The sequence below is a fragment of the Drosophila obscura genome, unplaced genomic scaffold (assembly GCF_018151105.1).
Source record: "Drosophila obscura isolate BZ-5 IFL unplaced genomic scaffold, ASM1815110v1 contig_75, whole genome shotgun sequence".
In the NCBI taxonomy this organism is placed as follows: Eukaryota; Metazoa; Arthropoda; class Insecta; order Diptera; family Drosophilidae; genus Drosophila; species Drosophila obscura.
In genome coordinates, this window is record NW_024542867.1 from 1285169 (window position 1) to 1357257 (window position 72089).

General features: G+C 42.6%; 1 protein-coding gene, 1 long non-coding RNA gene and 1 pseudogene across 2 annotated transcripts; 2 read left to right on the forward strand and 1 right to left on the reverse strand.

The window, feature by feature from the left end:
- The first annotated feature begins 33782 nt into the window (after positions 1–33782).
- On the forward strand, positions 33783–34379 carry LOC121405169. The gene has a single exon (XM_041595776.1). The coding sequence runs from the start codon at positions 33783–33785 to the stop codon at positions 34377–34379; it is 597 nt and encodes a 198-aa protein (XP_041451710.1).
- A 21604-nt stretch (positions 34380–55983) lies between these two features.
- On the forward strand, positions 55984–56851 carry LOC121405139. Its single transcript, XR_005968387.1, has 3 exons — positions 55984–56109; positions 56211–56306; positions 56411–56851. It is a non-coding gene; the product is annotated as an uncharacterized LOC121405139 (long non-coding RNA).
- Positions 56852–61637: 4786 nt separating this feature from the next.
- LOC121405182 lies at positions 61638–61775 on the reverse strand (annotated as a pseudogene).
- Between the last annotated feature and the right edge of the window lie 10314 nt (positions 61776–72089).

The window sequence follows — 72089 nt, forward strand, 5'->3', positions numbered from 1 at the left end:
ATTGAAGAGAAAAGGAATTATTATTATTAGCACTAATATCCCAAAAATTCAAAAAAATATAAAAAACGCTGAAATTTGTCGAAATTTTTAATAACATTTATTTTAATTGTTTTAAAAGAGTTATATTTAGTGGCATCCAGAACAGCTGCAGAACGTCTCGGAATTGAATTAACCAAATTTTCGCATCTTTCTTTGGGAATATATTGGGAATAGTGCAGGAGTCATGGACCTACACGGATGCCCAAAGTGCTTGATTATTCTTTGGTTTCGATTTAGCAGCCTCTTTCTTAACATCAGCCCAAAGATTTTCGATCGGGTTTAAATCTGGCAACTGAGCAGTCCAATCCATTAAATTAATTAAATTGTCCGTGAAATTTTGAATTCTGCATAAGGCAGCATTCATTTTTTCCAGAATATCAACATAGATACGTTGATCCATTATCAACTTGATCCAATATATTGGACCCGTTCCATAGTATGAAAAACATGCCCATACCATGATGCTTGTTCCTCCATGTTTACTCGTTTTAAATGTGAATCGGGGCTTGTATTCTGTATTAGGTGGTCTTCTTACATGGGATCGAGAGCCTTTTCCACCAAACAAAACCATTTGCTCTCGTTGGACCACAGAATGTTCCTCCATTTTTCATTGTCCCAATTTAGGTGCTGTTTTGCATACTGCATTCGTTTTGACACATGCTTCCCCGACAAAAGTGGAACTTTTCGCGGACTGCGGGCACTTAATTTATTATGCTTTAAGCATTTTCGTACAGTGGTAAAAGCTGCGGATATTTTTAGATCATATTTTATACCTGTACTCAAAAAAGAGTTAAGGGGTATATTAGATTTGTGGTAAAAGTGGATGTGTGCAACGCAGAGAAGGAAACAGCCGAGTCGATATAGCCATGTCCGTCTGTCCGTCTTGATAAGCACCTGGATCTCAGATACTATAAGAGCTAGAGAAACCAAACCAAAACCAGACTTATGTGATACCACACTGCTACAAGTGTATTTCAAAATTTCACCTTGTCCGCTTCCGCCCCTGCAAAAAACGAAAATCTGTGGCAGGCACAATTTTAAAGATACGATAAAACTAAAAACGCAGTATATTAAAGAATGATCATATCTACCAGATTGCCGAATCTGAGTCAGATCGGATCGTAATTATAGCTAGAATGAAGAAATTAATTTTCTGTTGGTTCTTCCGCCCCCTCCTGCCAGAGACTCGCTACCTATGTCTTTCTCGCTCGCACACTCTGCCGCGTTCAGTTGTCGAGCAATCCCTAGCGGCAGAGATGTAGAATATAAATGGTACATGTAGATGTTCGTGTACCTTGATGACTTGTTCGTGGTGTCGGACAGCTTTGAAACCCATATGAAGGTTCTGAGCGTGGTAGCAAGACAGGTGAAGTCGTCGGGGTTGACGCTCAATGTCGAGAAGAACAAGCTCTGTATGCGCTCCGTTAAATACTTAGGCCATATTGTGGGGAATGGTGTCATTCGCATGGACACAGAGAAAATATCGGCCATGAAAGGTTTTCCGCTGCCCAAGAGTCTGAAATCCCTGCGAGGTTTCCTGGGGATCGTAGGATGGTACCGAAAGTTTCTTGATAATTTTGCTTCAGTTTCTACGCCCCTAACAGACTTATTAAAGCCCATGCAGAAGTTTGTGATGACTACAGAAGGACAGGCGGCGTGTGATGCCAGCAAAACAGGTTGTTTCGTCATGTCGTCGTCTTAGTCAATGTTTTATGTTAAGATTATTTTTGAATTGTTTTGAAGTCTAGTGTAAGTAGGTTAGGGCAAGGCGGGAGCGCAATAAAAGCTCGCTCTTTCGCTCAAGGCGAATTCGCCCCGCTTTGCCACCGTAGGTTAGTTAGGCATAGAATGAAGTGTAATGAATTTTTAGAATAGAATCGTTGAAATTGAATTCGATCGAGCGCACCTAAATTATTTCGTCCCCGCTTTGAATAAATCTTTACGCCACCCAAGTATTTCGGTTTTGTTTTATTAGAAAAACTATTCTAATTCTATTCTATTCTATTGGCGCCCCCGGGTGGACGCATGGCCCCCCCAGGTAGAAATAAAAAGGCAACAAATAAAAAGTGACAGTGACGTGCAGTGAACAGTGTAACAAAAATACGCCAACATTAGTTATAAATAATATAACAAATTAAATCTATATTATAGAATAAAAAGTATTGTATAGTTGCCCGCGTCGTGTGTGTATCAAATAACAAAAGACTTGCCAAATCCATCGTGTCGGCCGCGCAATACCCTCACCGCCTGTTGCTGATCGTGGCTGCTACCCTGCCGCCATACCTGCTGCTTCACCGTTGCTGCTACCCTGCCTATACTTGCTGTTTCACCGCCATACCTGCTGCTTCCCAAACAGACCCCGTAGCTGCAACCTAGAAGACCTATGGCCCCTTGTGATTGCACGGACTGCAAGAGGAAAGTGGCAGCTGGACTTAAAGATCCGAACGCAGAGCCTGAGGTATTTGTGCAAAAAATTGAAAGCTAGAGCCGAAGACATACATAAATACATATATAAATTGTCTTGTGCTGGAAAAATTGCACCTCGCTTTCAATTCTTGGCACAGCCGTATGATATAGTAGAGTTTGATTTGCATGCATTTAATTTATTAGTGCACATACATACATATATAACACCATATAACACATATGTACAAAAACCATACAATACTCTATTTGAACCGCTATTTGGACGCACAATTATATATATATCGTTTACCGCAATCACTGTCGCCCCCCCCTTTCCCCTCTCGTTGTGTGAAATTCGCCAAAAAGTTGGTTCGTTAACCCAAGCCGCGGTGTATAACACTTACTTCCATACATACATACATACATACAAGCAGCTGCACCGGTGCATTCTTTTCGTCTCTCGCTTTCGCTTATCCACCGTTGCTTGCTGTGTATTTGGTGGGGAGAATTTCGTTGCCGCGCTTGATCAAAACGGAGCGCCAAGTGACGCGCTACCCTGTTTTTCGAGGGTATATTGTTTTTCTTGTCACTTCGCAAGTGACGCGCTACCTGCATTCTTAGGGTATATTGTTTTGGCTCTCAGTTGGAAAGTGACGCGCTACCCTACATTCTTAGGGTATATATCTTTCGGCTCTCACTTGGAAAATTACGAGCTACCCTACAGTGTGAGGGTATATCGTTTTGGCTGTCACTTGCAACCAACTATACACCTCGTGCCTCGACATTCAATTATTGTCGTTCTCGATTTTCGTTCTTGTTTGAACATTTATTATTTCTTTATCTACAAAAATATTGGTTTTCGTCGCGTAGATTATAAATAGTAAAATGGCACAAGAAAATAAGTCTGTTCTCGATGACTTAAAAAGTAAGCTCAGAAACCGAGTCAAAAGCATTCGCCGCTTAGAGGATCGTTTAGAGGGTGGGTCGATTCCATTGCAATTGACAGAGCTACAATGCAGACTCGATGTTCTGAATTCTGCTATTAACAAGGCCAACCTATTGCAGGAGCAAATAGAAGAAATTGATAGCAAAGATGAATTTGGAGCCGAGCTGGAAGAAATGGCCATTGTAACCAAGGCAAAGATAATGTCGCTTATCGATGCCTTGAAGCTAACAAGCGATCCGCCGCCCTCGGTATCAGCTTCTACAGCCCCAACTCGTGCTCGACTTCCGAAATTGGCACTACCAAAATTTAGTGGTAAATATTCGGAGTTTAAAAATTTTATTAGCCTTTTTGAGACTCTTGTTCATAATGATGAGAGTATACCGGTGATCGAAAAATTTAATCATTTAATTTCGTGCCTCTCTAATGAAGCATTAGGAACAATAAAGGCGTTCCAAGTCACCGAGGCCAATTATGCAAAGGCCATGGACAGCCTAAAGCGAGTATATGACAACGAATGTCTAATATTCTCGAACCAAATCTCCGCACTGTTTAATCTGCCAAAAATCTCGCAACAGTCCGCATCGTCCCTAAGAAGCCTCATCGATACAGTGTCATCGATCTATGGTTCATTATTATCGATAGGAGACGATACGAAGATTTCGAATGCAATGCTCATTCATCTCGTTTTGAACAGAGTCGACCCAGTGACTAGACAGAAGTGGGAAGAACAGCTTGACTTCGAAAAGTTGCCGCTTTGGTCCGACTTTGAAAAAGTTTTAAATCGTCGATACCAGCATTTGTCTGCGGAAGAGTCGACAAAGCCAAGGCAAGAAAAAGTCATGCCAAGCAAGTCGCACAATCGCAGTTCATTTGCTTGTTCTTCCACTCCCCCAACAGTAGAGCTCAGCGAACATGCAGCTATTGCAATTCGGGAGACCATGTAGTGGCCAACTGCACGCCATTTTCACGTCTCTCGGTTATGCAAAGGTTCGAGTTCACAAAGTCTGCGTCCTTATGTATAAATTGTCTGCAAAAGGGTCACACTGTTGTAAGATGCAAGGTCGCCAAATGTCGAGTTTGTGGCCGCTCACATCACACATTGTTGCATCGATACACAGTGACTGATAATAGTCTCGCGTTGCCGCCACCCCCAGAGAGTTCGTCTCCTCCTTTAAATCAGGACCACCCTTCCACCTCTCATGCTCTGCATGCGACTTCGTTGGACAGGGTGATTTTGGCTACGTCGATCGTAAGTGTCAGAACAAAAAATGGTGAACACATTTTGGCCAGAGCTCTCCTTGACTCTGGATCCCAAACAAACTTCATCACGGAAGACCTCGCCCACCGCTTACAGATCCGTAGAGAGGAGTCGTGTATTACCTTGCTTGGTATTGGTGAATCCAATTCTCAAGTAAAGAATAAAATACACACTGTGGTGAAGTCGCGCATAAATGGTAGTGAGTTCTCCTTTGATTTTTGGATCCTGAAATCAATTTCAGGTTATCATCCTGACCAGTCAGTTAATGTAACTGATTGGAAAATCCCAGAGAACCTACCACTGGCAGACCCCTATTTCTACAAGCCACAAAGAATAGACATGCTGATTGGAGCTGAATCATTCTTTGAGTTATTAGCTGTTGGTCAAATCAAGCAAGGTCCTGACTATCCAACTCTTCAGAAGACCCTTCTTGGCTGGGTTGTTTCGGGAAAATATGTTTCCAAAAGTTCTGCCCCCAAACGGCAAACAGTTTGAGTTGCAGTGAAGAGCTGTTAGTTTCCATTGATAGGACCTTGCAAAAATTCTGGTCACTGGAAGAAATGCCATCTCCAAAGAAAATTATTTCGCCTGAGCACACGTTATGTGAAAATCACTTTCGGAAGACGACTCAGGTATTGCCATCAGGTCGGTTTGAAGTAAGGCTGCCGTTTAAATCAGATCCAAATTGTTTGGGCAACTCCTTTGAGGTTGCTAAACGGCGGTTTTTGTCGCTCGAAAGAAGATTGTCTCGTGACCCTGAGTTGAAGAAAATGTACTTGGAATTCATGGAAGAGTACCTCTCCTTAGGTCATATGTCACCGACTGACAATACGGTTCCTTCTACTCCACACTACGTAATTCCACATCAGTGTGTTCTTCGGCCCCAAAGTACGTCCACCAAGCTTCGCGTCGTGTTCGATGCGTCGTCGAAGACGTCCTCTCAGGTGGCCTTGAATGAGATTCTGATGGTCGGACCGACCATTCAAGAGGAATTATACTCAACACTGCTCCGCTTCCGTCTGCACAGGTTCGCCCTGACTGCCGATGTGAAAAAGATGTATCGCCAAGTGATGGTGAATGAAGCGGATAGGCAGTTTCAGATGATAGTGTGGAGAAGAACCCATCTGAGTCCTTGAGATTATACAAGCTTAACACCGTGACTTATGGGACTGGACCAGCCCCTTTTTTGGCTATCCGGTGTTTAAAAAGGTTGAGTGAGTCTGTGAAGCTATCATTCCCTAAAGCTGCTGACGTTATTGGGTCCGACTTTTACGTTGATGACATGTTGACTGGTGCTGCATGCGTAGAGGAGCTAAGGGCAATTAAGTCCGAAGTATCTCAGGTTCTTCAGACCGCAGGGTTTGAGTTAGCGAAGTGGTTTTCGAACTCACCTGAAATCACCGCATCTGAGAGCACAGCAAAACCCATAACGATCTCGGATTCAGAATCGACTAAGGCGTTAGGAATCTCATGGTTGCCTAAGGAAGATGCCTTTCAGTTTAAAATTGACAATGAAGTCATGGGTCTCCGAGCGACAAAACGGAACATACTGTCGGTGACATCGAAGCTGTTCGACCCCCTTGGATTGTTAAGTCCTATCGTCATAAAGGGCAAGATCCTATTGCAGGAACTGTGGCTTAACAAACTAGATTGGGATGAGTCGATTCCGATGCATTTGGAAACAGCATGGAATATGTTGAAAAATACACTGTCTCAATTGGAAGAGATATCCATACCTCGGTTTGTGTATTCCGATCCGATGTCACCGATCCAAATACATGCCTTCGCTGACGCCTCCATGAGAGCTTATGGAGCGTGCGTCTATGTCCGTAGCAGAACTGCAGAAGGTTTAAAAATATCATTGTTGACTTCAAAGTCCAAAGTAGCGCCGCTCAAGACCAAAACGCTCCCACGGCTTGAGTTATGTGCCGCTCACCTTCTCGCGGATCTCTGTCACAGAATCAAGCCCCTATTAAAGGTCCCTATCGAACGAGCTGTTTATTGGTCAGACTCTGAAGTAACTCTTCACTGGATTCGGTCGCATCCATCTTCGTTGTCGTCGTTCGTTTCGAATAGGGTGGCTGAGATTCAGGAGTGGTCAGATGAAGCTACGTGGCGGCATGTCCCTACAAAACAGAACCCTGCAGAGATTGTGTCAAGAGGTTGTGACGTCAAAGAAATCGTCCAGTCAATCTGGTTTGAGGGACCATCGTTTTTGAAGGATGAAGAAGAGACCTGGCCAAAAAACCTTCATTTCGAGCCTACAGAAGATGTCGAGCTGGAGAAGAGGAAGAACGCGGTCGGGCTGACCGCTGCGGTAGAAATTTCGGATTTGGTAGATGTCATCGAGGGATTCTCGTCACACCTCAAGCTGCTTAGAGTGTTTTGTTATATGTTCCGCTTTATAAAAAAATGTAAGAACCCGAGCATAACGTTTGAAAAAACGGTTTCACCGACCGAGTATGATGAAGCCTTTCGCAAAATTGTTGAAGTTATCCAACATCACGAGTATCGTGAGGAAATCGAGAAAGTTCGGAAAGGATCTAGAGTTGGTCCTAGTCTTCAGCGGTTGAACCCTTTCATCCATGAAGACACTGGTACTTGGTGTACTTTTTCGTTGTTGAGAGTAGGGGGGCGACTAGCTAAAGCTCCTATATCATACGATGCCAAGTTTCCGTTGCTTTTGACGAAGCGTTCGCAATTCGTGCGGAGCTATGTTCGTCATCTGCACCATATCAATTTTCATGTCGGCCCACGAGCACTTGTGAGCATCCTTCGACAGAGTGTTTGGATCGTAAACGCTCAGGAGGTCTGCAGTCAGACAGTTCGATCGTGTATCCGCTGCTTTAAATGCAAGCCTCGACTGCTGACGCAACTGATGGGAAATTTACCCGCAGACCGGCTCCGTGCTCTCCGCCCATTTTCAATTTGCGGCGTTGATTTTTGTGGACCCGTCTCGACGACATTGAAAATTCGAGGAAGGCCCCCATACCAGTCCTATATCGCGCTTTTTGTTTGTTTTGCGTCCAAAGCGGTTCACTTAGAACTTGTATCCGACTTGACCACTGACTCTTTTTTATTGGCTTTCCAAAGGTTCGTTGGGCGCCGAGGATATCCCCAGATCGTCCATTGCGACAACGGGACGAATTTCGTCGGAGCGGGCCGCCACCTCAGCGCTCTGCAGAAGGCGCTCGAGGACGGGGCGGACGCAATTCGCGAATTCGCGTCAAGAAAAGGATGCGAATTTGCGTTCATACCGCCTCGAGCGCCGCACATGGGAGGACTCTGGGAGGCAGGTGTCAAGTCTGCGAAGAGCCTACCCCTACGGGCGGTAGGCAGCGCGCTATTGACCGCCGAAGAGCTCGCCACAGTCCTCGTCGGGATCGAGGCCGTCCTGAACTCCAGGCCGCTGGGAGCCCTCAGCCAGGACCCCAGCGACGGCGAGGCACTCACGCCCGGGCACCTGCTGACAGGCGGGTCGCTCATCGCCCCCCCAGCACTGCGGACTCCGGACCAGGAGGGTCTCAGCTGCTTGCGGCGATGGCAACTTGCCTCGTCAGTCAGGCAAGCGTTCTGGCGGCGATGGTCCAAGGAATATGTCCTGGGCCTTCAAATTCGGGGCAAGTGGCACCAGCGGAAACCCGACGTCAAGGAGGGAGACCTCGTCCTCGTGGCCGAGGACAACATGCCTCCACAGGAGTGGCTCCTCGGGAGGGTGATCGCCACGCACGCCGGGGAGGACGGCATGGTCAGGGTCGTCGACCTTAGGAGGAGCGATGGGGCATTTTTCGGCGGGCCATCCACAAGTTGGCGCCGCTACCAATGTGTTGAAGCCGCTCAGGCCTTTAACGGGGCCGGTGTTTCGTCATGTCGTCGTCTTAGTCAATGTTTTATGTTAAGATTATTTTTGAATTGTTTTGAAGTCTAGTGTAAGTAGGTTAGGGCAAGGCGGGAGCGCAATAAAAGCTCGCTCTTTCGCTCAAGGCGAATTCGCCCCGCTTTGCCACCGTAGGTTAGTTAGGCATAGAATGAAGTGTAATGAATTTTTAGAATATATTTTTTTCGGCCTTTTTCTTTTTTTATCGTTGAAATTGAATTCGATCGAGCCCCCTTTTTTTTTTTCCTCCCCCTTTTTTTTTTTCTTTTCCCCCCCCCTTTTTTTTTTTTTTTTTTTTTTTTTTATTTTTTTTTTTTTTTTTTTTGGGGGAGTGTTAGTCCAAAAAACACCAGAAGGCGATGAATACCATATTGCGTTTGTCTCGAAGAAATTGAATAGAGCTCAAAAGGAATTACTCAGTTACTGAGCAAGAATGCTTGGCAGCCGTCGTCTGCATTAAGCGCTTCCGAGCATATGTCGAAGGACATGAGTTCACGGTCATAACTGACCACGCATCACTCAAGTGGCTCACGTCGCATACGGATCTGCATTCTCGGTTGGCTCGTTGGGCGTTGAAACTACAAGGTTCCAATTTCAAAATTGAGCATCGAAGTGGAAGGTTAAATTTCGTCCCTGATGCACTGTCCAGGGTGAATGAGGAAGAGCTGGCTGCGATAGAGGCCAACCAAGGGGTGCTGGTGGATCCTCAGACGCCAGAGTTCAAAGCTGAGGAATACGTTGAGAGGGCGAAACGAGTGGAGGCCAATATCGACAAGCAGCCTGATCTAAAAGTTGTGGAAGGATTGGTGTATCGAAGGTCCGATCACGCGACTGGTGATCAGCTTCACGGTACCTTCGCTTGGACACTTTGGCTTCCAAAAGGGGCTGGTTAGCGAAGTGTTGAAGAAGACTCACGAAAATCCTCCAGCGTCGCATGGAGGTGTGCACAAAACGCTGGAAAGGGTTCTGTCGCTACACCATATGGTAGTCAATAATTAATAATAGTTAATAAGCAGAAAATAATGAAGTTTATATACAATGTAATGTAGTTAGTAAGCGATAGTTACGTAATGAAGTCCCGCCACTGTACCAGAAGCCAAGCAACATTTAACTACACGCGAGCAGCATAGTTGACAGAGCTGTGCGTGGGAATAAACCACCCGTAAAATTGACTTCGTTTCGCACGGTTTACTTTTTTTGATCGACTTTTATCGCCGCCTCAGCTCTGGTCCGTCCCGCTTATCCCCGCGTCTCCGCGGCATCCGCATTAAATTGCACTTTCGTTTCGGAAATTCTACATGGCGCCCGAGCAAGGACTTTGGGATTAGTTTCGCAAAAAACCAATCGTTGTTTTCGAACAGAACGCTGTTCGCGAATAAAAAGCCGCGGCCTGAAGCGACCGGGAAAATAAAATAAAAATAAAAAAATTGATGGGTTTGGCGGGACTGGAAAAATCACTTATTTTAAAACCCAGGAGTACCCCAATCCCCTTTTTGACAAGCCCAAGTCCAAACCAGTTTAGGTGGGGTCCTCGCAGGGTTATCGGGGGCCCTAAGGCGTGGGGTCAGATTGACAGGCCATACACTTCCTTTTCCGTCGTTAACTTTGTTGGAACAAGTTGAGCTACGCGCAAAGAAATAGTGATTAAAGTGCCATCCGCGAATAAAACCTCCTCAAACCAAAGAAAGATTGTGGCGAAAATAATATTCTCCTCGATTATCATCGTATTTGTGGTGAGTGCGACTGAAGAAGTTCTTCAAACGGGGATTAAAATCAGTTTTCCATAGTGTGCGGACTCGCCGATCCATCTGCTCGTTTGGAGGGTGGCTGGAAAAGAAGTCCAAAAACTGGTCTCGCCAGCGGAAGTGCACGTCTTTCGGAAGACCGGACGGTCTTTCGATATAGCCCAGGGAAGCGGCCCACGCCACCTACGCTCTCCCCGATCGCCACTTTCGAGCAAAGTAAGCCGCTAGACGCAGCCGCGAGAAACTGGAGTAGGAGCACCCGAGCCATCGCCTCACCGCATCGTAATCAATAAAGGCGCTCTCCAAACAGGGCACGACCTTCATCTACGCGCCAAGGCGCGTATAAAAGCAATAGCAGGCGCAAAGGACTCTGCGATGTTCTACTAGAGCCACCTGCGGCTATCGTTTCGCCCAGTATTGGGAGTGGCAACTACGCCGATGGGGTCGACGCCCGTATAGGAAATCTGCTGTGAGAGAATTGTTTCTTCCACCGACGTAGGAATCCCGTATCCTGCAGTTTCGTGCGATACCCTGCCCGCAAATGCAGCAGAGATCACCTTTTTTTTCCGAGCGGTAGCCGAAACGCGCATAAAATAATAGATAAAACGAGAATTTTAAGCTTTTATAGCGGTTCAATTTAAAAAAAATGTACAGTTGCTTTTTTCCTCGAATACGAGCTTTAATGAAATTCTACTGTTAAAACTTTTTCGGTTATTTCACACTTTTTCCATACTTTTAGTTGCACATACATTATTCTTTTTAGTTTAGATTCGCATTATTGCACCAACGATAAATCCATCTCATATAAGATTAACTTACATGTATATGCATAAGAAATTTAGAAGATATAATTCATATTGAATGAGTGTTAGCAAACTGCCACCCAGGTTTTGTGGTGAGAAAACGAGGTTATCGAAGAAGAAAAATTCAGGGGCGTAATGCAGCCAACGATTAGACACGACCTCTCAGTACACCTTACGGAAATAATATTTGTTTTCAGCATCCGTCGGAAGATCGATCTTTCGTCGTTGGAAAATTTGATGTGAGTGAGTAAATATCCCAAAAATAAACGAGTGGTGTGTTATGATCAGTCCGATCTTTAAGTTGCATTATGACCGTGCTGTCCTTCGTAAAAGCCGGTAGTGGTCTGAGGCATATTGATGCTTAATAAACAGACCGTCTTACTTCTGACCAGAAATCCTCGGTAATAGACTGCCCTCCGCGAAGGAGATTTTCGTTTCCTTATCCAAGTTGAATCGCGTGCAGTCGATCAAACCCTGAAGTTTCAATTCAGTTAAACATTCCTAATAATGTCTTTCGAAAATTTAAGAAAAGAAAATATTTTGCAGTAAAATTTCTAGATCCAGTAAGAATTACTATACAAACAATCGTTGTTCCTTATTCAATTCATTACAATCGCTTAATTGTTACCATTATCCTTACCATTATCACTACCATTATATTCGTAGAATAAGATATCATTTTTTTATTATCGCCATGGTTGGCTTAAACTTGTATTAAGAGCAAAAATGAATAATAGATAAAGAAACCCAATGAACTCAATGTCAGCTGGCGCGTATTAGTAAGAGGTCCAAAGGGGTCATCGGAAGCAGAACGCTTTCAGGAAGATGGCCAAAGGTAGGGCGGGTTTAGCTCACACGTAACATCAGTGGGCCAACACCGATTTCTCCTAATGTCCCTTCTTACCTGTTCTTTTCTAATATCCTGTCCTGAACCGACAGCGACACTTCCTCTCCTTCTCTCTCCCTCTCTTCTCCACTTCCTCTCCTCTCTCTCTCTTCTCTACCTCATCTTCTCCTCTCTATCTCTTCTCCACTTCCTCTTCTCCTCTCTCCCTCTTCTCTATTCTTTTCGACAAATCTACCGTAAAGTTCTAGCAACAAGTCACAGCACGCTTAATTCTGGAGATAATATTAATAACAGAAGTGACGAGACTGGACCGATTTAAGGGAGCAACAACTCCACCCCCAAAGACGACGAGTTAGAGCCGGAAAGTTATTAGCGTGCCCAGCTCTCTTGAATCGAAACGCCGTGGTATTTTTTTTGCCGTCTCGTTGCACGTTACAAAATCAAAAATAACCAAATTGTCTTTTCTGAGTGTTTTTCGATTTCCAGTTATAACTTCTCTTAAGCTTTTAGTTGTGTTCCCCACCGATTCACAGATTCATATTTGTTTTGATCATAGATGCATATCTTAAGATCAAAATAAAACCAGAATCTATCTGCCTTTAGCCGCCTTTTCGGTACAATATGTCGATTGGAGTGCAACTGGTATATGTGTGTGTTATTTGTGTTTTTTTGTTGTAATTGCTATTTTATGTGTTTGTTATCTTTTATTTGTGTTTTAAATGTCAAATTTATATGTTTAATTTATAGTTTACATTATTTCTTTCTTCGTTTTAACTGGTATAGGATTTCCTTTTCAATGTAACATCCTGCACAGTTTTTTTTTTGATGCGTAGTGTTCTCAAAAATGCAGTAATGCGGAAAAAGTTCGATTAGTTGTAGATTTAATACAGCTGGAATTGGAAACTAGAGGATATGTTCCAGATCAAGGAAAATTATTAGCTTGTGCCAATGGTGTTTGTAAAAAAATATGCAAGCTGTGGCAAAACTGTAACCGTACGAAGAAGGTAGTTCTGCAGAGGCATTCGGTTTGGCAGTGGAGACAGTGGAGAGCTTCGACGCATTGAAAAATTCTGAAAATTTGAATGAAGCTAAAAATCGCGGTCGTCCGAAGTCAGAATTCATCGAATCGTCTAAAAGAACGAGGCAACGGATAACACTAGTCAACACGATTTTTCCTCAAGGAACAAAACGAACTTTTTCTTAAAGATTTGGGGCTTAGAAATGGTTTGATGATATTTTTTTTTTTTCTATGGCAGAACTTTTTTTTAAAGAATTTTTGAAAACTGGTATATTTTTTTTAAGCTTTTTTCAGAGGTAGCGCTTGTTTTTTTCACATAACTCTAGTATCTTACGTCTGGTTGTAAAGAACTTTGCTATTTTGAAAAGATAATTAAAACCGCTAGAAGTTAAGCCCAAACACTTTGTGATTACAGCTTACCGTCTGGGAAATATAAAGCATTGAAATGCAAAAATGTCTCAGATTTGGCAGGGGAAACAAAGACGCCAGCTCCATCATCATCTCCAGATGAAGATCTATCGATGCAGCAGCAACAACAACAGCTCAGCCACTCCACGCATTCAGCCATTCCACGCACTCAGCCACTAAACGCTTTGCTGCTCTATCGTCAACGGGTACAGTCCCAGACAGGAATGCAGCTGCGTAGAAATGTCGCTGTGACAATGACCCCAGCTGCAGCGGTAAATGCAGACGTTGCCGTCGCTGCCCCGTTAAAAAATTCCACAGCGATCGCTGATGACGCTGACGAGGCGACGGCCATCATGGATATTGTTCTCACTCCTCCTCCTCCTCCTCCTCCTCAAATTATCGCTCTCTCTTCTGTTACAAACAGTCGAGAGAGCGTGAGTGAGTCTGAGTCAGAGTCTGAGTCTGAGTTGGAGTGCATGACGAAAGAGAGCTGCTCGAAGAGAGACAGAGAGGGCGACCACGATTCCGACTCTGACTCCAACATTGAGCCAAATCGGCTTCGCCAACTCTGTATGAATCTCTATGACGATATGTGTCAGTCCCACCACCGCAGCTGGCAGCTGCGCCAGCGTCGTCGGCGGCAGAGACGACAGCAGCAGCAGCAGCAGCAGCAGCAGCAGCAGCAGCGGCAGCAGCAGCAGCAGCAGCAGAAATATAGTGATGAGCAGCCCAGCAGCCACACAACCACTCCCTCCACTGATGAGTGGAATGGTACTTGTGAAAAAAGCGACGCCACTGCCAATACAACAAGCAATATTGATACTCATGAAATGGCTGCCACTGACGGCTCCTCTGCTGCCATCAACACCATCAACACTATCGCATTTGCCACCCCCCCTGTCCACGCTGTTCCCGATGACCTAGGAACTGGCAGGTGCACCGGCTCTGGCAGGGTAGATACCCATGGCGGCAACATGGACGCTGATCCAGTCGCTGGTGTCCACAGTTGTGATGCTGCCGCTGGGGTCGACGCTGCCGCTGCCAACATTGGAGGCACCGTCATTACAACAGCGACGGCAACAGAAACAACAACTGCCGCCAGGCATGATTCGGGAGCTGACCCCATCGACACTCGTGGTGCTGCTGCCGTTGCTGCCGCCATGGACGGGGACGGCGGCGCCAGTGATGAAGATGAAGACCCAGAGGAAAGTCGGTTTACGCAGATGTACATCTATTCGAGACAGCGCTTGATGCAACTAGAGTTGTATCGCCAAAAACAGAAAGAGCTGCAACAACGGCACAAAGTATTATATGAAATGGGGATAGCGACGCCACTCCCTCCCATAATACTGTCAATGGTGCCAAATATGAACCAGATCATCAACAGGATGCGCAATGATGATCGGGTCGGCTTCTTTACCAGCAAGAACATTGACTCTAACAGCATAGGCATTACAACTTATGAGACTGCCACTCGCAAAGCGATCATCAAAATACTGGAAGATGACAAAGTATTCATGAATTTGGACACTGACGAGGATTTTGATGAAACCGAATATGACCAAGAACGCGAGTCTGATGCCATCCAGCAGCCTCACTACCACTACTACACGCATCAAGTGCCTGAGGAACGCGGCCTGCGTGTCCTATTGAAATTTGTAGAGACAGCCAATCCAATAGATGGTAGTAATAGCAGCAAAACTTACTCCATCCTACTAATCAGGAAGGAGCTGCGCAACAGAGGATTTGATGTGGTATTCTCACGGCCTCACGTAACAAAGATCACCAGCAACAACAATAACAACAATTTTGACAACTTATTCCACCCATTGTTGGCAACACCACTCGAAATGGTTATTTCACCAAATCCAGACTGCTCCCACCTACGCATCCTCAAATTGACTAGGCTGGGAGAACAGCCAGTAAGTATTGAGAAATATACAAAGCCACTAGAGCCGGTCCAATGCCATCGCTGCCAGCAATATGGGCATACACGCTCATATTGCGGCCGGCCATACAAATGTATGAAATGTGCCGGCAATCATAACACAGTCCATTGCGAAAAGCGCAGATGCGTCGATCCGATATGTGCCAACTGTGGAGGGCAACATATAACCGCATACAGGGGCTGCCCGACCTACCAAAAGGCGAAAGAGCAGCTGTTGGACAGGTTCAAGAAGCAAATGGAGACCAAACAGCAGCCAATACAACAACAGCAACCACAGCGTCGGCAACAGCAGCAACTGCAGCGGCAAGAAGAACAGCGGCTGCAGGAGGAACGGCAACAGCGCCGGCAAGAGGAACAGCAGCAGCGGCAGTGCCAGGGACGTCAACAACAGCAGCCACTGCAGCCAAACAACAATAATAGCCAAATGGATACTGAACAGGCCCCTGAAGAATCCAAGGGCACTATATCACAGCTTGGCAAGCTGTTGTCAAAACATGAATTCTACTAATAAATATATATTCAATTCATTTCATATCATTTCATTTCATTTCTTCTTTATCCAATATTGTCTTTGATTTTTTGACATAATAATTAATAAAATAAAGATAAGAAAAAAAAAAACAAAAAACCAAAACAAAAACATCAACATCAGATATGAAATTATTTATATAGCCACTCCCTAGCTCATGTATAATGGAATGAAAGATTGTACAATGCTAATCCAAAATCCAACGCACGATCCTCACGTGCTGTACGTGCAGTGGCTCCGGCAACTGGCTGCTTACATAAGGCGATCTTGCTCCCTATGAGAACAGCACATGGCTGACTGTTTGACGACGAATCGATATACCTATGGACTTGCCGCAGGAAGTTTAGGAGATGCATGTGCCTCAAGCCGCATACCTGTGGCCAGATTGGCAACAGGGAATTAGGTGCAGCCAAAATCCATCAAATCACCTGGAAAACAATAAAAAGTCATTAATTTGACATTCACTCCAAATACAACCAATACTCACCCAAACAAATGATCCTGTACTCCTGTGGCCGGACCGGCGCCTGGGGACTTGGATTGGCCACTTCATCAGCAACCCAGCTCACTAGCTCATCTGAAAAGAGAGAAAGAAAAATTAGTTTAACAATTGTCTGGCAATCAATTCACAGCTAATATACTGTCCTCTCTTTTATTCACACGGATTGAAGATTTGGCTCACACTGCCAATCCAGAGCGGGATTCGATTGAGGTTTACCAGCTCGGCCGGAATGCAGCCTCGAGCCTGGAATGAATAGTAGCGGATAATACATATTGGCTTGGCATTGAACAGTGTCATGCATATACATTCACCTACCGTTTGACAATTCGTATGAAGCTGGGTAAATCGGGAAGAGTATTAGAAGGCGCCAACGCACAGGCGCTCCTATACGACAAAAATAAAAAAACCGAAATCGAAATTTTACAATTTTAATCACTTTGATAAACTTATGGATAAATTGGCTTTTTGAATCCAAAGTTTTTTTCAGTGTGACCATTCGCTGTCTGCAAAAAATACCCCTTAAAGTTAAGCCACGTGGTCGGCAGTTCATTGCGTTTTGATTTTTCAGAAAGTAAAACCCATCTTTTAACTTGAAAAACGTATTTAAAATAAACGCCAATAACTTTGAAGTAATATGGATATCGTTCATACCGGTATAAAGCTTAATTAAAACCAACCAACTATTTGTAGATTGTTTTGTGTCGTCAAAAAATTGTAGCGGGCCTGAAGCGACCGGGAAAATAAAATAAAAATATCGATGGGTTTGGCGGGACTGGAAAAATCGACTAGAGTTTTTAAAAACCCAGGAATCGGTATTAATCCCGTAGCCAGGTATGCAGGAGATCACTTTTTGACAAGCCCAAGTCCAAACCAGTTTAGGTGGGGTCCTCGCAGGGTCGCTTTGACCACTAACCATACAGTATATAGATGTGCCAGTTCATACAACGAAAGGGGCGCAGCTGAGCTTTAGCGAACGTTCCCAGATCTTCGGCTCTGGGAATGGCCGCGATCGGCTCATGACGTCACACGAGCCGACTGGCAGCAAGCATGCATGTGTTGTGTACGTGTACACTCCAAAATATATGATTGTATGCATAGAATAATTTTTAGCTGCCGAAACCGACTTTGTTCGAGATTTCAGTTTACGTAAACGTGTGTGTGCCATGTATTCACACATACTGTGCTTGTGTGTGGGCTCTACAATTGTTGGCCGCTTGAATTGGTTTTTCGTTTTGTTTTGAGGGCTGATGTGATGTAGCGACCTATTCAGGGCCAGATCAGCCCTCAACCGGGCCCTGGGCAACCATCAATCTGGGGCCCTCCTTTATTTTGTATTTTTCTCAGTGGCTATTATATTTTTTATTCATTATTTGGAGTTTTGTTTTTTCAACCATACTGTATGGTTAGTGCTTTGACCAATTGACAGGCGCAAGGGCTATCTAAATTAGGTACGCCCTAAGGCGTGGGGTCAGATTGACAGGCCATACACTTCCTTTTCCGTCGTTAACTTTGTTGGAACAAGTTTTGACCAATTGACAGGCGCAAGGGCTATCTAAATTAGGTACGCCCTAAGGCGTGGGGTCAGATTGACAGGCCATACACTTCCTTTTCCGTCGTTAACTTTGTTGGAACAAGTTGAGCTACGCGCAAAGAAATACCCTGCAGTACGGGTAAGCGATGTGTAAGCAACCACACATCGATGGCAACGTCATGCAGCTCGATGACATAAGCGATGACCTGCCATACGATGGGCTGTTTACTTTAACCGGTGAGGAGCATAATCGATGACATAGTAAGCGAGAATTAGCCGAAAGTCAGGCCTTAATAAGCGATGAATTTCCCTTAAAAAGTAAGGCCTTATAAGGGTAAAGAATTTCCTTGAAAAGTAAGGCCTTAATAAGCGATGAATTTCCCTTAAAAAGTAAGGCCCTAATAAGTGATGTATTTAAGTAAAAATTTTTGATATTTGGATTGAAGGGGGGATGGGTAAATTCTGTTTTAAAATATTAAATTTCTTTTATTTATTGTTTTCTTATAAAAATGCATACATATTCACATTTTTGTGCTGTGTGTTCTTTTTTCCACAGAACCTTTTTAGTTTTTTTAAATTGCTCATGATCGTAAGGTTGTCGTGGTCATTCAACTGAATCGCCTTTAAAATAAGATGGGTTAATTAAAATATTTTTCAATTTGTTAACAATGCTCTCATAGATAGCAGTGCATTTGCGCCAAAAGCAAAACACTCGCCAAGATATGTACCTGTTCGACTCAAGACTCGCAAGAACCAATCGGGTGGTTTTTTTCTGTTTTCGTTGTTGGAAATGAAAAATTTCGTCCAAAAATTTAATTTCGCACTATCACATTTCTTCATTTTTTACAACGCACAATAGACTATTTTTAATTAAATGAAACACTGCACTTACCTGATAATAATTTTGCCCAAATAAACAAAACCTGCGTCTCACTTTTCACCGCATAATTCTAACAACGTTGGCGATGCCGACGGCAAAAGCGAATTCTGTTACGGCACGAGTCGTAACAGAAAGAAACAAAGAAAAAAAAGTTGTCAGACCGACGCGTCGATCGCGACGTCGACGTCATATTCTACTCGTCTGTTGCAGCGGCAGAGAAAAAATCTTGAATGACGCGTAGTTGACATTTGTCATCGCTCACTTCTGGTACTGCAGGGTAGTGATTAAAGTGCCATCGGCGAATAAAACCTCCTCAAACCAAAGAAAGATTGTGGCGAAAATAATATTCTCCTCGATTATCATCGTATTTGTGGTGAGTGGGACTGAAGAAGTTCTTCAAACGGGGATTAAAATCAGTTTTCCATAGTGTGCGGACTCGCCGATCCATCTGCTCGTTTGGAGGGTGGCTGGAAAAGAAGTCCAAAAACTGGTCTCGCCAGCGGAAGTGCACGTCTTTCGGAAGACCGGACGGTCTTTCGATAAGCCTAGGAAGCGGCCCACGCCACCTACGCTCTCCCCGATCGCCACTTTCGAGCAAAGTAAGCCGCTAGACGCAGCCGCGAGAAACTGGAGTAGGAGCACCCGAGCCATCGCCTCACCGCATCGTAATCAATAAAGGCGCTCTCCAAACAGGGCACGACCTTCATCTACGCGCCAAGGCGCGTATAAAAGCAATAGCAGGCGCAAAGGACTCTGCGATGTTCTACTAGAGCCACCTGCGGCTATCGTTTCGACCAGTATTGGGAGTGGCAACTACGCGATGGGGTCGACGCCCGTATAGGAAAGCTGCTGTGAGGAGAGAATTGTTTCTTCCACCGACGTAGTAATCCCGTATCCTGCTGTTTCGTGCGATACCCTGCCCGCAAATGCAGCAGAGATCACCTTTCTTCCAAGCGGTAGCCGAAACGCGCCTAAAATATTAGATAAATCGAGAATTTTAAGCTTTTATAGCGGTTCAATTAAAAAACAAAATGTACAGTTGCTTTTTCCTCGAATACGAGCTCCAATGAAATTCTACTGTTAAAACTTTTTCGGTTATTTCACACTTTTTCCATACTTTTAGTTGCACATACATTATTCTTTTTTCTTTTTAGTTTAGATTTGCATTATTGCACCAACGATAAATCCATCTCATATAAGATTAACTTACATGTATATGCATAAGAAATTTAGAAGATATAATTCATATTGAATGAGTGTTAGCAAACTGCCACCCAGGTTTTGTGGTGAGAAAACGAGGTTATCGAAGAAGAAAAATTCAGGGGCGTAATGCAGCCAACGATTAGACACGACCTCTCAGTACACCTTACGGAAATAATATTTGTTTTCAGCATCCGTCGGAAGATCGATCTTTCGTCTTTGGAAAATTTGATGTGAGTGAGTAAATATCCCAAAAATAAACGAGTGGTGTGTTATGATCAGTCCGATCTTTAAGTTGCATTATGACCGTGCTGTCCTTCGTAAAAGCCGGTAGTGGTCTGAGGCATATTGATGCTTAATAAACAGACCGTCTTACTTCTGACCAGAAATCCTTGGTAATAGACTGCCCTCCGCGAAGGAGATTTTCGTTTCCTTATCCAAGTTGAATCGCGTGCAGTCGATCAAACCCTGAAGTTTCAATTCAGTTAAACATTCCTAATAATGTCTTCGAAAATTTAAGAAAAGAAAATATTTTGCAGTAAAATTTCTAGATCCAGTAAGAATTACTATACAAACAATCGTTGTTCCTTATTCAATTCATTACAATCGCTTAATTGTTACCATTATCCTTACCATTGTCACTACCATTATATTCGTAGAATAAGATATCATTTTTTATTATCGCCATGGTTGGCTTAAACTTGTATTAAGAGCAAAAATGAATAATAGATAAAGAAACCCAATGAACTCAATGTCAGCTGGCGCGTATTAGTAAGAGGTCCAAAGGGGTCATCGGAAGCAGAACGCTTTCAGGAAGATGGCCAAAGGAGGGCGGGTTTAGCTCACACGTAACATCAGTGGGCCAACACCGATTTCTCCTAATGTCCCTTCTTACCTGTTCTTTTCTAATATCCTGTCCTGAACCGACAGCGACACTTCCTCTCCTTCTCTCCTTCTCTTTTCTCCACTTCCTCTCTCCTCTCTTTCTCTCTACCTCATCTTCTCCTCTCTATCTCTTCTCCACTTCCTCTTCTCCTCTCTCCCTCTTCTTTATTCTTTTCGACAAATCTACCGTAAAGTTCTAGCAACAAGTCACAGCACGCTTAATTCGGGAGATATTATTAATAACAGAAGTGACGAGACTGGACCGATTTAAGGGAGCAACAACTCCACCCCCAAAGCCGACGAGCTAGAGCCGGAAAGTTTTTAGCGTGCCCAGCTCTCTTGAATCGAAACGCCGTGGTATTTTTTTTGCCGTCTCGTTGCACGTTACAAAATCAAAAACGAGAAGGAACGTGTGAGTCGTTTCTGGGGACACGACTCTACTTATACCCGTACTCAGTCAGTATATACATACATTTTTGAGCTTATGATTTTTTAGAATTTTAGAAAAAAAAAATACATTTTACATTTTACATTTTTTTGCTACATATGCTATCTACATCTACATATAAAATGTCTATTATACATCTAACATGTAGATTGTACATGTTCCATTCATATTCTACATCTCCTCCGCTAGGGGTTGCTCGCGCACTGAACGCGGCAGAGTGTGCGAGCGAGAAGGAAAATGAGTTGTGTTGTCGTTTGATGGAGGAGGGGGAGGGGAAGCAACTGAAAATTAATTTCTTCATTCTGGCTATAATTATGATCCGATCTGATTCAGATTCGGCAATCTCTACGATACTGCGTTTTTAGTTTAATCGTTTCTTTAAAATTGTGCCTGCCACAGATTTTCGTCCTTTGTGGGGGCGGAAGGAGGCGGGGCGAAATTTTGAAATACACTTGTAGCAGTGTGATATCACATGAGTCTGGAAACCAAATTTGGTTGCCCTAGCTCTTATAGTCTCTGAGATCTAGGCGCTCATCGAGACAGACAGACAGACAGACAGACAGACGGACAGACAGACATGGCTATATCGACTCGGCTATTGATGCTGATCAAGAATATATATACTTTATGGGGTCGGAAACGTTTCCTTCTCTGCGTTACACACATCCACTTTTACCACAAATCTAATATACCCCTTAACTCTTTTTTGAGTACGGGTATAATAACCAAATTGTCTTTTCTGAGTGTTTTTCGATTTCCAGTTATAACTTCTCTTAAGCTTTTAGTTGTGTTCCCCACCGATTCACAGATTCATATTTGTTTTGATCATAGATGCATATCTTAAGATCAAAATAAAACTAGAATCTATCTGCCTTTAGCCGCCTTTTTGGTACAATATGTCGATTGGAGTGCAACTGGTATATGTGTGTGTTATTTGTGTTTTTTTGTTGTAATTGCTATTTTATGTGTTTGTTATCTTTTATTTGTGTTTTAAATGTCAAATTTATATGTTTAATTTATAGTTTACATTATTTCTTTCTTCGTTTTAACTGGTATAGGATTTCCTTTTCAATGTAACATCCTGCACAGTTTTTTTTTTGATGCGTAGTGTTCTCAAAAATGCAGTAATGCGGAAAAAGTTCGATTAGTTGTAGATTTAATACAGCTGGAATTGGAAACTAGAGGATATGTTCCAGATCAAGGAAAATTATTAGCTTGTGCCAATGCTGTTTGTAAAAAAATATGCAAGCTGTGGCAAAACTGTAACCGTACGAAGAAGGTAGTTCTGCAGAGGCATTCGGTTTGGCTTGAGACAGTGGAGAGCTTCGACGTATTGAAAAATTCTGAAAATTTGAATGAAGCTAAAAATCGCGGTCGTCCGAAGTCAGAATTCATCGAATCGTCTAAAAGAACGAGGCAACGGATAACACTAGTCAACACGATTTTTCCTCAAGGAACAAAACGAACTTTTTCTTAAAGATTTGGGGCTTAGAAATGGTTTGATGATTTTTTTTTTCTATGGCAGAACTTTTTTTTAAAGAATTTTTGAAAACTGGTATATATTTTTTAAGCTTTTTTCAGAGGTAGCGCTAGTTTTTTTCACATAACTCTAGTATCTTACGTCTGGTTGTAAAGAACTTTGCTATTTTGAAAAGATAATTAAGCTAGAAGTTAAGCCCAAACACTTTGTGATTACTGCTTACCGTCTGGGAAATATAAAGCATTGAAATGCAAAAATGATGATTTTTGTGCGGTATTTTTTACGAAATTTTGACTTTAAAAACTCAGGAAAAGTCGAAAAAAAATTATATCCTGTGTCCTCTATTATTTTGTGTATAGGTGCATTAATTTGGCGTCGTTCCAGGTATCGCTCATTAAAATCTATGGAGAGACTTTGGAGATAAAATTCGTTAACCAAACCTAAAATATGGAAAAAATGAACAAAAAATACCTTTTCGAAGGTTGCGGGCCCAACTGCCAATTGGGAACAAAGCAAACAAAAAAGGGTTGTACATTTGGTACCTGATTGCGATCCCAAAATTGCGATAAAAAAAATACCAGACTTCAAAAATTTTTAAAAAAAAAGTTCTGCCATAGAAAAAAAACCATAATTCTTTAAAAAATTTTAAATCTCCATATCTATCAGAAAAAGTCGGTTTGGATCCTTGAGGAAAAAAAAGTTCGATTTTGTCGAATAGTGTAATAGGCAAAATATCTGAGGTCGATGAGTCGGCTGCAAATGCTTTACGAAATATATCGCAAGACGCCAATCAAACTTTCCCTGAAGCTGATGCTAATGAGGCTGTTGCACTTATGATGGATGCCAATTTAGCAAAAAATCAATATATATTGATTCGACGTTTTGTCAACTCCAAACTTCTGCACAACCTTTTACCCAGCTACGATAATGTTCGACATGCTTAAGAATATAGTTATCCAAGTAACATCAAAGTAAACGAATCGCTTGCTGAAGTTGATTTACAAAGCTTACTTGATCATACAGCTTCACGTATATTGGAGCTTCAGATCGATGTTATCAACGAAATTAAGGATGATTCAGTGAATGCCCTCACCTTGATAGGAAAATGGGGTTTCGACGGTAGCACTGGACGCAGAAGTTTGACAAAAATAATTCGAAAGTCGGTATGAGTATTTCCTTCATGTATCCTATCGTTTGAATATAAAATCATGGCAAGTTAGATCTCCAACCGATAAAAACAATCTTTTGATACGAAAACGAAGGATCACGGCACGTCGTTTTTTTAAAAACTCTAGCTTAGTTTCAAGTATTATAGGCCTTGATAAAAAACTAATCGACAGATGCGCAACCATTTTGCAGGCTTTAAATTCAGGCTATAAAATTAATTTGGATAAATTTCGAAATTTTACGCTAGAGACAGCAAGAGGTCTAGTGGAAACATATCCGTGGTATTTCTTGCCAGCTTCAGTGCATAAAATATTAATTCATGGTCCTGAAGTTATTAATCGAGCATTTGTCTCAATCGGAGAACTGTCAGAGGAAGCTGCTGAAGCTAAAAATAAGGACTTGAAAAGATATAGATTTCAGCATAATAGGAAAATTTCGCGGGTCACAACAAATACTGACCTTATCAGCAGATTGCTTCTTAGTTCGGACCCTCTCATAAGTGGATTAAGAAAATTACCATATAAAAAGAAAACTTTACTAACAGAGTCTGTTTTTGATTTATTTGAACAATAAATTACCTTTAACTATTTTTTCTCCTGTAGTATTTTAAGGATTAGTACATTTTTTATTAAATATATAAATGGCTTGTGAAGGACGTATGGGCTTATAACCACTCCCAAAATTTTCAAAATAGTATTCTGGTAATTCAATAACGTGGTGTGAAAATTATAGACCCGTATGTAAAGTATAACTATTTTTGTCGCCTTCTTCCATACAACTGCGCCCACTGTGTAACGCCATAGTTGTTTCGCAGCTTGGGTTGTATTATTTCGCATTTCGTTGCGTTCGCTTAGAAAGCATTGACCCTTGCATGGGTAAGCTAATTGTTGCGCTCTTAATGCTCTTACAGCATACGGTTATCTTATGTTCACGTTCGTGCAGTACACTCGTCGTAACTTTGCTCCCGCAGCTTTGTGGTCATCTAACTCTCTAACTGGTGTCGTCCAGCTTGTCTTTGTAACGAGAGCTGATCAGCCGCTCTTATATTGCGCCAATAAATTGAAACATCGTTCGCCAATTCGTTTTCGGGTCGAACGCTGTTCTAATTTAGGTATTTGTGTGCGTGGAAATTCTAACTGGTGTCGCCCAACTTGTCGTTCGTGGCGAAAGCTGGTCATCCGCTCTTACATTTTGGATAAATTGAAACATCGTTCGCCACTTCGTTTTCGGGTCGAACATTGTTTTAATTTGGGAATCAAGTGCATTACGCACATTAGAATTACGTTGCTCATATTGGTTCGAACTTGGTTCGAGCCTAGTGCGTCGAGCCAAACTTGTGTTCGTTACGTACGCTTAGCTTAGCGTTGCGCGCATTGCAACTCCAGACGTCCGTTTCGTAGCGAATCGAACGTGGCCGGGTTCAGCTCCCCCGGTGCCGGTTACCCGGTCGGTGTGCTGTCGCTCCGTCCGGTGTGCCCCGGGCCCCGCCCGCGGGGGCCCCGCCGCCCCCCCCCCGGTGCCCCCCCCCCCGGCTGGGCCCCCCCCCCCCCCCCCCCGCCCCCCGGGCCCCCCCCCCCCAGGCGAGGTCAACGGGTGCCAACACACTGGTCAACCGGGGGAATGGCAAGGGGCGGGCGGCCCCCCGTGGGCTGGGGGAAAGGCCCCGGCCCTGGGGGGGGGGCGGGGTGGGTACCCCCCGTCCCCCCCCCCCCCCCCGCCCCCCCCCCCGCCCGGGGCCGCGCACCCGGTCCCCCCGTGGCTCCCCCCCTCACTCCGGCCCTGGCGCCCCCCCCCCGCCCCCCCCCCCCCGCCCCCCCCGGGCCCCCCCCTGGTGGGCCCCACCCGTGGGGCCCCGGGCCCAACCGTGCACGGGGGCCGGGTCCCACCTCGTCCAACGTACTAGTCTAATACGGTTCTGGTATCTGGCTGGGGCCTGAAGCCATCCTTCTCAGCCACAAGTACATTCAATTCAAGTGCGAATTAAACCTTCGAAGATAACTGTTTATAGACCCCAACACAAACTGGGAAAAGTTAAAAAACAGTTACTTCAAAGCGCTCGCCCGGCCGTGACCCGAGCTGACGTCCCGCCGCAAGGTGACCCCCCACCCTCGAGCGAAAAGGGACCAAACCACTCTGGTGGAACGGGCGCCAAGACAACTCCCTCCACGGCGAGGGGTACAAGGGATACAAAACCACTCAGGGGTACAAGAGGAAGGCAGATCGTGGGGCTCCCATATCAGCGCCCAGCGGCTAGTCCGGAGCCTACAAGCAACCTCAACAGAGTCAGCTGAAGCGAGAGATGGACAGTGGACTGAGGGCAGTGAAGAAGCCTAACGCACTAATGGAGCTACTTCCCAGGATGCCAGGTGCCGCTACCTCAGGCCAGTAACTGGGAGTGCTCCCCAACGGTCTCATATCGTCTAAGAACCACTGGCTTAGCCCTGGGGACAAAGCCCTGGTAGACCCCCCGTCAGGTGACCAAAGCGTCCCCATGGCTCCGCCCAGCGCGCCGGCTCCTCCAATGGGGGATTGTCTCCTCCGGCAGGAAAGTGCAGCCATTGGCCCCAGGATTTAGCCTTACATCCTTTCTACCAAAACACTAGAAAGTGCTGGATCACACTCAGGAATGTGTAGGGAGACTGATGTCAACCAACCAGCATGCCTACACCAAAGGGAAACGGCACGTCGCTAGTAGCCACCTGAGCCCCCAATAAAGTGTCTGGGTGTTCGTAGCCCGGGCTCAACGTCGCTTAGGCCCCTAGAGCGACCAACCCCCCCAACAACCTCGGATACCTAGGCGGGGCATCAGGTGGGGCCGCTTCCATGGTGAGGGGGGGCACCCGGTGGGGTCCGGCCCCCCTGTGGACCTGGTGGTGACTTAAAGTGAGGGGCACGCCGGTAACATAATTATTACGGGTTGCCCCCCCCCCGGCACGGGGGGTGGGTCCGCCCCCTACTACCCGCCCCCTACGCTGCCCCCCTCGGTGGGGGCCGTGGTGGGGGTGAGGGCCACCTCTTCCAAGCCTGGGCCCCCCGGCAGTCCTGTGGTCTAGGGGGGGGGCACATGTTGGGCCCGCGGCCCTGCCCTGGTGGCGCTGCCGCACTTGCCCCCACCCCTTTCGCAGGCGGCCCCTGCATCGGACTGTCTCGGTCGGGCCGTCATGGCGGCGCTATCTGACTACATCCCCCCGCGGACAACACAACCTCATTATGGGACCACGGAGGGGGCCCCACACTCAACTTCGGTGGCTCCGTGGGGTTCGCCATGGCTGTCCATAGCTACGGCGCCTCAGGAGCCCACGGAGCGGCGGCCGTCCGGTGTCCTGCGTGTCACCGTCGTGGCCCGGCGGTTCCGTGGGGTCGTCCGGGCAGCGGGGGCCTCGCAGTCGGCGGTGCGCCCCAGCTCGTGGACGGATGGCGGACGGTCTGGCTAGCGGCGTGGGTAAACGCGACTGGCCCCCCTAGAACCTCCAGGTTGGGGGCCCGAGCGGTGGCACCACCACCGACCCCCAGGGAACGGACTCGCCACTACCCCCCCCCGGCGTGGGTGCCGCCGCCGCCCTCCGGCCGGCGGGCCGGGCCCGGCCCCCGCCCGCCCCCGGGCTGGCGCCCCCGGCTGGAGCCCGGGCGGGCTGCTCCCCAAACCCTCGCCAGGGCCAAACCCAACGAGGCCCCCCATCCGGACACTAGGGCCAATTGGCCTATGCGTGGCCCCGTGAGGGCCGTCTGGGTTAACCTAACCTAACCTAACGTGGTTCCAGCTTGGCTCGCAATGACAGAGCTCGGTTGCGTTTGTTGCGTTTTGTCTGTTCGAATTGTTTCGTTCGTTGTCGCATCGAACCTAATACGTTTATACGTGGGTTTTTGACCGAATTTAGGCGCGCTGTCGAACATTGTTCTCCCTGAATGCAGTGCATTTCATTAGGCTATCGTCGCCTTCTCTTAGCAAGTTCGTCGGATCTCTTCAATAGGAATTATAAGTTAGACAGCCAACTTTGGTAGTAAGTTAATCAACATGTCTAAAGATCATAGTGAAGAGAAGGCAACTGGGAGCGGAATGTGTGAAAGCACGAAGCTCACAAAATTGTATGTGAGGTTGGAAAAGATAAGCGAAGATATACAGTATGTCAACTAATTGTTTGCAAAGTAAAAAAAGTAAAACAATTTCAACTTTAACGTAATATAACATGGGAAAGGAACTTGTTTTCATGTTCAGTCCTTTTCAATATGTCTCGTATATTTATTCTTAAATAAAATAACAAACAAAAGTATCAAAAATGTAAACAAAAACATAACAAATTAATGGAAACAAAAAAATAACAGAATATCTCAGCTGTCTATTAATTGTTTGCAAAATGCAAACATTATTTAAAAAAAATCGAGATCATTGTAATAAAATGATATATTTGGCTAATATTTTGTATGCCAGCCATTAGCATCCATTACTGCCCTGAGGCGACGCGACATCGACGATATTAGAGCATTCATGTCGTAATACTCAGGTATTTTTGCCCACTCCTCATTTATGCACTTTATCAAATCAGTCTTGGAAGTAGGACGACGTTTAGCCACTTTTTTCTTAAGCAATGCCCACAAATTTTCTATTGGGTTGAGATCCGGACTCTGGGCGGGCGTGTCAATGACTTTACTGCAATTGTAAAGCACCCAGGTGCGACATAGAAACGATTTGTGCTTCGGGTCGTTGTCTTGGTATAGCTTGTATTTGAGTTTGCTGCTGTTTCCTGGATCAACGAAGCCAAACTTTTGGGCACTTCTTGTCAATTCGTTTCTTAGAATATCCAAATAAAACTCCTTCGTCATTATGTCATTAAAAATGCGCAGCTCTCCAACGCCTTTGGATGATATGCATCCCCACACCATCACTGAGAGCTTGCCGAACTTGACGGTTGGCACAATGTTTTTGGCCTGTAGGGCTGTATTTGGCTTTCGCCAAACTTTGCCTGGTCCCTCATTATAGTATAGCATTATCTTGCTCTCGTCACAAAAAATCACGTCATTCCAGTACTCTGGCGAATTGTTAACATCAAAAATAGCGAAATTCAAGCGCCTTTCGATATTAACAACGGACAGCAATGGCTTCTTATTTATTTATTTCTTATTTAGTAATTTTCTTACTGTCTCATGGCATACGGTCTTATTGCAGTCAGTTTTAATGACATTCGCTAATTCTCTCAGACTTGCTTGCGGTTTATTTTCAATAGTTTTCAAAACCTTTGCACAGTCCCGCCGAGAAAGCTTTGATGGACTGCCTTTAGAAGTGTGCAATTCAAGCCTGTTTTCTTTTTCCGCGCGGTTTATGATATAATAAACTGTTCTGAGTTTAATATCAAACGTTTCAGCTAATTCTTTTGCTGTTTTTCCTTTTGAAAAATGAAAATAAATCAACTGAACTAAATTATCGTCAGTGCGTTTTCCAGGCATTTCAAAAATCCTTAATGTAACAAAACGACAAAATTTTTAGAACGAATGAAGGCAAGGAAGACTAGAAAAGAGCATGCGATCGGTCGTTTTCGAGCTTTCGGTCCCGTTAGTTTTCTTTTGGTACTCTTTTGAGCAGTGTTTGCATTTTGCAAAGAATTTATTGACAGCGTCAAAAATGCCGTTTTTTGGTTTTCTTCATTTCTTTTAGGTTTTGCTTGGAATTTCGTAATGTTTTTTTGTCATACCTATAGGTTATTCATATATATACCATAATTAATTAACAAAATTTTCCCAAATAATGCCTGTATTTATATTTTTAACGCTAAAGTTGAAATTGTCTGACTTATTTCATTTTGCAAACAATTAGTTGACATACTGTAAATCGAATGAGGATAGCATTTGAGGAGGGTTCAATTTCGCTGTATCCATTACAAATCCAATGTCGTTTGGAAATATTGAGCTCCTATATTAACAAATCAATGGCCCTGCAGTCTGAGATCGATGTACTAGACCCAGATAATTCGGATAGAGCGGCGTTAGAAGAAACGTGTGTGATAACAAAGGCTCTGTACATGTCGGCAGCGACCAACAGGCTTCATCGGACAAGCATGATATGAGATGGTTGAACTTCTCTATATTGGACAACGACGGTTGAGCCCCTCAACCACACGTAAATTCAGCACCTAAACACCATCACTCCAATTTGCCAAAATTGAAGTTGCCGAAGTTCAGCGGCAAGCATGCGAATTATAAACAGTTTATTAGTTTTTTTGAAAGTTTTGGTAGATTTCGACCCGTCGTTGTCCAATATAGAGAAGTTCAACCATCTCATATCATGCTTGTCCGATGAAGCCTTGGGAACCGTAAAGGCGTTTCAAATGTAAGATGCAAACTATCAAAAGGCGTTAGAAAGTTTTAGGAGGGTGAACGATAACAAGTGTTTAATATTCTTTGAGACACTTGCCCAGTTAGTTGACGTTCCTGCCGTAACCAACCCTTCAGCGTCTTCATTGCGATCAATTATAGATACAGTGTCAGCCATTCTAGAGTCGCTTTTATCGTTAGGAGACGAGCGAGAGGTTGCGAGAGGTTAACGCCATGATAATACATCTGGTGTTATCCAAGGTTGACCCATATACTAAAACAAAGTATGAGGAACATCTTAATAGCTTGTGCAAAAATCTTGAACCGGCGGTACCAACACCTTTCAGCAGAGGAGTCATCCAAAGCGAGAGGCAAACCAAAGTTTGACATGCCTTCGACCAGCAAGAAAACCAGCAGATCTTAATTTTCTTGCGCGAAGTCCGAAAAGTCGATCGACCCCATGTGCGCATATTGCGGCGCCAACCATTCGATCGGAGTTGGGGCAATATCCGTCCTGGAGCGCTTCGAGTTCGCAAAAGGCAAGCAATTATGCATTAATTTCCTCTAATCCGGACATAGGGTATCTCAATGCACATCCTCTAAGTGCAGAGTTTGTTCACAGAGGCATCACACCCTCTTGCCACAGAAGTGGTAAGAGTTCGGGACAAGTTTGGCCAAGTTCACTTAGCAAGAGTGTTGTTGGATTCGGGTTCACAGGTCAATTTTATGTGTGGCCCAGGGTTTTTACACTGATGTGGATTAAAGCCCAAGACGACGTTAGTTTTATAATAGTGGTAGTTCTTGTAACTTTATTTAATATTATGGGAATTGGCTTATGATTATGTGTATTGAATATGTCGTGTGTGTAACTTAATGTGTAGTGTGTGTAGGGCGTTGCTCAATACTGGCGGCCACTTCGAGTCGCTCTCTGCACTGCCGCCCCTATCCCGATTCCTACATTTATGACAGAAAGTCTCGCGCAATCGCTGATGTTGCCATGGGTCAACCGCTGCTTGACAGTGACCTCTGTTGGAAAGTCAAGCTTGGTGTCGAGGAGTGAAGTATCGACGACAATATACTCCAGGTTAAATAACCATAGTCTTGTAGCAGATTTCTGGGTTCTTAGCAGCATTACCAATCAGCAGCCTGATAGAAGTGCTCATTAAGCAGTGGAAAATTCCTGCGAATGTGGAGTTGGCGTTCCAGCGTTCCATCGACCTCAAAGGGTAGATATGCTGAACTTTAAGAGAGAGTGAGCTGAGAGACATGTATCTCAATTGTATGAAAGAATATATCGAGCTCGGCCATATGTCTTCGACAGATAACGCGATTCCGACAGGACCACATTATTTTACACCACACCAGTGCGTCCTGAGGCCTGATAGCAGTTCCACCAAGCTTCGAGTCGTTTTTGACGCGTCGAGCAAGACCACAACAGGGCGGTCATTAAATGATTTACTTATGGTGGGACCTACTATTCAGAGCGAACTATTTTTATCACTCGTTTGATTTCGGGTGAATCGTTATGTTTTAACGGCAGACGTTTCGAAAATGTGTAGGCAAGTGGATGTGGCCGAAAAGGAACGGAATTTCCAACTCATCGTGTGGCGAGAACATCCCACCTATCAGTTGCAAGTATTTCGGTTGAATACAGTTACCTATGGTACGCCCGCAGCACCTTTCCTTGCCATTCGTTGCTTGCACGAGCTCGGTGTTCGCCACAGAGACACCCACAAGATGGTTCCTGAGGTGATCTGCAGTGATTTTTATGTGACGATATGCTGACAGGAGCCGATGACATAGACACGCTGAAGTCGATTTGCGATCAGGTGTCTGAGATTCTTGGCTCCGGAGGGTTTCAGCTTTCGAAATGGTTTTCGTTTTCCAGAACTAATGGATGGAAACAATGAGGAGAAATCCCTATCATTCAATGATGCCGATTCGACCAAAACATTGGGGATGAGGTGGAGTCCAAGAACAGATACGTTCCGGTATCACTTGGAAGATAGCTTCACAAACTTGAATCCGACTAAGCACACCATTTTGTCAATAAGTGTTCGAATATTTGATCCGCTGGGGCTACTGAGTCCAATCAGCATAACAGCGAAAATGTTCCTCCAGCAGCTGTGGGAGCTTCAGCCATCCCAATGTCACTGCATACAAGCTGAGAGAGACTAAAGCCAAATTTGTGTGGTCTTGACCAAATAACCGTGCCTCGGTATGTTATGGCTAGTGGGTGCTCGTCAATTCATGTGCATGGCTTCGCGGAAAAGTTTAGTCACGCGTATGGGTGCTGCATTTATGTTCGAGCGTTTTTCGAAGGTCAACTGTACGTTCGATTGATCGCTGGAAAAGCAAGAGTAGCTCCGCGGAAGACAAAGACCATCCCGAAGCTCGAATTGTGCGCCGAAGCTTTATTGGCACAATTTTCGTCCTACGTAAAGCAGGTTTGGGAAATTGTCGAATCGAGAGCGTATTTTTCTGGACGGACTCAGAAATAGCGCTACATTGGATTAAAACCCCACGTTCGTCACTTGCGGTATTCGTTTCGAATAGAGTAGCCATGATTCAAGAGCTGTGTCAGGGCATTACGTGGCGTCATGTCCCTTCGCAGTCGAATCCAGCGGACTTGGCGTCTCGCGGATGCGAAATGCCTGAGCTTCTTGAGTCTATTTGGCTAGAAGGTCCGAAATTTGTATGTGAGCCTGAGCAGTGTTGGCCAGAGAATCCGCATTTTAACATCCCAGATGATGTGAAGAACTCCGAGGCGAAAAAATTCGCCCAAGTTCTAATTGGCGTTGAGGACTCGTTTTAAAATAGAATCTTTTCTCGGTTTCCGTCGTACCCCAAATTAATTCGAGTTTTTGCTTAGGTATACCGGTTTGCTAATATCGGCAAGAACAAGGAACGTTCCAGGGAGCTAACTGCAAAGGAGTTGCAGCAATCGTCCCTTATCGTCCCAAGCGTCTTCTCTGAAGAGTTTAAGAAGCTGACGAAAGGTAATACGCTACAGCCTTTTATCCAAAAAAGATCAGAGGATGGGCGATCGTTTTCACTTTTCAGGGTTGGAGGAAGGCTGTTGCATGATCCAGTGCATATTGAGACTAAGTTCCCGGTTCTACTTCCCGCCAAGAGTCACGTAGTCGAACTGTTAAGGAATCTGCATTTGAAGAATTGTCACGCCAATGCAAAGACACTAGTAAGTTTGCTGAGACAAGAGATTTGGCTAATGAATGCACGTCGAGAATGCACTCGCATAGTGAGGAGATGCATCCGCTGTTTTCGGTACAAACCTAAATTGATGGGTCAGATTATGGGGAATCTTCCAGCAGACAGGTTTAGGGAGGGTCGTCCGTTCCTGATATGCGGGGTGGACTTTTGTGGTCCCATCAACGTCTCGCTTCGGATTCGAGGTCGACAGCCGCTTAAAATGTACATCGCGGTATTTTTGTGTTTCGCTTCAAAGGACGTCCATATAGAGCTTGTCTCAGGCCTGTCGACTAATTGTTTTCTTTTGTCTTTCAAAAGCTTCATCGCAAGACGTGGCGTTCTGCTAAGGATGTATTCCGACAACGGGACAAATTTCGTCGAAGCACGGAACGAGCTGTGGAGGCTTCAGGAAGCGTTCGAGGAGCAGCAGTCCAGCCTGAGGATGTTCGCGGCGGAGCAAGGGATGGAGTGGAGGTTCATCCCCCCGCGAGCACCGCACTTCGGCGGCTTATGGGAGGCGGCCGTCAAGTCAGCGAAGCTCCTGATCGTGCGGCAGATCGCGGACGCCGCGCTCATGGAGAGCGAGGTGAGGACCGTGTTGGCCGAGGCAGAGGCCATCATGAACTCCATGCCGCTCACTCCAGCCAGCACGGATCCAAACGACGGAGAGGTGCTTACGCCAGGCTACTTCTTGATCGGACAGCCCCTTCGCTCGCTGCTGCAAGGATGCGAGCCAGACAAACGGAGCAGCGGTACCACCTTTACCAGGAGGTGGCAACTGCTCTCCGAGCTCAAACGGCGGTTCTGGCAGGCTTGGTCGAAAGACTACGTCCACAACCTGGCAAACCCCAGAGGCCAACATCGAGGTCAGCGCCATGGTGGTGGTCCACGACGACCATACGCCACCGCAGCGGTGGATCACCGGCAGGATCACCAGTGTCGTTAGGGAGCGGACGCCAAGGTCAGGGCGCCCGAGGTGCGGACAGGAGGTGGCGTTATTAGACGCCCAATCCATAAGCTGGCCGATGGGTTGAAGCCCGACGTGCGGTCGTTCAAGGCGGCCGGAATGTCGCTACACCATAGGGTAGCCGAAAATAATAGTTGTAGCCTAAAAAGTATGAAGTATCACAATTGTAGCCTAAGAAGTGCCGCCACAGTAAATTAATATTAGCAACATGTTAAAACGCCCGCAGCCGAAAAGCTATGCGTGGAAATAAACCACTCGTAAAATTGACATCGTTCCGCACGGTTCACTCTTTTGATCGAATTATATCGCCGGCTCAGCTCTGGTCCGTCCCACTAATCCCAGGGTCTTAAGCCTAAGTAAAGGCATCCGTATTAACTTGCACTTTCGTTTCGGAAATTCTACAAAGGGTATTAGAAGAATTTAAAACTTTAAGTAGTGAGCAGGTTAAAGAAGTTAAATTGTTGACAGCAGAATGCATAAATAACAACTTTATGCTCTTAAAAATTGGTGTAGTCGATTACTGCTATTTTAAGAAAAACCACTATGCAGCTATGATGGGCAAAATAGGAAGAATTCAAAGTACAGTGGATAGGCAGAATCAGATGAGTGAAAGTTTCGATATGGAACAAGAACAGAAAGCTTCATGTTCTGAGCAGAAGCAAAAGATTTCTGGTTCCGATATGGATGGTACGAAAACTGTTAGAACATTTTCAAAATCAATAGAGCAGTTAAAAAAGAATTTAGACGAAACTTTTAATGCTATAGATGGAGGCAATAAGGAAAATTTGAAATTCAGGATAGAAAAATTAATGTTTTATTGGAGAAAGGTAGTTGGTATAAAAGAAGACGAAATGATTGAATCTATTGATATGTATGATAATGTTTTAAATGAATTAGAATTTGACGTGTTAACTGTAACTAAAATTATGAAGAAAAAACTTAAGGATAACGTGCCAAAAATGGGAGAAGTTACAAATAAAAAATTGATGATTTGCCAACACTTCCAAAAAATTTGGCGATTCCAAAGATTGGGGCCTGTTTTATGAGTTATTTACCGAACATATTCATATAAGAGAGGTTCTAAGTTCTACCTTAAAATTTGATTACCTTAAGATTTCACTTAAGGGAGAAGCGAGAAATGTAGTTTCTCACTTATTGTTAGGTTCAGGGGAAAATTATGTGACCGTTTGGGAATTGTTAACCAAGCGGTATGAAAATAAAAGGAAAATATTTTCCGATCAATTGAACCGCCTTCTTGGGCTAAAAAATGTAATGTGGACTCAGTTAGGCAGTTAACAATGTTTATTGACACTATAAATGAGTCAATTCCCATGATAAAATTAAAGGCACAATTATCTGATGAAGTTGATGCAATCTTTGCAAATATATGTAGGAAAATTATAATATTCCAGTGTTTATTTAATGTAATTTAGGATAGGTTTTAAACGTGATGCAATTGGTGCTTAAATTAGTTCTCGTAAAATTACTTCATGTGAACAACTTTTTTTTAACTTCTTTTCTCAACGACACGATATGAACGCCTTGCTCACCACGACGATTAGGAAGGTTTTCGATTCATGGTTATCCCCCGGGGAACAAAGGGTTCCCTTTTATTTCCCCCCCCTTTTCCCTCCCCCCTTTTTTTTTTCCCCCCCCTCCCGTCCCCCCCCCCCCCCCCCCCCCCCGACTTCACCTCGAATGGACCTGGCCATGGCTTAGTACTCGGACACCGTCGACGTTCTAAAAGGACCCTCCGTATCTCCAACTCTCTCTACTTCATAGCGCCCGTGTTCCTTGGCAGCAACCACTTTATACGGTCCTAAGTATTTTCCTTAAAGCTTTAGGCCCCCTCCATATTGGGTTCTCTTAATTGCAACAAAATCGTTCACTTTATACTCCTTTTCTTTCTTACGTTTCAAGTCAAAAGCTCTTTTATTTTCCTCTAGCATTTTCCCAATGTTTTCTCAATCTTCACTATGATACTTTTGCCCTTCTTCGTCTATAGAGGTCCGAAAACCTTTCCTTTTCCCTGCCTTTGCATTCACAAAAAGGAACCTGTCACATTTTTCACTAATCAGATCTATCGTCTTCTTGGCTGAAAAATGTCCCTGACTATGCATTTTCGAATTAATCTTCTTTTCCATTACCGACGGCACCACTACTAGCTCACGATTCTGATCCTTCCCTTTCTCATTATCTTGACTCGGTGCTATGATTTCCTCGACTAGCCCTTCTTTTACTGGTTCGTCTACCGTTCGTGTACCTTTCAACCCTGGGATCTCATCTCTCAAAATAATTCCCATCTCCCCAGGTGTGTTATGGTTGCGAATGGGCTCTATCAAACTGTTCACTTCGATCTGCTGCAATTGGCATAAATTAGATAAATCCATCTGAGAGACTACTCCTTCTTGCCCTACACACATGCTCTTAAACTCAAACGGTAAGTCGCCACATGAACTATTCTCCATCATCGGGTATTTATTCTGGCTCTTCGATTGATTTTTGAGCATGAACTCAGTTCCCCCTTTAGTTACCTTCATATCGACTATATCCAAAATCATTCTGCCTAGAATTGCGTCAAAACCCATGTCCTCGTCAGGTACTACGTGGAATTCGACTTTCATTTGGATTCCGTCAATGTTCACTGGTATAATAAAGCTCCCAATAGTCAGTACCAGGCTTCTCCTATTCCTGTCAAACGTTTTCCTTTTCCTGTCAGTATCTCATTACCCAGTTTCAGGAAAACACGTCGACGCATCAGACAGAGATCAGCTCCAGTGTCTACTAGGCCTTTAAAGATGACCACAGGATGCACAACATTCTTGAGTTCGAGACCGGACGCTGTAAACCCAATTTTCGACTTTGCTCCTGTCTTTCCCTCATGAACAGTGTTGGCACCTTTCTCATCCTTTACAACCAACTCTACTTTGCATTCTGATGCCCGATGTCCTGCCTGACTACAACGGTAACAATTGAAATCCCTTTTCTTGCAATCTTTCCTCAAGTGAGAAGTATCACCACACTTGAAACATTTTCGTACTGATTCTCTTTTTGGTTTAAAACCTTTCTGGCTATCAGTATCACCAGCACGGGTTTCATACTTAATCGTTACCTTACTCAAAGTACAAACTTTAAAATATACTTCTAACATAATTTTGTTTGTCTTTACATCTGGTATGCCCTTCACGAAATAATCTACCAAACTTTCTTCATCCAGTGTCACTGGCTTTGCTATTTCCATCAAAGAATAGTATAGAAATTCGTATAACGTTTCCCCCTTCTTTTGCATACGTTTTCCTAGCTTCCTATGTACTTCCGCAGAAGATATTTTAACTGTAAACTCCGCAGCAATGACTCCTTTAGTGAATTTCAGTCCCTAATATTTTCCTGACTGCGTACAAATAATTTTGCAGCTCCATCAAGCAACTGTTTGGAATAGATAAACAACTGCAGTGTGCTCCACTGCACGGTGACCGAACATTCTTCTAACTCTTGTACCCACTGCTCTACATCTGGGCTATTTGTTCCTGAGAAAGTGGAGACACTACCCTATACATCTTTCAGGGTAAACAAAGATCGGGTCTGTGGCATGGCAATACCTGCAAATTCGTTTGCGGTAACTACCGACTCATCTCCATCCGAACCACCATCATCATCATCCCGAATGCCGAAGTGAGCAAGAAGTCTATCCTGCAAATCGTGTCGTGGACAAATTTAGTTCAGATAGCTTCGAGCGCAGATCTGCAACTCGCATTAACATGATCTCTTCTAGTTGCATTTTGAATATCGATTACGTTAAATATCAAGAATCAAAAAGGGTTAATGTAATAAATCTTACCGAAAACTTATCGAATTAATAAAGGGTTATACAGTTAATTATTACCAAAAGTTCTTAATTCATTACTTCCCCACTTCAGAAGATCTGCTTCTCTCGTCTGATTTTTCGTTGCTCGGCACTTCCTTGCCGACGTCGTCCAAAAAATACTGCTGACTGTCTTCCTTTCGACTTCCAAGTTTTCCGTCCCCTTTGTACCAGATTTGCTTTACGTTTCTGATTTGCACCGCTCGCTTCTGCCTTTCGTTGCTTGCCAATGCTCGCCAACGCCTTCTCACAGACCAGCTTCCGCAAATTTCCAGTCTACGTAATTCCAGCGCAACCTTCTCCTGACGCTTGGACTGTCGACTACTATAGATCGTCAATCTACTTTCGTCTTTTCCAGCCTTTCCTGCTGCTTCGTGTCGCACAAACAAATCAATCGTGTCGCCGAGTCGATTCCACGAAAACGTCTTTTTCCAGCCTTTTCTGCTGCTTGGTCGTTTCGTGTCTCCTTGTTCACCCATACATACACATGCACTGTCGCCGCTTAGTCGGTTGCACACAAAACGTTTGTAGATTTTATGCGCCGTAGACTTTTTCGCGTTTTCGTGACCTTCTACGCAGTATGTATGTGGCCTGATTTTTCTGGAACGTTCTGCCAACGCACAGCACTTTTACAATTTTAAGTTGCACCTCACGCTTGGGCCATATCCCGGTTGAGCCCCCAAATTGTAGGAAAATTATAATATTCCAGTGTTTATTTAATGTATTTTAGGATAGGTTTTAAACGTGATACAATTGGTGCTTAAATTAGTTCTCGTAAAAGTATTTCGGGTGGACAACTTTATTTTAACTTCTTTTCTCAACGACACGATAGGAACGACCTTGCTCACCACGACGATCGGGAAGGTTATCGATTCATGGTTATCTACCGGTGATCAGAGGGTTGCCGTATAACTTGCACCACTTCTAGTGTGCCCCTTTTCTGATTTCCCGCCAGGTTCAAATCGCACATATAGTTATCAGAAAAGAGAATAAAGAGGCTCTGCAATTATATGAGAGCCATGTTAAGAAAAACCAGGAAATTCAAAAATTATCCGACGTCATGGATTTTTGCGGGCAGCGATTAAATTCGATAAGCTAGGTTCAGGATGAAAAACCTGTTAACAAAATACTTAGTAACAACATAAAAGAGTTGTCTACTAATAGTTGTCCTAGACACACAATATATCTTCGCAAAAGCGAAGACGAAAGTTAGATGCATATATAAACCGCGATTCGTGTTTATATATGCGACGAAAGAAAAGTGCGAGAGATTGCAAAGCCATGCAAGTGCTAGACCAGATCATGACCATTGCGAAGGAATGTTAGGGCAGACGGACCGAATTGCCCGTGCCCTACGCGATACTAACGAAATAGAGAGCGAGGGAGTGTTCGAGAGAACGAGAGAGCTGATAGATCGAGAGAGTGATTTCGAAAGGCGATAGAAAGAAAGGTGCGAAACGAAGAGACGAAAGAATGGTTGAAACGGCTATTAAAGTGAGGGGGCGGGTGTAGATACATGTCGATTACAATTAGGTACATTGGGCAGTGCAAATAACGAACAAATAACATGATTTACTTTAAGGCTGCACCACTGACTATAAATACTAACTAATGCTCGGCTGGGAGACCTTAAAATTTCAATGCCACAAATTTAAGGCTTTAAGTCCATCTGAAAGAATGGATAAAGTTAAACAGGTGTTTCTGTGTTTTAAATGCCTAAAACACACACATAGTACAAAATGCACTAGCGAAACATCATGTTCGCTGTGCAAAAGAAATCATTTAAAGTGAAGATTTATAAAAAAATTGTATAGGTTGACGCCATAATACTGCCAAAATTAATGAAGGCTCTTCCCGTCAACAACGTAAATGTTGACAAATCGAAATGGGAAAAGTATAATTTCGCTGACCCCGATTTTAAAAACCTGGTCGTGTTGACCTTATCATTGGGGCAGATTAATACGCTCATATTATACAGAATGGAATTGCTAAAATCAAATGGGCTCTTGGGTCAAAAAACGGATTTCGGGTGGATTGTCTCTGGATGTAAAAAATCGAAAGGAAAAGAAAATAAATGTGCTCTTGTGTCAAAAAAAAAACGGATTTCGGGTGGATTGTCTCAGGATGTAAAAAATCGAAAGGAAAAGAATCAATTGTTGCAACCACTATCGAATTAAAAGATATGGATCGATATTGGGATGAGGAGAAAGAAGACAAAAATGATATCGAATCTGAATTATGTGAAAACAACTTCATAAGAACAACAAAGAAAGATTCAGATGGGCGATACATTGTGTCAATTCCATTTAAAGAAGATGTCACCTTGGGAGATTCAAGGAAACAAGCAATATCTCGTTTTATGAATTTGGAGAAAAAGTTAGAAAGGAATCAAAAACTTAAGGTTGACTATACTAAATATGGATTTAGGACATATGGTCGAGGTAAATAGTGAAGGCAAATATTTTATACCACATCAGGCGGTTATTAGAGATTCAAGCCTAACGACCAAGCTAAGAGTAGTTTTTGACGCTTCAGCCAAAACTACTAATAATAAAAGCTTAAATGATATAATGTGGATTGGTCCACGAGTTCAAAAAGATATTTTTGATACCATTATTAAGTGGAGAAAATGGGAATATGTTGTATCTGCGGACATCGAAAAAATGTACCGTCAGATAAAATAATTGAAAAAGATCAAAAAGATAAAAAATATCAATATATTTTATGGAGAAATTCTCCGGTAGAAAAAATTATAAATTGACAACCGTCACTTATGGTACTGCATCTGCTCCATATTTGGCCACCAGAGTTCTGGTGGATATAGCGGACAAATGCCAGAACAAAAAAATGAGTGAAATAATTAGGAATGATTTCTACATGGATGACATAATGACTGGCGCGTATTCTATAAAAGACGCAAAAAATTTAATTAAATTAATTTAAAACGAACTACTAAAAGTTGGATTTAATTTAAGAAAATGGATTTCCAACAATTCGGAAATAATAAAAACAGTGTATGTATGTACATCTTTTTGAATCGAGGAACCAATATTGTTGCCTTTACGAGAGTTTTATTGATGCTTAGTTTGTCAAAGCAATTTTGCGAAACTTTCAAGAGTGAGTCTTTCGTAGTTGAGCCATCATCCGATTCCACTTTCATATCTTTTAGTTTTTTCAAAAGGATGGAAATCAATGGAATTACTAAGCTCACTGTTACGTAATTTTCTCCGCTGATTTTTTCTGTTGCATCTTTGAACGGCTTTAACAAATTGCAAAAATCTCTGCAAATTTTTAGTTCATGCGTGGACACGGATGGAAGACACTGGTGACAATAAAGTTCTTAGTATTGTTAAGAATGAAAATGTTAAGACTCTGGGACTCAAATGGGAACTCCAAAAAGATTTATTTAAGTTCAATGTAAGCTGCGGGTCATCCAAAATAACAAATAAAACGGTTGTGTTATCGACACTATCAAAAATCTATGATCCCTTAGGATGACTGGCTCCCGTGACTATTATAGGAAAACTTTTCATTCAAAGGCTTTGAATAAATAAAACAGGATGGGATCAGGAATTATCAAAAGAAGATAGGAAAGACTGGGAAACTCACAAAGAAAATTTAATAAATTTAGAAAATATTCGAATTCCAAGGTGGATAAAGTCCAAAGAATTTTCAGTAATTCAACTTCATGGGTTTGCTGACGCTTCGGAAAAAGCATATTCTGCAGTAGTGTATGTTAAAATAGGATATGCTGTAACTATAGGAGCTTGCAAAAGTAGAGTCAATCCAATTAAAAATAGAAAAACCATCCCTATACTGGAGCTGTGTGCAGCTCGTTTGCTAAGTATATTAATTCAAAGAGTAAAAGAATCCTTTGAAAATATGGTAGAAATCTATGCTTGGAGTGATTCCACTATCACTTTAGCATGGATTACGAGTGGTCAAAGTAAGATCAAATTTATCAGACGAAGAACAGATGACATTCGGAGATTGACGAATACTGAATGGAATCATGTAACGTCCGAAGATAATCCAGCTGACTTAGCATATAGGGGAATTAATTCTAACCAATTGACTAGCTGTGATCTTTGGTGGAAAGGTCCTAAATGGCTAGCTGACTCAAAGGAGCATTGGCCTCAACAGCAAACTATAGAGGAAACTGTGCTGATAAACACAATAATAAATAACGAAATAGACGATCCTATTTACAATTTACTAGAGAGGTATTCCTGCATTAAAAAACTAATACGCATAGTGGCTTACACAATTAGATTTATTCATATAAGAACAACGAATAAATCATATCAATCTATTCTCTCAGTAAGCGAGTTAAAACTAGCTGAAAAGGTTGTTATAAAGAAACAGCAAGAACACCAGATCCGTTTAGAAATACAGTGCCTAAAAAACAACAAAGAAATGAAGACAAATAACAAAATTTTGTCTTTAAATCCGTTTCTAGACACGGATGGAATACTTTGAGTGGGTGGAAGATTGCAAAACTCCGCCGCCGAATTTGATGTTAAACATCCAAATAATGTTAGACAAATGTCACATATCAGGGATGCCATAAAGAATCCTTACATGGAGGCATAAACTTAATGCGTAATTATATCCAAAGAAAGTATTGGATTTTCGGGCTCAAAAATTGGTTAAAATATTTAAAAGAATGCGTAAAGTGCGCAAGATACAGACAAAAGACAGCTCAACAAATAATGGGTAATTTGCCTCAATAGAGAGTTACGATGACATACCCCTTCTTAAATACTGGAATAGATTATGCAGGTCCTTATTACGTAAAATGTTCCAAAACTCGTGGCCAAAAGTCATATAAACGATATATTGCTGTATTTGTTAGTATGGCTCCCGAAGCAATACATTTAGAAATGGTCAGTGATTTAAATTCTGATGCATTTTTAGCAGCACTTGGCACATTTACCTCGTCTAGCGATAAATCTTCTAACATCTATTCCGACAACGGAACAAATTTCGTAGGAGCTTCAAGAAAGTTAGATCAAGATGTAGTTAAAGCAATCCAAGAAATACTATGATTGCTGCGCAACTTGAAAAATATAGAATTGATTGGCATTTTATCCCCCCGGCAGGATCTCATTTCGGAGGTATCTGGTATCTACTATCTTGAAATTGTAGCCTCCTCTTGGAATCTAATAATTTTCTATAATATGGACAGTGTCCATATTTCTATGTGTCCGTCCCTGTAGAACCAAAGGGGTGAATTGACCCTCTCGAACTAGCTCCGCGCCGGAAAGCGGGAAGCGAACGGCGACTAGGCCTTTGTCGGATACAATATAATAGTTCTGCAACTAGTTATGCGGGAAGCGATCAGAACCCAGTCGAAACAGAAAAACAGAAACGAAGCCGCCCTCGCTTTGTTTTCGAAGTCGACAAATAACCGTAAAACCGTGGAATTATGAAGAAACCGCGAAAAAGAGTTAGACTACAGTGCGGACTCAGTTAGTTTTTACTGATGCTGTTACATGCAATTCGCACCAAAATGGTAAGTTATTCGTGATACTTTACTGTACTTGCACTCGTGGAATGCAAGAGACAAAAAAGTACACAAACAAAATGCATTTGTTCTCCGCGCGTATGCTTTGTGCGTTGATTTTTTTCCACTTCTGTGCTAGATCTAGTTGCTGGAAGAAGCACTTGAAATTGTTTTGCGATTATTTAATTAAAAAGTGAGAAATAACACTTCAAATTAATAAATTAAACGCCATACAACAGGTACGTGACAAGATATTACATATTTTGAATAAAATTATGAGCAAACGGCATTTGCGCAGACTCCGAAAGTGTGAGAGGGAATCGAACCTTGAAAAGTTAGCGTCGTGCAGTGCACTTTTATTTAAGTGGAAAAAAAATTGGTAGAAAAATAATTAGAAGAAACTGGAATACAGATAGAACAGGAAGAATTAGTTTATGAGGAAATTCAACCAAATAAATCGTCATTAAATGACAAAACTAAGGCAGTGGTTTATAAAACAAAGGCCAACGCGTGAATGTGCACTAGACTTAGTAGGTATTTTAAAAGAGGAAAATATAGATGTTTGTCCGTTTTACAAAGCAAAACGCCAAAACAGAGGCGACATTCAGTTAATTGGTGGAGGATCTTATCTTCACATAGATCTAGCTTGGCAGCTTCAACGCCATTTTCAGAACATTAAAATAATGGAAGAGCTAAATATTGATATAAATATTGACGGACTTCCATTATTCAGAAGTTCAAGGACACAGCTATGGCCCGTATTAGTTAGAGTCAACAATTTTCCAAATTTTCCAGTGTTTCCAGTTGGAATATTTTTAGGAAAGTCCATAGCTGTGGCGTTAACAAATTTTTTAGAAAGGAATTACCATTTGTGGCAGACCTATAAATATTGTTATTAGGGCGTAGTTTGCGATGCTCCAGCAAGAGCATTTATTAGCGGCACCCCGGGACACGCATCTAGTCACGGGTGCGCCAAATGTACACAGATAGCCAGAAGGGTAGACAGAATTTTGACCTATGGTACTACTTCAGGAGTTTTAATTACCAATGAAGATTTTGCGCTTAGAAGATATCCTTGTCATCATAGCAGTCAGTATTTAAATTGTAGGTCAATATTAGAAGAAATTAACATTTCCATGGTGTCACAGATTCCCTTAGATTGCATGCATTTGGTAGAGTTAGGAGTGATGCGTAAGATGTTGTTAAGGTTTGTCAATAATAAGTTAGAAGTAAAAAGTTCGAAAGAGTCCACAGAACGCATTTCAGATAAGCTAGTGTCCCTAAAAAAATTTATTCCCAGAGAGTTTGCGCGTAGGCCTAAATCTCAAGATGAATTGTGTAACTTTAAAGCCACGGAGTTTAGACAATTTTTGCTGTACACGGGAATCATTGCCTTCAAAAATGAAGTCAGTGACGACCTTTATTATGAGCTTATGTTACTTCATTGCTCATATAGAATGTTATGCAGTTCTAAGCTCCGTAATATAAATAAGGAAACTTGTCAACGCATTTTAGATCATTTTGTTCAAAATTTTCCAATTGTATTCGGTGAAAATACGGTGTCTTATAATGTACACAGTTTATTGCACGTAAAGGAGACTGTAGATCAAATCGGAGATCCAATTTCCGGCTCATCGTATGCGTTTGAAAATTATTTACAAACTTAAAAAAAATGTGTCCGAAAGCCTAGTAAAATTCTTGAATAAATATTTAGAAAAATGAGTGAAGACAGAATGAAAATAAAAGTACAGAAAAATCCTAGGATAGTGGGTAGTAAGTGCTTTTTTAATCATTTTTTTTTTATCAGAAAAGGAACCTGATCATTTATTTTTATTAAAAGGAAATATCCCAATTATTGTGACAGGGTTTACGGCAGATGAGGGAGGAGCTATTATAGCGAAAAGACTTTCAAATATTAGGAGCTAGGAGGAACCTATAAACTCAATCGGACTAGGAATAGTTTTAGTAAATAGGGAAACCATAGCATTAGAGGAAAGGTTTGAATTTGTAGATTTGCAAAGTAAAGGTGTAGGTTTACCGTATGAGGGAAATATTTTAGTCATTCCATTGCTTCATCATTTTTTTTAAATTTGAATATGTTCTCAGTACCTAAAATAAAAACAGATTTATATTGGGGGTGCTTAGTCCGTAGGCGTGTTTTTATACCCGTACTCAAAAAAGAGTTAAGGGGTATATTAGATTTGTGGTAAAAGTGGATGTGTGCAACGCAGAGAAGGAAACGTTTCCGACCCCATAAAGTATATATATTCTTGATCAGCATCAATAGCCGAGTCTATATAGCCATGTCTGTCCGTCTGTCCGTCTTGATGAGCGCCTGGATCTCAGAGACTATAAGAGCTAGAGAAACCAAATGTGGTTTCTAGACTCATGTGATATCACACTGCTACAAGTGTATTTCAAAATTTCGCCCCGCCCCCTTCCGCCCACACAAAGGACGAAATCTGTGGCAGGCACAGTTTTAAAGATACGATAAAACTAAAAACGCAGTATCGTAGAGAATGCCCATATCTACCAGATTGCCGAATCTGAATCAGATCGGATCATAATTATAGCCAGAATGAAGAAATTCATTTTCAGTTGCTTCCCCTCCCCCTCCCGCAACCAACAACGCGTCTCATTTTCCTTCTCGCTCGCACATTCTGCCGCGTTCAGTGCGCGAGCAACCCCTAGCGGAGGAGATGTAGAATCCAATTGGAACATGTAAAATCTACATGTTAGATGTAGAATATACATTGTATATGAGATGTAGATATCATATGTAGCAAAAAAATGTAAAATGTAAAATTTTTTTTTTTTCTAAAATTCTTAAAACTCATAAGCTTAAAAATGTATATACTGACTGAGTACGGGTATAAGTAGAGTCGCGTCCCCAGAAGCGACTCACACGTTCCTTCTCGTTTCAACTCGAATCGGGCATGCCCTTTATCGTCGGCTTTAGAAGATTCACCTAATTACCATGGTCCGCAAACCAAAAAAAAGACGAGAAGGAACGTGCGAGTCGCTTCTTGGGATCTTCTTATCTTTAAAATTGTGCCTGCCACAGATTTTCGTCCTTTCTGGGGGCGGGGCGAAATTTTGAAATACACTTGTGGGATATCACATGAGTCTGGAAACCAAATTTGGTTTCTCTAGCTCTTATAGTCTCTGAGATCCAGGCGCTCATCGAGACGGACAGACGGACGGACATAGCTATACCGACTCGGCTATTGAAGCTGATCAAGAATATATATACTTTATGGGGTCGGAAACGTTTCCCTCGCTGCGTAACACACATCCACTTTTACCACAAATCTAATATACCCCTTTACTCTTTTTTGAGTACGGGTATAAAAAGCTATTAATTTGGGGTGTTTAAACAACCATTTCTGCCTTGGACAAGGACTACACAATTGCTAATGTAGTGGCTACAATTCCGTGTCGGAAACTAAAAACTTAATTGTGAAGTGCAAAAGTATTGTGAGAGCTTTACGATTTAAGACACATGTTTTAAGATGTCAAGTTGACGCACTTCAAAATGCAGTTTTGTCAAATATCGACAATTTAGAAGAACTGCTTGCATCCGAAGACACTGAATGGGTTGACTACGATGATGATTTTGGACCGTTGGATGATGTTCCCCTGCAAACTTATAAGAACATTAACAACACTAATTACTTGCGAAGTAGTTTGGTGGACAAGAGTAATGTTTCTCTTAAAAACTCGGTCACAACTAGGTGGAACAGCGTTTTAGCAGTTTTGGGTGCCAAAAAGCTGCAATAAATAAATTGCTCACTAGCAGCAACAAGATTGATTTGATACTATTAGAGACTGAAGTACAGCTTTTATATAAACTTCGTGACTTTTTGCAAAAATTTAAAATATTTTGTCAGGGGATTTGTATTCATCAATAAGCCTTGCGTTAGCTATCAGAACAGAGATCGTCTCAATTTTGGGTGAAGCTGAAAGCAATGAACCGCTTTCTTTGTTTGAAATGAAAAATAATGTAAAGATTAAATTGGATTCGAGATTCCCAATATCAGATATTCTAGTCTGCGCATCCTTACTAGATCCGCGATTCAGCTCAATAGATTGTATGTTAGAGTACTGTAAAGCCCAAAATTTAACTAAATCTGATTTTTTGTTAAAAATGTTTAAAGAGCTGATTGGCGATGTACAACAAGCTAGCGATCAGCAGGATCGTTTAAGTGAATCTCCATCTGTAAGCAAAATATTAAAGCTTGCTCAGCGACATTCTAAAAATACTAAATAGCAATTTGGAAGCTGAATGCCATCTACTTTTAAGTTTTTCTTCATGCCAAGACGTTTTAAGTTTATGGAGGGAAAAGGCATCTGCAATGCCCTTATTATCTGTGCTAGCAAGAAATGTTCTGTGTATTCCAGCAACGAGCACACCCAGTGAGCGAGTCTTTTCTATAGAAGGTCTAACAATAACTCATAAACGATCGCAGCTCAGTCCTCACAACGTAAACAAAATTGTTTTCATTCATGACAACTATGATCATTGCAAAGAAAACTTATCTTAATTTATTATTATTATTTTTTTAACTTTGCAAAGAGAAATTCAGATCTCCATTTTTTTATTTATTATTTAATTTGTTTAAGTCTTGTCATTTATATTTGACAAGTTTAAATTTTTATATTAGTAAGGAAAGTCCATGAAGGACTACAGTTAATTTGTTGTAATTTTTTTTAAATTTTGTTGAATACATAATAAACACATGGGCCAGGCAAAAATCCTCCAGCTGAACCCTCCCAGAGGGTGCCGGCCGGGCAATGGGCACTGCATTACCCCGGATCGGGTTAATGCATTGCCGTTTGCTCTGTCCGAGGTAATGCAGTGTCTAGCTAAGGCCGGGTCCAGGTCTCCCGATATAAAAAAAAAAAAAAGACATATCCGGAGCATTCAACAACGTCACTACGAGCGCTATTATGGACCGCCTAGAAGCGACCAATACACATCCCGCAATCAACCTCTGGATAAAGAACCTTCTAAGTTGTAGACGGGTGTACTCAGAGTGGGGCACCGCCTCCATGGTGAAAGGGGCGCACAGAGGCACACCTCAGGGTGGGGTCCTCTCGCCCCTCCTATGGAATCTGGTGGTCGACGACCTGATAAAGAGATTCGAGAGGAGAGCCCCAAAAATAACAGCCTATGCAGATGACATAAGCATAATTATTACGGGAGTATGTCCATCGACCCTCAGCTCCATAATGGAATCAACACTCAGGGAGATATGTGAGTGGGCAGGAAAAGTAGGACTCAGTATCAACGCGGACAAGACGGACCTCATTCTCTTCACCAAGAGATACAAGGTACCGGCATGGATCCCCCCGAAAATTGAAAAAACCAGTCTGACCCCTAAAACACAAGTCAAATACCTCGGCATAGTTTTGGACAGCAAGCTGGCGTGGAGACCCAATGTATTGGAAAGGGTGAAGAAGGCCACCATTGCGCTATACGCATCCAAGAAGATGCTCAGCAGCACATGGGGCCTGTCACCTGCTTTAATGCACTGGATCTTCATATCGGTGGTGCGACCGACTCTGCTGTACGGAGTCTTAGTGTGGTGGCAAGCGACAGAAAAGAAGACGTACAATAAGCTTATGGAAAGGACCCAGCGGCAGGCACTGCTCTGCATTACGGGGGCGCTGAGGTCAACCCCAACAAAAGCTCTCGAAACCATAATTGGAATCGACCCCCTGGACATCCACGCTCAACTGATTGCAGCAAAGGCGGCACAACGCTTAGTAGCATCAGGAAACATGTCTCTACAGGGATTCGGGCACAGTTCAATTGGCCGAGACATGACCAGTATATCTGACTACATTATCCCCAAACTTGCCTGGACGTAAACACAACCTCATTTATGGGACCCGACGACTGGAAAAGGGGTCGGGACCAGACCCAACACATCAACATATACACGGATGGCTCCAAGATGGAGGAAGGAGTAGGTGCGGGCATATATTGTACAGACCCTGAAATAAGGCTGTCCTATAAGCTACCGGACCAATGCAGCATATTCCAGGCAGAAGTCTTTGCCATACGGAAAGCGGCGGAGGTTGCTCGATGTACGGAACGCCCACATAATGTGATCAACCTGTTCGTGGACAGCCAGGCGGCGATAAGATCCATGCAGTCGTCAGCGGTCAGTTCCAAAAATGTCCTGGCAAGCAGGGAGGCATTAGATTTCCTAAGCACGACTAAGTCAGTGCGGATCTATTGGGTTCCCAGCCACCAGGGCATCGAAGGCAACGAGACAGCAGACGTACTGGCTAAGGAAGGCGTCGGGCTGGCAAACGAGAGGACTGAGAACGTGCCTGTCTCCCTCAGAGCGCTCCAAAGCGATCTAGAAAGGAGGGCACACATACAGGCCAGCAGCAGGTGGAGGAGAACCACCAACTGCAAGATCGCGAAAACCATGTGCAAGGAGAGCAATGGTAAACTCAGCCAATACCTACTGCACCTACCACGGAAGGACTGTAGGATGCTAATAGGTATACTCACAGGTCATTGCCTGGCTGCAGCACATGCTGTCAAACTAGGCATCACGAACAGTAACAAGTGCAGGAAATGCGATGAATCTGGGGCTATCGAAACCCTGGAACATCTAATCTGCCAATGCCCGGCCCTCTCAAGGGCAAGAAACAAACATCTTGGCAACCCGGTACTGGCATCGCTGGAAGATACATCCAAGAGGACGCCAGCGGAACTCCTTGCCTTTGCAAAACTCTCCTCGATCCTCACGGATTTCGAAACCGCGTAAAAACACTCAGAAGGTCCATACGCATCAATCCGGACAACTAAGGGCCATACTGGCCTATGCGTGGCCCCGGGAGGGCCGTCCGGGACAACCTAACCTAACCTAACCTAATAAACACATGAAGTGATCTTTTTTTAAGATACAAAAATAAAAATGTTATTTATTTATTGCTTACGCCGCCGCCGCCTCCGCCGCCGATATTTTTTGGCCTCTACGCCGCCGCCGAAGCTAACACAGTCGGCGTAAGCCTCTAATGTACATATATACATACATATTTACATACATATGTATGTATAGAAACGGTAGCAAATTCGAGCGGCGAGTTTCAACTATAATCTACAAGCTAGAATATTTTACTGGATAATTTTAAAATAAATATATAAAATTTCTGAGGCAAAAACAAAATATTCAGTGCGAGTTCAATAAAATGGGTCTAATAGTTGACAAACCAAGAACAGGTGGTAGCGGATCTTCAAATGATGGAAACACTGCAAGAAAATTTTGTAATGATCCCCATTTATATGCTGAAATAACCGGCATAGAAAAGCATTTAATTGAGAATTGTACAACATTACTGCAAGCCCTATCATCAGAGTACAAAATAAATGTAGAAAATTTTCATTAGTTACTGCAAGAGGACTAACATCCAAGTATTTCTGGTACTATCTTCCTCCGCCAGCCCATAAAATTTTAATTCACGCGCCGGATGTTATTGAATATTCATAAGTTTTGGAGAGCTTTCTGATGAAGCTGCATAGTCAAGAAATAAAGTCATCAAGATGTTTCGACTCCATCATACAGAAAGATTTCACGGGTCGCTACAAATGAGAACTTGCTTAACCGATTACTTTTGAGCTCAGATAGTTTTAAAAAGCTAAGACAAAAATTTAACTTTGATGTAGGCAGTGGAACTATTTTTGGCCGCTGATTCCATACAATACCGTCCACTGTGCAGTGGAGCGCAAGCGCGCCAGGACGAGCAATGATTAGGAAACATCTATGTCGTCTCTAAGTGTCGCAGACTCCGTGCCCTTTGAGGATCTTCTGGGTGCCTGTTTGGAGGAATTGGAGTCCGACGAAGAGAAGTATGGAAATTTGCATGGGGAGCCCATCATCAAACCCAGCATAGGAAGCACGCACACTTCGGAGTCCCCGCAACCAACAGGTGGCTGTTTGAATGTTGTTAGTTGAATCCTCGGTGCTTCCGAGTTACATCCATATTTTTATGCAGAATCGAGCGGCTGTTTTGGAAGTTTGGAAGTTGCCAATTCAACAACAGCAGCCACTCAATATGGCTGCCAGATCCTGTCCCTTCCTGAAGGACACACCATATTCCAATAGACACCTACTGGACAGACACAGAAGATGATACTGATAGTGAACCCATTATTGCTGATCACATGTTGTATTTATTTGCAACGTTCGATAAAAGCATTGGTGTAGGAATAATAAAATTTTTGGAGCGCCCATCACATTTCGATTAGATAAAGAATGGAAAAATAAACTTACTGTCATCGTTAACCAGTTTGTTAATGAACCCCTCGCTATTTATTTTGACGAATACCATCTACCGCATATGGTAAGTGTATATTTAAATATATAATTCAAATTTTTATTTTTTAAATATTTTCAGCACTACCTTAGGACACCCAGTGATGAAGGAGGAATGAAATTGAGGGCGCTGGCATTTGCTGCAATAAACATGGACGGAAGCAATTTCCGATATATTTATATCCGTGTGGTAAGTAAAACAATCTCGCTCTTATATACAAAATAATAGTAGTGTCATAGAAAGTTTTGCAAAATTTACTTTTATTTGTTTTATTTAAGTAACAAGGTAGTTTTCATTACAATTATTTTGATATCAAATTTAAAAAAAATCAATTCATTTTGTATTTAACAGATCCCAATTTATATTTATAGAATCAGAAACGTCCATCAAAGCTGGGAATCTGAAAATTTGATGGCCAAATAAAATTTTGAAGCCCTGCACGTGGCTGCTTCCAAAAAATTCCCTGTGATATGGGATGTCTTCCATCAGCGGAATGTTCCGACACCTATACTCAGCTCGGATGTTACTGTACAAAAACTGTACGAGATGAGTTTCACAGAAAGCAACTGGACAGATATATTCAAAGGAACGCCGACCAGCCGAAACAATAAGAAGGAGGTGGATGGCATATACAATATGATACAAAAATACTTTCCGAGTTCAGGCAGACAATCCTTAAAAATGAACCGTATTTATTCCAGTAAATTTGAGATGATGGGCCGATTGCTGGCGACACACATGGCCAATATAATAGCATACGCAACATCTCTGCCATTTGACATGTCTGAGTTAAAAAGAAACCAATTGTATTACGGTACCCGCATTTTGGCCCTTATTTTATTAGGTTAGGTAAGGTTGGGGCGGCTGTCGGGATCGTCAGAGACCCGACACACCTAGGCCGGTTTCGGCCCATTCTTATTTTATTAATGAACACTTCAAAATTTTCAGCAATTACTCGCTGAAGCAAATATTTATAATATAAATAAATCTCAAATTTAAGTCGACATATAAAAAAAAATGTATGTGCAATATTGACGAGGAAGGGGCCTGTACCAGCGTAATTTTGCGCTGTAGTTATGCCTGCCGTGCTGTAAGCTGTAATGGAACTATCCCTGCATTTAATTGTGATTGCCGTTAAGGAAATCGCCTTGATACTAGGACCGCTGCTGGACAGATTCTGGTATCCGCCGAAAACCCTCCCAAATAGCAAAGTTCTTTCCAACCAGACGTAAGATACTAGAGTTATGTGAAAACGAGAAGGAACGTGCGAGTCGCTTCTGGGGACGCTTATACCCGTACCACTAACCATACAGTATATAGATGTGCCAGTTCATACAACGAAAGGGGCGAAAGATGAGTGTTCTGTCCCGGCTCCCAGCGCTTCGGCTCTGTGAGGCTGAGACATTCGGGTCGGGAGCCAGGCCATTCGGGTCGGGAGCTGGGCCGTATGACATGTATGACTCATGTCGGGAAGCGAAAGCAAGCTGAGAATTGCAAATGTATGTGTGTAAGCAGACACGACAAAATTTTGTATCAATTCTTATTTTCCGAAACCGTTTTGAGTTTGTTTTGAATTTCGTTTCCAGGTTACGTTAATGTGTGTGTGCCATGTATTCACACATACTGTGCTTGTGTGTGGGCTCTACAATTGTTGGCCGCTTGAATTGGTTTTTCGATTTGTTTTGAGGGCTGAAGTGATGTAGCGACCTATTCAGAGCCGGATCAACCCTCAACCGGGCCCTGGGCAACCATCAATCTGGGGCCCTCCTTTATTTTGTATTTTTCTCAGTGGCTATTATATTTTTTATTCATTATTTGGAGTTTTGTTTTTTCAACAACATTTTTCTGTTATTTCTAGGGGGCCCTAGGCAACTGCTAATCCGGCCCTGGACCTATTCCCGTCGTAAGACTTCATATTTTCTTGGTGTGTTCTGTCGCTCGACTCGACTCGACTATTGTATAGTTGGTTGAATATATCAGAAGTCGCACACAAAATTTGCTCAAGCTCTTATAGTCTCTGAGATCTAGGCATCATATAAAAAGAGAAACACCAGAGCTCTTTTTCTTTTTCTTACAAGCCCACTATGGACGCTATACGAATTTTCGGACCGCACCGTCCCGGCGTGAACCCTGCAGTGATTCTGGAAGCTAATACCAGGTCTTGCGATCGCCGCATCTGATACTTGGAGTTGTGGACCTTTCCGGCAACTTGGACCATTTCGACAACGACGAACAATTCGTCGTTGTATATGACGAGATTCATATCCCGTTTTTGCCCAACCCCCGATTCCTCTTTTACCGTTGGAAGGTGCTGGTCGTTGCCGCCTTCAACTTAAAAGGAGGGAACTTCCATTTCCTCCACTTGAAGACGGTTTCGGTGGATCAGAACGTGTTGGGAAGCCAGGCCATCTATGAGGGCCTCCAAACGGTGTTATCGATGATCGAGGGACGGGGATGCTACTGGCAGTGATCTCGGACAGGTGCCCTGCCAACCTCTTGGCAAAGGCACATGCCGCGCAGGCATACCCAGTGCTGTGGGACGTGACCCACTTGCGTAAAAACTTGGTAAAGCATCACATCGTGGATACCGCGCTGGACCAGACGTATAATTACAAGTTTCGACCCCATGCTTGGGAGAATCACGTTTTTCCACCAATAAATCAGGACTACGCCGGCGCCAGGGAGCATCAAGAACGCATCCAGAGGGAGCTGGCCGAAATCCAACGCATGCTTCAGCGTCATTTCAATCGGACGCCTGAGGTGCCATGGCGCCCTATTCACCTGAAGTCGGATAACTCTCTGGGTATATTTTTACGTAAGGAAATAAGTTTTTCTGATATATTTAATAAGTTGGGTTTTGCAATTTTATTACCAATTTTATTGGTCACTAACACTAACCATACAGTATATAGATGTGCCAGTTCATACAACGAAAGGGGCGCAGCTGAGCTTGCAGCGAACGTTCCCAGATCTTCGGCTTTGGGAATGGCCGCGTTCGGCTCATGACGTCACACGAGCCGACTGGCAGCAAGCATGCATGTGTTGTGTACGTGTACACTCCAAAATATATGATTGATGCATAGAATAATTTTTAGCTGCCGAAACCGACTTTGTTTGAGTTTCAGTTTACGTAAACGTGTGTGTGCCATGTATTCACACATACGTGCTTGTGTGTGGGCTCTACAATTGTTGGCCGCTTGAATTGGTTTTTCGTTTTGTTTTGAGGGCTGATGTGATGTAGCGACCTATTCAGGGCCGGATCAACCCTCAACCGGGCCCTGGGCAACCATCAATCTGGGGCCCTCCTTTATTTTGTATTTTTCTCAGTGGCTATTATATTTTTTATTCATTATTTGGAGTTTTGTTTTTTCAACAACATTTTTCTGTTATTTCTAGGAGGGCCCTAGGCAACTGCTAATCCGGCCCTGGACCTATTCCCGTCGTAAGACTTCATATTTTCTTGGTGTGTTCTGTCGCTCGACTCGACGCGGGTCGGGTCGAGGCATTGACGAAGCCGTTCATAAAATATTTTTTCGTTTTGTTTTGAAAAGCTGATGTTGCGTCGGGCGCGCGGGGTATTTCTTCCATTCTCTTTTAGGCTAGCCTTTGCCTCTGCTTTCGGCTTCGTCAATGCCTCGACCCGCACCAACACACCAAGAAAATATGAAGTCTGTATGTAGTTGTTTTTCCTTTTTTGCGGCTCCTCGTCAAAGACAAAGACTCACAGCCACTGTAAACTGAATTTGAATTTAATCCGGTTGAAATATCTTGGTATTATATAGTTTTGGCAATAGGCAGTGACATGACTTAATGTTTGGCTGACAGTGTGAACACATGTACAATTTGGAATTAAAAACGTTTTGTATATTTTAAAAAATTTAGAAACTGGAATAACGTATCGAAGTTTAAAATATATCTCAGCTGATGATATTCGTGATGCTATCCCCAATATTGGTTTTAGGGCTGAATTTAGAGTGAAATTATTCACTTGGAAAAAGAAAGAGGTATGTACACTTATTTTTTTGTGTACATATTATATTATAATATAATATATGTACATAAGTAATTATAATTTGCTAATTTATTTTCCTTATTTGTACTTCAGTTTAATTTTGACGACGAAACATTGTCCGCTAATTCAAAAGTTGTATCTTGGATTGAAAAAAGTTCTCCTTCGAACTCGTTTTCAGCTGGTTTAATGGTAAGTGCTTATAAAATTATTTGTTTTATCCATATTTTTGTATTTAATTTTAATTGTTCGTTCTTTTTAATTTAATTTATTTTTTTTTAAATTTTTAATTTCAGATTGGAATGTAGTCGTTGAAAAATGGTCACAAACATTTGATTTGCGTCGTAAGAACTTACAGAATTGGGACACTACAGAATTTCTAAAACAATGGCCAAAAAATGCAGAAAGCTAAGCTCCAGATTTGGTGAGAGTTTTACTTATAAAAAACAAGAAACAAAGAAGCTAAGTCTTATATGAACTCAATAACCTGTAGAATTAATCCAGCACGATCATTGTCAATCAAATCTTCTCCAAAGTATTCGAACTTCTTAATGTTAAATGAAAATGGTATACCTCCAATATGTGATAAATACGATTTTAAAAGTGTTGCTGTAAGCACCATCGAATGTTTGAACACTGTAGATCATAAAATTAAAAATGACAAAATTGATATAAGTGAGAAAATTGAATATAAAGGGACTATATACAAGAAAGATTATTTTTTAGCATGTAAAATGAACACCATATTAAAGGTATTTAAATCAATCTTATATTTTTCTGAAAATGACGAAATATTTGTGATTTGTTCGAAATGGATATTTATAAATATGACCCACATTATCAAGCTTACGAAATAAGAGATCCCAAATCTAATTCTAATCTAATCGTTAATATTGCATAATTTACAACATATCCAATGCATTTATATACTCAAAGCAACTCTAAAAACTATTTGATTTATAACACCCTATGAATAAATTTTAAGATTCTCATGTACATATATGTAATAAATAATTAAACAAATATAAAACGTACAATGGAAAATTTTTATTTTTGTGGGAAAAACATTTAGGATGTATGAAAACATATAATAAATATGAATCATATTGAAATTAAATATGAATCATATTGATATTAAATATGAATAATATTTAAATTAAATATGAAATATATTCAATTTTAATATGTAAAATATTTGATTAAAATATCAAATATATTTAAATTAAATATGTAAACTATTTAATTCAAATATAAACTTTATTCAATTTATTCAATATGAACCATATTAAATTTAGATATGAAACATATTAAATTTAAGTATGAAATATATTAAATTTAAAAATGAAAAATATTAAATTTATATATGAAACATATTAAATTTAAATATTTCCATATTAATATCAAAATTTAAGTGAAAAATATTCAATTTTAATACAACCGTTCTTGGATGAAATCAATGGCATAAATATTAAAATCTAATAGAAAATATTAAAATTTCAGGGCTTTTTTCTATCGGTGTACGATGGCGCTATCACGGCCATCGAGACCCTGTCAGAAGACAATTTAACGCTGGCATTTGTGAAGCACAGATTGCTGGATCACGAAGTGAAGCTAAAAGGAATGTGTACAGACACTAGTTCAAAAGCGTTGCAGGTCGTATAACCACCCAAATGTGAAAATAAACGAAACCAAAGATAATAAAATTTATAACGATAAATACAATAAAATAAAAAAAAAATACAATAAATTCAATAAAGTAAACAACATAAATTACAAACCAAAACACTACGAAAATTTTAAACGCCATTATTGTGGCAAGCCTGGTCGCTTTAAAAAGAACTGTTTTAATTACAAAAGATCTCAGAATTATAAAAATAGTGAAAATGATAAACAAGCGCATTTGGTAGTAGCTTAGCCAGAGCAGCGAATCGCGTTCATGTTCCGACGTGAACCAGTTCGTCCGAAAGAAGAAAATTTAAGTTTTCTTCTCGATTCTGGAGCTTCGGACCACCTCATTAAGGATGAAGGCTTGTTACCGAATATATTGACCTGGAGTCTCCGATAAAAATAGCTGTGGCCAAGCAAGGACAGTTTATATATGCCAAAAAGAAAGGTATGGTGAGACTCGAGAATGAATTCATCAGTGAGATAACTCTGGAGGAGGTGCTTATTGCCCAGAAAATTTGCTGTCTGTAAAACGAATGCAAAATGCTGGAATGACGATTGAATTTCATCCAGGAGGTGTTAAAGTTCATAAGAATAGGCAAAAAGTTTTGACTGGTAAATATAAACACAATGTTCCGATTATTGTTTTTAAGGTATGTAAGCATGCATATATGTTGAATTCAAACAAAATTAATACGTATCGACTAGGACACATAAGCAAAGGGAAGTTTATAGAAATGAAAAGAAGTAATATGTTCGTTGATATTGATTTAAATTTAAATATTGATTCTGAATCTGATGTAAATAATGTTTCAAAAGTCGAAAATAAACATATAAGTCCACAGGCTGAAATACGAAAAAGCGAAAGAATAAAGCAGAGGACACCAATATCATTCAAAGATTGAATCAATAATTGTGTAATGAATGCATACTCTTATTAATAGCATTCCAAATTCGTTTGAGGATATTTAGACAAGAGAAGATAGAGTACAGTGGGAAGAAGCAATCGATGAAGAAATTAAGTCTCATCATTTAAATAATACTTGGTCCCTTGTACCCATGCCTGTTGGCCAAAAATATAGTTGATTGCAGATGGGTCTTTACGATTAAACATAATGAGTTCGGTAAGCCAGTAAAATATAAAGCTAGACTGGTTGCTCGAGGGTTTACTCAAGAGTATTTAATTGATTATGGTGAGTCTTTGGCTCCAATAGCGAGAATTTCGAGTTGTCGAATTTTAACGTCTTTTTCAAATCAGTTTGATCTGCATATTCATCACATGGATGTAAAAACTGCCTTTTTGAATGGTACGTTAAAGGAGGAGATTTATATGTCAGTTCCTCAAGGTGTGTCATGTGGTGATGGTAACGTTTGCAAGTTAAATAAAGCCATTTATGGGCTTAAGCAAGCAGCCAGATGTTGGTCCGAAATGTTCGAAAGAGTTTTAAGGGAAATTGGCGTTGTAGACTCATCTGTTGATCGTTGATATTTATATACTTGATAATAAAGATATTCAGAAGAATATATATCTTTTATTATATGTAGATGATCTGGTAATATCTACAGCTAATATTGAAACCATGACTAGATTTAAATCTTATTTAATGACAAAGTTTAAAATGACAGATCTCTTAGATATTCCATACTTTATAGGGATTAAAATAGACAAGAAGGATAATGAATTACATTTTAGTCAATCTGCCTATATTGAGAATGTATTAAAAAGATTTAAGATGGATGAATGTAATCCAGTAAACTCACCACTGCCAAGTAAACTTGATTTTGAAGCTTTGAACTCGGATGATGTTTGTGATGCACCATGCCGTAGCTTGATTGGATGTTTAATGTACATCATGGTATGTACAAGACCTGATTTGGGTACTGGTGTCAATATTTTGAGTCGATACAGTCATAAAAATAATGCAGAGTTGTGTCAGTCTATAAAGAGAGTTTTGAGATATCTCAAAGGAACTATTGACCTAAGACTAACATTCATTCAAAAACAAAATTACGAAAATTTATTAACTAATTATATTGACTCTGATTGGGGTGGATGTGAGGATATTAGAAGAAGTACTACAGCATTTGTATTCAAAATGTTTGAAAATAATACAATGTGTTGGAACACTAGAAAACAGAATTCAGTTGCAGCCTCATCCACTGAAGCAGAATATATGGCTTTGTTTGAAGTCGTAAAAGAAGCTTTATTGCTAAAATCCCTATTAAAAAGTATTTATATTGAATTAGATAAGCCTATTACATTGTATGAAGATAATCAGGGTTGTATAAGCATAGCTAACAGTCCCTCATGTCACAATCGATCTAAACATATCGATATAAAATATCATTTTTCCAGAAAACAGATTGAGAATAAATTAATAAAAGTTCAATTTATACCCACAGATAAGCAGCTAGCGGACATATTTACTAAACCATTGCCTGCGGTTCGTTTTGTCAGCTTGAGAAGCCAGCTGGGACTCCAAAAGCCAAACTGATTTTATTATTATTATTATCTTTTTTTTTTGATGTTTTGAAAACTATGATTACACTAGTCAACACGATTTTTCCTCAAGGAACAAAACGAACTTTTTCTTAAAGATTTGGGGCTTAGAAATGGTTTGATGTTTTTTACCCTCGGGCCCCCCCCCGCCGCGCGCCCCGCCGTCTGGGCTGTAGGCGGGCCCCCCGTCGCCCCCCCCCCCCCCCCCGGCCCGCGCGCCCCCCCCCCCCCTGCGGGGAGCTCACCGCGGGAAAAAACGCAAGATCGGGCGGGTAGGCCCCCCGCCCGTTTTTTTTCTATGGCAGAATTTTTTTTAAAGAATTTTTGAAAACTGGTATTTTTTTTAAGCTTTTTTCAGAGGTAGCGCTTTTTTTTCACATAACTCTAGTATTTACGTCTGGTTGTAAAGAACTTTGCTATTTTCAAAAGATAATTGAAACAGCTAGAAGTTAAGCCCAAACACTTTGTGATTATCTTTTCAAAATAGCAAAGTTTTTTACAACCAGACGTAAGATACTAGAGTTATGTGAAAAAACAAGCGCTTCCTCTGAAAAAAGCTAAAAAAAAAATACCAGACTTCAAAAATTAAAAAAAAAAGTTCTGCCATAGAAAAAAAACCATAATTCTTTAAAATCTCCATATCTATCAAAAAAAGTCGGTTTGGATCCTTGAGGACAAAAAAAGTTCGATTTTGTCGAGTAGTGTTATTGTTTCATTTAACGTAATATTTATATATATAAGAAGATGATCTGATTGGGTTTTACTGGGTTTCCCCAATCCTTGCAACAAATGTTGGATCTCAATTGTATTCCCCAGAGTGCTCGGCTTGTCAATTAGAACGTTTATGATTTATAAGTACTAATTGGATAGTTATTTTGTTTGAATTATATTTTTGATTTTTTTTGTGTCTTTTGAGGAGGTGTGTTGGAATTAATACGAAAACTATTCTAAGTTTTTGTAAATATCGGCTGACGCAATCAATAGCCGTTCTTCGTAACTACATGCAAAAGACACATCACCCAGTGGACCAAAACTTCGTAAACGATATCGCAAACGTGAGTTACGCGAAACTCAAGCGGGTAAAACTATCGAATTTAGATCCAAAAACGATAATAAAATGAATCACTAGTCGCTTACTTTGTGGCAGTGAAAGTTTCGTTTTCGGTAGCTCGAAGAAGGTATCGTTTGCGGACCTTTTATAATATCTTTTGCGAGCCTTTTATGCTATCTTTTACGATATGTTTTTAATATCATTAACAAGCCGAAAGTAATATTAAAAGTAGCCCACTAGCAATATTAAAAGTAAATTAAAAATAATATTTTTTGTCTCGTATTTTGTTCGCATATTTATTATTTAAGTAGGGACGGCGCAAACGCTATTCCCGGTTATCAAAATTTACACAGACGAGTTATTCACATTAGGAATAATCGCAAAAGTCTCACTCCGGAGGAACACGCTCGTGATCACGATTAACCTCTACGCCTCTGATCGGCATCGGGGGGGGTTTCCATGTCCTCACAGCCAGAAGCAGTTGGGAATTATAAACCTATCCGCCCCCGCGCCCGCGGCCGCTGCCGCGTGCGCGCCGTGTCCGCCCCCCCCCCGGGCGGCCTTCCCCGTCCTGTGCGGCCCGGCCCCCCCCCCCCCCCCCCCCCCCCCCGGTGGGTGCCTCTTCTGGTGTAGACATCAATTAATATCTAATAAAACGCCATTAACTGCTGTCGGGTATTAGTTGTGTACCCAGAACACTGACTAGTCAGACTTTCCTTCACTCATTTTTAATTCCGTTTGCGATAATTTTGCGCGACTTTAGTCGACGCTTGGTTTTAGTACAATAAATGCTCTTTTCTAAGTCCGTCTGCGAACATTTGGCGATACTTTACCGGTAGCTAGCTGTTTTCTCCGTTATTTTTTACTTTCTTGTCAATTTTTCACTCAATTTTAAGCCCGTTTGCGTAATTTTTGCGAGACTTAAACGTCCCCTGGTTTTTGTCCGCTCAATGCTCTTTTTTGAGTCCGCGTGCGCACATTTAGCGAGACTTTACCGGTAGCTAGCTATATTTCCGTTTTTTTTTTACTTTCTTGTACAGTTTTCACTCATTTTTAAGTCCGTTTGCAATAATTTTGCGATACTTAAACGTCCCATGCTTTTTGTCCGCTAAATGCTCTTTTTTGAGTCCGCTTGCGGACATTGAGCGAGGCTTCAGTAACAACTCACGGATTTTTATCATTTCTAAGTCCGTTTACGAACATTTTGCGATACTTCCGCTTTACTATCGTCTTGTGGTCCACTGGTCTTCTGCAGAAGAATGTGTGTGTGTATGCGTGGTAGGAAGAAAAGGAGATGCCGATAATACACACATACATGTACGTTGACCGGCTTGTGCCGTTCTCTTTTTTTCTTTCATTCCTTTTGTAAAACGTTTTGTGACAAGTCGATGCAGCAGAACTGAACAATAAAATTAATATATAAGAGATAAAACGGGTGTATTTTCTAATCTTTAAAATGTGCCTGCCACAGATTTTCGTTTTTTGTGGGGGCGGAAGGGGGCGGTGCGAAATTTTGAAATACACTTGTATCAGTGTGATATCATATGAGTTTGGAAACAAAATTTGGTTCCTCTAGCTTTTATAGTCTCTGAGATCCAGGCGTCAAACAAGACGGACGGACATGGCTCTATCGACTCGGCTATTGATGCTGATCAAGAATATATATACTTTATGGGATCGGAAACGTTTCCTTCTCTGCGTTACACACATCCACTTTTACCACAAATCTAATATGCCCCTTAACTCTTTTTTGAGTACGGGTATAATAAGTTTTTATTTCTTTTCCACTTCTTTAAATACTGTGAACAAAATCCGTTTTTCCATTTGCACTTTATTTCCGTCAACTGTTCTTCCGAATAATTATTTGCATGAGCTATTTTCTCCACAACTCCATCTACTTTACTTTTTCCATCACTAGAGTCCGTACTCCAAAACATTTTACACAATTTTAAGTTATGGATTTTTTAATTTCCGAATTTTGTATTGTGACTAAGACGCGATGTTGTTCTTGAGTGATCTTTATTTGGCCCATGGGGCCGTATTTACAGATAGGGCTTCCAAGTGCTCTCATGAACGGTAAATGACAATAGGCTTCTCCCACTCTAATACATACATAGCAGATAATGCAAGATAATTCTATCTTAGCTTAAAAGCTTTCACAGCTTAAATGCAAAGACAGTTTTAAATCTTACAACTGTAAAAAAAATATGATCAATGCACAGAGGGTAATTTGTAAAATGCCTTAGTAAAAGGTACAAATAACCAATTTAATATTGAAACAAAAAAAAAATATTTTTTTAGATATTAATTTTGAAATAAAAATTAATGAATACTGTTCAGTTGTTCAACTTATTATTGATTTCCCCCCAAAAATTAAAATTTTTTGTTTCATGAAAGTTGTTTATTTTTTGTTAGGTTAGTTTTAGAGAACTAGCCATTCTTGGCAAGCAGACCATACAGCAGCATTCAATAAGAGTCTTTTAAAAAAAACATGATCAACATCGGACATCATTTGCGCTGTCGGCGCAATTTTGTCCAAAAACGTGCACTTCGATACACTGTGCGACGGCTAGGCACGTCTGACTGGGGGATGATCGCTTATGCTGATAAGACTGGTAACGGCATGTGTAGTCGAGTCGATGATCGTTGATACTAAGAAGACTTATCTAGTATGTGGAGCCGCTTTACTAGAATTTATGTACTAAGTACAGCAATATTCCGGCAATGTGCGTACTTCTCCCTCTTTGGAATTAGTTTGAGTATTTCAATTATGTATGTTTGATTAACGTGGAGGTTGTGTTGGGTTTTTCTTTTATTGTTAAATCCTCGTCGCCAGTTAGATGAGGCAGTCTGTTCCGTCTTAACGCCTCAAATAAATTGAAACTGAGGGCATTCTTAGCCCGATCCGCTGTAGGTTTTCGTGATTGTTAGCTGTTAAGCTCACAATATGTAACACCAATTACACTACTTGACACGAGATTTCCTCAAGGAACAAACCAACTTTTTCTTAAAGATTTGGGGCTTAGAAAGGGTTTGATAATATATATTTTTTTTTCTATGGCGGAACTTTTTTTTGAAGAATTTTTGAAAACTGGTATTTTTTTTAAGCTTTTTTCAGAGGGAGCGCTTCTTTTTTCCACATAACTCTACTATCTTACATCTGGTTTTAAAGAACTTTGCTATTTTAAAAAGATAATTAAAACAGCTAGAAGTTAAGTTAAAACACTTTGTGATTTCAGCTTACCGTCTGGGAAATATAAAGCATTGAGATGCAAAAATAATGATTTTTGTGTGGGTCGACAAAAAATTATATCCTGTGACTTCAATTTTTTATGTATAGGTGCATTAGGCGTCGTTTAAGGTATTGCTCATTAAAATCTATGGAGAAACTTTGTAGCCAAAACTCGTTGACCAAACCTAAAAAGTGAAAAAAATGAACAAAAAATACCTTTTAGAAGGTTGCGGGCCAGACTGCCAATTGGGAATTGGGATCGCGATCAGGTACCAAACAACCCTCTGTCGTTTTCTTTGTTCCCAATTCCCATCTATCAGATAAAGTCGGTTTGGATCCTTGAGGAAAAAAAAGTTCGATTTTGTCGAGTAGTGTAATCAGACTTGAATGATAAATAATCTCTTTATTCACGTTCGAACTCTTGTGCGGTCAGCTCCTAACTGCCGAGCTAGCACAAGAGCCAATTCTATTTTCGTTTACAAGTTCTCTCTCTTATCTCTATTCTAATGCTATGTATGTATGTATGACTATGGTATTGGAAATTGTTTGGGAATTAGAAGTAGTGTCCGATGATGAGTAGTGGTAGTAATATATGTAACTATATACGTAACTATATATTGTCCAGAGGCGCGCTGCCATCAGAGCTTCTGGAATAGCATCTATGGGCCCACGGGCCACCCTTTCTTTAAGATGAGCAACCCCTGAGCCAGCGCCATCTATTCAATCCATGCCAACACTGGAGCTGCGCAAGAGAGTCCTGATTGCAGTTTGTCCGTTCGTTGATTTATCTGACGGCCGAAAACTTTCCAATTCCGTAGGAATGCTCCAGCGCACGTTTGGATACGTCTTCAAGTTTCTGCAGCACATAAGGTCGTCCGGATTAACAGTAGCTGACTTCTTTGGTGGTACGCGGATACTTCTTCGTTCGATTCAGCGAGTGCATTTGTGGCCTGACTACAAGACTCTGCGTGACGAATAGTAGGTGCAGGCGTCAGTGGGCGGTTGAAAAATTCATCGCTTGATTTCAACGCACGGCACCCAGTCATTCTTCCAAGGCGTCATCCCGTCACATCGGCTGTAATTGTACATGTCCATGAACAAAATCTGCACGCTGGGCCTCGATCATTGCTCGCACTTGTCCGGCATGAGCATTGGCCGATTCGAGGGCGCAAGACAGTGTGAATGTCGTGTCGTACGTAACAGTAACCGGTGTGGATTTTTGTGGTCCGTTCTTTTACAAGAGTGAGATGCGGACCAGACCACCCATCAAATGCTACATATGCCTCTTCATATGCTTTGCCACCAAGGCCGTTCACTTGGAGCTTGTGCAGGATTTGTCGACGCCAGAATTTATAAGCGCTCTAAAGCGATTCATTTGTACTCGCGATCCACCCAGGGAAATTTGGTCCGATAGCGCAAAGAACGAGTTGGCAGAGTTGAAGAAGCTGTTCCTGGCAGAAAGACATTTGAAGGAAGCTTAGGAGTTTTGTGTTTTGGATCATATCGACTGGCTGTTTATTCTCCCTCGCTTTCCCCACTTTGGCGGACTCTGGGAGGCTGCGGTTAAAACAGCCAAACATCATTTCTACAGTTCCGCTTCCAGCTCCTTGCTGTGCTTTGATGACCTAAGAACGCTTGTGTGCCATATCACTGCTATAATAAATTCAAGGCCATTGCTTCCCATTTCAGAGCATCCCGACGACTTAGACGTGCTAACACCTGCGCATTTCTTAGGTACTGCTCCAATCCGTACCTTCGCAGAACCAGATGTGACCGGACCAGGGACCGTAATCATTATAAGCTATAATTTAAAAATCACACAATAATAATTTTTTTTTAGTTTTTGGGATAATTATTATTGATAATAATTATTTTTATTAATTATTATTAATGATTATCCATAATAATTATGTTTGAGCAAAAAAAATAAAATTCAAAAATAATGATTAAACTTTGAGTTTTATGTTTTCGCTCAAATATAAAACTCAAAGTTAAATAATGAAAATATCATGGGGTGTTGAGAAAAAATTGATACTTACCCTTACTAATTAAGTCAAACGGAACGCATAAAACATGTTTTAAGGCAATTTTTTTTTATAATTTATATTTATTTATTTATTTCAATTATCAATTATCTGCTAATTATGGAATAGGAATAAAAAACAAACTAATTATATATGTAAAAGGGAGAAAGGAAAGATACAATTTACACATTTTCTAAACAAGGTAATGATAGGTTAGGTTAGGTTGTCCCGGACGGCCCTCACGGGGCCACGCATAGGCCAATATGGCCCTTAGTTGTCCGGATTGGTGCGTATGGACCTTCTGAGTGTTTTTACGCGGTTTTGAAATCCGTGAGGATCGAGGAGAGTTTTGCAAAGGCAAGGAGTTGCGGCGTCCCGTGTCTTCCAGCGTGCCAGTCCGGGCTGCCAAGGTGTTTCTTGCCCTTGAGGGGGCCGGGCATTGGCAGATTAGATGTTCCAGGGTTTCGATAGCCCCAGATTCATCACATTTCCTGCACTTGTCACTGTTGGTGATGCCTAGTTGCATGACTGCATGTGCTGCAGCCAGGCAATGACCTGTGAGTATACCTATTAGCATCCTACAGTCCTTCCGTGGTAGGTGTAGTAGGTATTGGCTGAGTTTGCTATTGCTCTCCTTGCACATGGTTTTCGCGATCTTGCAGTTGGTGGTTCTCCTCCACCTGCTGCTGGCCTGTATGTGTGCCCTCCTTTCTAGATCGCTTTGGAGCGCTCTGAGGGAGACAGGCACGTTCTCAGTCCTCTCGTTTGCCAGCCCGACGCCTTCCTTAGCCAGTACGTCTGCTGTCTCGTTGCCTTCGATGCCCTGGTGGCTGGGAACCCAATAGATCCGCACTGACTTAGTCGTGCTTAGGAAATCTAATGCCTCCCTGCTTGCCAGGACATTTTTGGAACTGACCGCTGACGACTGCATGGATCTTATCGCCGCCTGGCTGTCCACGAACAGGTTGATCACATTATGTGGGCGTTCCGTACATCGAGCAACCTCCGCCGCTTTCCGTATGGCAAAGACTTCTTCTTGGAATATGCTGCATTGGTCCGGTAGCTTATAGGACAGCCTTATTTCAGGGTCTGTACAATATATGCCCGCACCTACTCCTTCCTCCATCTTGGAGCCATCCGTGTATATGTTGATGTGTTGGGTCTGGTCCCGACCCCTTTTCCAGTCGTCGGGTCCCATAAATGAGGTTGTGTTTACGTCCAGGCAAGTTTGGGGGATAATGTAGTCAGATATACTGGTCATGTCTCGGCCAATTGAACTGTGCCCGAATCCCTGTAGAGACATGTTTCCTGATGCTACTAAGGCGGCAGCCTTTGCTGCAATCAGTTGAGCGTGGATGTCCAGGGGGTCGATTCCAATTATGGTTTCGAGAGCTTTTGTTGGGGTTGACCTCAGCGCCCCCGTAATGCAGAGCAGTGCCTGCCGCTGGGTCCTTTCCATAAGCTTATTGTACGTCTTCTTTTCTGTCGCTTGCCACCACACTAAGACTCCGTACAGCAGAGTCGGTCGCACCACCGATATGAAGATCCAGTGCATTAAAGCAGGTGACAGGCCCCATGTGCTGCTGAGCATCTTCTTGGATGCGTATAGCGCAATGGTGGCCTTCTTCACCCTTTCCACTACATTGGGTGTCCACGCCAGCTTGCTGTCCAGTACTATGCCGAGGTATTTGACTTGTGTTTTAGGGGTCAGACTGGTTTTTTCAATTTTCGGGGGGATCCATGCCGGTACCTTGTATCTCTTGGTGAAGAGGATGAGGTCCGTCTTGTCCGCGTTGATACTGAGTCCTACTTTTCCTGCCCACTCACATATCTCCCTGAGTGTTGATTCCATTATGGAGCTGAGGGTCGATGGACATACTCCCGTAATAATTATGCTTATGTCATCTGCATAGGCTGTTATTTTTGGGGCTCTCCTCTCGAATCTCTTTATTAAGTCGTCGACCACCAGGTTCCACAGGAGGGGCGACAGGACCCCACCGTGTGGTGTGCCTCTATGCGCCCCCCTCACCATGGAAGCGGTGCCCCACTCTGATTGCACCCGTCTGCAACTTAGAAGGTTCTTTATCCAGAGGTTGATTGCGGGATGTGTATTGGTCGCTTCTAGGCGGTCCATAATAGCGCTCGTAGTGACGTTGTTGAATGCTCCGGATATGTCTACGAACACTCCTAGAGCATAATTTTTATTATGGAGGGCTCTCTCGATGGTGGCTACTAGCGAGTGCAGTGCCGTCTCTACCGATTTCCCTTTGGTGTAGGCATGCTGGTTGGTTGACATCAGTCTCCCTACATCATTCCTGATGTGTAGATCCAGCAGCTTTTCTAGTGTTTTGAGTAGAAAGGAGGTGAGGCTTATCGGTCTGTAATCCTTGGGGCTCATATGGCTGCACTTTCCTGCCTTTGGAAGGAAGACAATCCTCGAGGTCCGCCATTGAATAGGGATATAGCCCGTGCTCAGGCAAGCTGAGTATATTGCAGAGAGCCATGGGGTGATCACGTCTTTGGTCACCTGTAGCATGGCTGGGAATATACCGTCTAGTCCAGGTGCTTTTGTACCCGCAAAGGAGTCTATAGCCCAGTGGATTTTCTTAGACGATATGAGACCTGTTGGGGGATGCTCTTCCTCAGTTGCTAGGTCCTGATGCGTTGTAGCGTCAGCAACCTCGGTGCATCCTGGGAAGTGAGCTTCCATTAGTGCTGTTAGGGCTTCTTCACTGCCCTCAGTCCACTGTCCATCTTCTCGCTTCAGCTGACTCTGTATGGTAGGTTGCTTTGATAGCAGCTTCCGAAGTCTAGCCGTTTCTGGGACTTTCTTTTCGATATTGGAGCAGAAGTTCCTCCACGAGTTTCTTTGTGCCCTGCGATATTTTTGCTTGGGGTCTTCTTTTCTTCCTCCAGGGTTCCTGGTAGTTCCTAGGGTTCTATTCCGGGTTTATCCATTGAGCTTCTCTGTCTTTTTAAACTTTTCCCAGTTTGTGTTCCGGGGGTTTCTATAGACAGTTATCTTCGGAGAGTGTTCAAATTCGCACTTAAACTGGATGTACCTGTGGTCTGAGAAGGATGGTCTTTCAAGGACTCTCCAGCCAGATACCACCGTACTTGTTCCCGCTACGAGTGTTAAGTCTAGCACGTTTGAAGAGGTGGGACCTACAAAGGTGTATTCCTCTCCTACGTTTGCTACTTCTAGGTTAGTTGATAGTATGAAGTCTAGGAGGGACGTTGATGTCGTTGATGTCGGGGCTTCCCCACACGTTGCGATGTGCGTTTGCGTCCGTGCCGACGAGAAGTTGCTGGTCCTTCGGGCTGGATTCCGCCACTAGGTGCATCAACTCTTCAGGTGGAGCCGGCCTGTCGTGTGCCATGTAGCAGGAGGCTACCATCAGGCGCCTTTCCTTGCTTTCTAGCATCACCACGGTTAGATCGTCAGTGCTGTAATGAGACATAAGGTGAGCATGGATTCCCTTCCGTACGAGTACGGCGGTTCTGTTCCTGCTTACCGATGGTGTATAGAATACGTTAAAATTTGAGGACTTTAGCCCGGCCACAGCATTGCCTGAGGCAACCCATGGCTCCTGGACTAAGGCTATGTCGGCGGGCCCTTGCTCCATGGCAAAGAGGAGCTCCGCCGACGCAATTTTACTCTTGTGGAGGTTGAGCTGCAGCACACTCACCATGTGCGTCTGGCTCAGCTCCACTCGACGGGTTGACTACTACCGTCAGGTCACCGTCCTCCCCCTCTTCCTCCGAGTCCAGCGCAAGACCCTGTGCGGCCTCCACGATGGTGTCCAGACCAAGGTCCTTCTCCACCTCGCCCGCCTGCAGAGTGTGCGCATCTTTGTCCTCGGGGTGGCGCTTTCTCAGCCGCAGGTAAACACTGCCCATCCCCCACGCCATCTTCCCGAATCTTGGGTATAGCAGGTCCTCTGCCTCCTTGCTGATCTGGATGATCGCACTCTGGCCCCCCTCGTTGGGTAGTGGGCTCCCGATATGCAGAATCCTCCAGTTAGCCGTTGGCACATCGGGGTTCTGCCTCTGTAGCAGCTTCAGCGCACGGTCCCCTTGGATTACGATGGGGAAGAGTACCTTTGCCTTTGGTATGGACGGGATTAGCTCCCTGTCCACCACCTCCAGCTTGGCCCCCTCCCACAACGCTTCCAGTTGGCAGACCGTTTGCGTCAGCCACTTGAGTGTAGGGTCGTCAATACATTTAAGTATTTTTAACCCGTTGAGCCACCCTGCACCATCGAACGTGGGCATGGGGGCCGTTGGGTCCTCCTCCATTCTGGCGAACAGCGCATCCACGAGCCGCGCGTGCACCATCTTCCAAAGCGCCGCCGTTGTTTTGCCATTCTCTTCGCTCCGGTCAATGAGTGCCACGATTAAATGTCGTTTGGTCACCTCACTGACCTTCGCTTTTTGGGGACGTTTCGCCTGTTTGGGTGTGGGGGCTGCCACCTTGGGCCCGCGTTGCCGCTTGCTCACCGGAGTGTCGTTCTTGGCACTCTCGGTCGAGCGTTGCCTTTTGGTGGCGAGACTCTCCTCCACCTTGTTGGCAAATCCCTCCGTCGATGCCTTCATCTGCGGCATCTGCGAGAAGTGAAGCCGGCCCTCCTTTATCCGTTCTTCGGCCCAGGTCATTTTGGCCTTCTCCTCCTCAGAGAGGTCCTTCCTGCCCTGGAGCCGTCCCATGATCTTGAGGGCCGCTTTGTAATGCGCCTTCGCCGTCAACCCCTCCTTGGAACGCTTCGGCCCTTCCCTACGCAGGGAGCTGGAACCTGGTTCCGGGGAGCGGAGAAGGCTGTCTTCCTCCGTCTTGGTTACAGAGAGCACGCTCTCCAGGTCCGAGTCGGTATCGACCACGGCACCTGTGCGGCTCAACCTGGAGTGAGTCGTTTTTGTGTCAGTAGCATTGCAACTGATATGACCTGCTCCCGTCATATCAGAGGTGTGGCCGCTGGCGACACGCAGAGAGGATTGCTCCTCCCCGTGCCCGCCGGTGGTAGCAGCCACGCTTTCCACCGACGTTTGGGTTGACATCCCAACCCTTGCTTCATCTTTCGTCCGCTCCATTGTTGGCCCAGAGGGTCCATGCTGGTTAATATTTTTCGGGGGGACCACCCCCTAGCGTTTTATGCCTACCCGCCAGGCAATGATAAATGTTAAATATAATTTTTTCAAGGGATAATTCGGGGGATATTAAATGGTACAAATAATTATAATTATTGCATAAAACCCGGAAAGGTTCATGCTGGGAGTAATTAGATCTACATATGGATAATCGGATGGGGCGGAAAGTACGGGTTGGTCTGGAGGGAACCGAAAAATCGATTCGTCCCAAAAGCGTTTGAGAGTTCACAATCCCGAGAATGAGCTTATGCATGAATACCACGCCATTGCAAATTCTGCGATGGTGTAAAGAGGGTAGGTTCATTAGTTTTAGCCTAGATAGGTATGGTGGAAGGAGTCTCTTAGAGTCCCAATTTAG

Coding starts and splice junctions, on each gene's coding strand:
- LOC121405169 (XM_041595776.1), top strand. CDS start 33,783: ATGTATTCCGACAACGGGACAAATTTCGTCGAAGCACGGAACGAGCTG.